The following is a 72,089-nucleotide window of genomic DNA, read 5'->3' on the forward strand; positions in this document are numbered from 1 at the left end:
CTTCCGCAGTTCTCCCATTCCTCCTGAGAGAATCAAGATGCTGCTGCAAGTTAATTACAATATTAGGATCGATGGCGACCTTCAGCAAGCATCTTGCCAACAACCTGCAAGCCATTTCGACGATTCAATTCTTTTTCTTCCACTTCCTTGAAGCTTGCTGTGAGGTTCAACAAGATGACAATTCTTCCCAAGTTCTCTTCCAATTTTAAAAAATAAAAAAATATTATTTCAATATATTTTTAAATAAAAAACAACCAAGACCACCCTCTAAGAAAAGTGGAAGTGCACATAGGCATTAGAAGCACTAGAATAATTGTGTGTTTTAGCAACTTCAATTAGTAAAGAGTATCTCTTACTCAAAATTTCCTTTGTTAATTTAGCTTGTCAATTGTGGAGTTATTCATTTGTTCAGAACAAACAACACAGATTTGACATTCTAGTAACGCGATTGGGTAGGTATTGCAACAAATTTAGCACGAGGAATTTTAAAAGAAAATATTTGATGTAGCAATTAATTTGTTCATATCCCGTACAATTGTGCTAAATTAAATAAATAAAAGAGACCAGTCGTCGAGACAAGAACAAACAAAGAGACAGGATCGTGCGTTTTTATTTGGGATATCTAAATAACAAATCATAGCTCAATTTCCTTCACTTCCATTTGAAGTACAATTAAGGTAAAAGAAGAAAACTAATATCCAAAACTTTCCATGATCAATAATCATGGACATGAACACTCATGATCCATCCAAATTCCGAACAGGTCATTACATGAATCTGTTGGTTATAGTTTTCCATGGATTGTATTTCTCCCTATTCATATGGACAAAGTTTCTTTACCAAATTCCTTTATTCAACAATTGAAACAAAATGAGAAGGGCTCCAACGTGGCCAGTTGGTCCAAAGATGATGGTCGATTGCACAGCTCCTTACTTTCCTCTCCGTTCGAACCTGGAGCTAACGCTTTCATAGCTGGGGACATTAAGTACTGCCACCAATGAACAAAAGAGTTACAATGAGATTATAGTGCCAACCAACTGAAACATCCAATAACTTGTTGAAAATTAGGCATTTCCTTTCAGTTACAATTGAAAATTAGGCATTACCGTCCCCATAAGATGCCATTGTTAGAGGTGACCTAATTAGCGAGCATCCAATGGAAGTAATGTCATCCAATGTGATTTCATCCACAACCTTCAGAAAGTGTTCCACAGGCTTCCTGAGAAGATGAGAAATAGTCATATCACCAAAATGAGGTTTAAATTCGTTTCCTGAGGCAAAATTAACAGCAAATTAAAAGGGTGCGTTTTTCCAAAGGTAAAATCAACTATTCTAAATTCTAGGAGCCCTTGCTGGTGCACAATCTTCAAACAGAAAGCACAAGTTTGAATCTAGAGAGCAGACACTATATGCAAAAAATAATATAAGAAACGAATATTTTCAAATACTTCTTGTCCCCCACTTCAAGAAGCCTTTCTTTACTGTCAATAACAAAATAATCCACAGGAAATCTTGAAATCTAGTTATATAGGGGTTAAAAGGCTTTGCCCTGCAACATCCCCCTCTTCTCCGCCAAAGAAATGAGTTTCTGAAAATAATTGTTGAACTTTAATCAGAATTATGGAACACACTGATTCTAAAAAAAAAAACCTCATGGTTTGATTGCCGAACCGCTACAAATTTCAGGACATTCTTCACACTCTCCATAAGATAACCACAATGAGAGGGAACCTAATAGTGTGGGCATATTCTGAAAGGCATGCTTTATTTACATGCATACAACACCAGTACAAAGATGCAAGAATACCAAAAAAAAAGGGTGAAGAACTCTGATCACAGAATTGTAGATTGAGAATAAGGGTGCATAATGCTCTTCCAATACCTTTCTCCATAAGTCAAAAACTGTCTCCCAATATCTTCAGCTACAATCATCTGTGCCAAGCACAATCATAACCATAATAAACAAAAAGAAACTACAAAACAAACTAGAACAGAGGTATTGAGAGGGTACAGTGAAGTGCAATGGCCAAGAGGCCCTAGACATAGCAAACACAAAGGCCTAGAGAGAGAGAGAGGGATAGAGAGAGTACCCTAGATTCAAGATTAAACAGAACTGCAGATTTTGTGGACTCTTTAGCACGATTAAGCTGTTCCTGGGTAACTGCAACAAAGAGAAGTAGAGGGGGGGGGGGAGCTCTATCAAGAATGCTGCAGAGGCAGAAGTAGCCTATACAATACACAAAATGAGGTGCAAAAGGGAAACCTTGTCCAGGTGTAGCAACAGCAATTAGTTCCGCCACTGCTAAATCAACTGCTTTATGCACAAAGTTCGGGCCCTGAACTCAATAAAAGACGTCAAGCTTTGAGTACCATCAACAGCATCCATATAAAAATATATATATAATATAATATATATATATATATATTTTGTAAACTTCTGCAAGGCTATCCCCACCCAACTAATTTAAAAGCAATTAACAGACTAAGAGCACGCTTGGTATTGTAGTAACGGTTGTTTTTCAAAGTGTTTTTCGCTTGGAAATACATCGAAATAATATTTTTTTATTTTTTAAAATTTATTTTTGACATCAGCACTAACACAATATGAAAACATCATAAAAAAATAATTTGAAGCAAAGAAAAAAAAAATTAAGATTTTTCAAAAGTGCTTTTGAAACGCAAAAGCAAATGAGCTCTAAATATGTACTGACAGTATGCATTATGTCACTCAAGGGCTATGCATGATAGCATGCACATCATGAACAGAAAAGCCAGAAAAGTATTGTTACCAAAATCAAAGTTAGGCAACAAAAGGATCTCAAGTAAAACAGCGCACACAAGCAAGGATGTTCACAAAACTCACACAAGTGTTTCCAAAAAAATTAAAAAACCAGAACAGCATAGTTCATCAGGAAAAATTTAAACACAAAATTACATATGCCATTGGTCTTACACAGCTAGCATAGATGCCGAACAATCCAGTTTTATTGAAGATGCTGTTGAATGCAGAGAAAGATTGGAGTTCTGGATACTTGCTCAAGACACGGAGATCTGTGTTCCAAAGCATTCAAAAAAAAAGCAAGCATGAACTAACATTTTGGTACAATATGCAGGAACTGGCAAAATTACACAGAAGTCAGAGAGGTAAATGGTACAAAAGCAAGTAATTAGGCTATAGTAACAATACAGAGGAGCAACTATGCAACTTACAAAGTCGTGAGTGCATCCCTTTTCCAGGCCCCCCTGCAGAGAATGAGCCACCTCCTCCCAGAAGCATCTGTAAAGATTATTATGACTGTTATACACTCCATTTGTTCTAATGAAATGCAGAACTGATAAGCTAAAGATAGGATGTATAAGGCAACCATGGAATAAGAAAGACAATATCATGCACAAACTAAGAGAGCAAAGTCAACATGCATAACCTGAAGAACAGTCAGCATTATAGCATCTTTCTCTTTATGCCATCCCCCACTGGCTTCAAAAGCTAGAGCAACATGTGCCAACTGGCCTCATAAGAATTCACACATGTAAGCACCATTAAAAGAAAATTTGGATAAATAAAATATAAATTATATTAATGATGAAAAAAAACAAAAAAAAAAAGAAGGTAAAAGATAATCAATGGGTGCTAAATAATATAGACCTGTGAAGCAGCTTGTTTGCGATAATCCCCTCCAACGTACAAAGATTTTGGCTCATCAGTGCGTGGAACCTGTGGGAGGTCAGAAAGCAGTGGCTCCGCAACAGAGATGAGCTCCTCAAATTCAACACCAGATGCAGCAAGGACCATCCTAGGAGCTGTGTAATGCTTCTGAAATTCCACATCGGAAATCAATGAGTAAAAGAATAGACAGAGAGGAGAGCACAAAGTTTAATGAATGTAAAAGGGTGCATAGCATATTGACAAATGTTCAGTATTCATAAAGTTCCATGGTCTTACAGCCACAAATTCCTCTAAAATATCACCATTCAATCTGTCTAGTGATGATTCTGGAGCCAAGAGAGGATTCGCCAATGGACCAAGAAAACCAGCAGAATGGATAGCCTCCAGCAGTAAGCCTTCGGGATTTTTAGAGAGCTCTGCAATTTCAACTTTCATCTTTTTCAGCTGTACAGACAAAACATTGGACTATTAATAAAATCAAGACATTTGGTGCAGACTCTAACAAAGATGAGTAAGTGTGGGCAGGTATAATGGAGGCATCAGTTATGGTAGAAAACCGACAGAGAGCAACACTCAAGTGTGGCCCACAAACATGAACTAAATGTATCAGACACAGAAACTACAGAATGTCCTAAGAAACGTCCATCATTCTTCAACAGTGCAAGTGAAATACAAAGGAAACATAAAGAAAATTTGTGAAGCAGTGCAAACATAGATAAGAGTTTACAAATGCAGAAAGCATGGTATACAACAGAGCACCCAGAAACAATTTAAAAAGACGTAGTCAACTTGTCACTTGGTAGTACAACTTTTTTAATATTTATAAAAATACATTGATATTTAGAAATAAAAATTCAATGTTTAGAAATAAATATGTTTGCATCACCTGCAGGGTGGAATGGTGGATGAATGTAATTTAGTGGATGATATCGCACATTATAGTAAAAATATAAAATAAATAAATATACAGCTATGGAGATGCATCATCTAATATTAAAGCATCCAAGGACACAGATCCATCAAAACCTAAGACAATATATAAATAACAGAAAGGAACCTACCAAGGACCATTGGAGAATTATGAACAACAACATTGGCAATCACATTTTAACTAGATCAGAATGGGGAAAAAAGGCAAGATCTAAGATGATTACCTCGTCATTAACTTCCCAATCCAAGAAGACAGGATTCCTTACACAATCAATAAGCAGCTCTATCATCTCAGGAGCATATGTCTTAAGAGCATCAAAAGTGTACCCCATCTGTTCTCTAGATGCTGAAGCTGCTACATTACCCCCGATTGCCTCAACTTCCCTGACAATGCGCAAATGACTCCTATTTCTAGTGCTCTTGAATGCCATCCTTTCAAGCAAATGGGTGGCTCCACATGAAATGGGGGTTTCATAGACAGAACCACAATCAAGATATAATCCTACTGAGGCTGCAGGATTCTAATAAACCAACCAAATACGCTTCTTAAGATTACAAAACAAGAAAATGAAACTAATAATTATAGCTCACTCATAAAATAAACTCAGAGTACAGTAAAATAAAGTATAGAATGGTTAGAAACAATAGGAGCATACCGATGATGCTTCCGAGACTATCATCAAACCATTTTCCAGAACTTTTGATTCAACCTTTCCTGGTTGAACGTAATCAGGCAATGAAGGTGGGAAGGCAACGCCAGCAAGTGGTACTTCCAAGGGAGGAAAAGAGCTAGCCTGTTCTCCAGTCAGCCAGCTAAAGAAGCCTGGTGTGGATGGCCTAGAAGCTACTGCAGTTGAAGTAGCATACCGGGCGGTTCCCAAATTGCCGGCACAACCCTATTCATGCAAATACCATTAAAAAGGAAGACAGTGTCACGTTTTAGTCAAATCAACCATATCAACTGTATTAATTAAAGAAAAGAACGAAAAAAAAAATACCAATAGCCCACTAATTAAGCCACAAACTCCCAATTGTATTTGAGGATGCAAAGTTAATCTACTCAAGAAAACTAAAAAAATATGATCCGAGCTACCTGTCACATTATCATAAAAGCTCTATCCTATAATCGACTTTTTCCACATTCAAGGAAAAAAAAATGGAGTCTAATTAGGCTAAACTATACAGAAAACAGTAATCTAACTTGAAAAAACATTATGGGTTCGGTTTGTTTAGCAAAGGATTTTAGGCGAGAGATTGCACTTCAACTGTTAATCGATGTAATTAATCAAGTCAAGCATTCACTTTAGCTTCATTTTTGTCATAAAACAAAACAGAGAGAGAGGGCGAGAGATATTCAATCTTGAAGAATTTTCTCGAGAAACAAAAAAGAGATTAGGTTGCATTGGGTTTCAAACAACTGACCTTGAGAGCTCTAAGGCGTGAAATTGCAGACCTGTGCATGGTTTGATAACCTGACAATTTTTACTGTGAAACCCTAGAGGAGGTTTGTTTGTTTTAAGGTTTCGTTGATCTTGTATGAGAGGAAGGAGCCTTTATAATCTGTGTGTGTTTTTTTCATTTTTTAGCTGCCAGCCCAACGTTAAGGCCCATATTTATGTTGTGAAGAAGACCATACTATTATGGGCCCAAGTACAAGTCCAGTTCAACCTTGTTTAGACTTCCTGGACATGGCAGAATCTAGGTTCTTGAGAAAATTCCTCAATTTCGAAAAAATAAATTTCTATTTTGGTTTTTCTTTCCGTAAAAAAGTTCTATTTCTTTTATGTGTTATTAAATAAAATTTTAAATGCGAAATTATATATTTATTTTAACGTTGTACAAAAAAAAAAATGGGTGGAGAGTGGTAATTCAACCCATAAATGATGCAAAGGAGGGTGACTTTTACCTATTTTGTACCCAATATGTTATTAATTACTAGTATAAGTATAGTTGAATTTAAATTATTGATAAATTAGAAAGAAAAAAAATTAGATAAAATTAAATATATTGATCAAAATTAAATATTTTTCATCTATTAAAAAACCATGCCCATTTTCTTATATCTTTCTCTAATATTCTCTAATCTTTTTAATAATAACTAAGGACATTTAGAGCAAAAGGGAGGATTCGGAATATTTTTAACATTATGAGGGTTTTTGTCATATTTTTAAATTTTTAGACGATAATTTATATAATTTTGTGATGTCTGAAGAGGGGATAAAAAAGTTTTAAATAAAATAAAATTAAAATTGATCATAATTCATTATTAAATTTAATATTGTTCATCTATTAAAAAACCAATGTCCATTTCTTATATATTTATATAATTTTTTTAATAATAATTAAACATTTCAAAAACAAAAGGAGGGGTTCCAAATATTTTTTTTTTAAAAAAAAAAAAGGATTTTTCCGTATCTTCAAATTTTTAGACGATAATTTCTATAATTTTGTTATAAATGAAGAGGTAATAGTAATTTGCTCCTTTTCTTAAGGTAAAATTCAAAAGTACATGCAACTATATGAGCTAATGAAATTTAGGAGATATTACTACATCATTAGCCATGTAATATATTGCGGGTCAAATAAAAAAAAATTGTTCAGTATTACTAATGTATTTTCTAATAAAAACCATTAATTATAAACTTCAAATCTGACATATATTAAACAATATTATTTTAAATATTAAAATAATATCATATTAGACAAATATGTTTTACTTCAAGGTATTGAGATGATAATATATTAAATTGACCTCATAAGTTAACATATCAAGTCTACAACCCAATCATTATATTGTGATAACATCATAAAACATAAATCAAAAGAAATTATAAATTTAAATTTCAAATCAATACGTTGTTGAAAGATAAAATGTAAAACAAAACATTCAATTAAAAAAATAGATAAAAAAATAACTTAAGTCAACCTGGGTTAACCTACTAAACTCGTGACTTGGGTTATGAAACCAAAATAACCTCATAAAAAGCAAATAAAAAAACAATTCATAGCTTAATTCTTAGCCAGCATAATATTAAATGATGAAATTAAAAAACAAACAAACAAATGACCTAAGCTACTTGGGTTAATCTATCAAACTCATGATTTAGATTATAAGACCATGATAACTTCATAGTAAGCAAATAAAAAAAAATTATGTAACTTAATTCCACCAGATCTATTATTAAAGGTTGAAATTGAGAGAAAAAAAATCAATTCATGAGACCGGAATAATCTCATATAAATTAAATTGAATAACAAATATAAAATTCGATTCTTAAATAATTTAATATTGAAAGATAAAATTAAATAAAAAACTATTAGATTATTCGAGGGTGAAATTATATAAAAAAAAAAAAAAAAAAAAAAAAAAAGCAAAGCAAAGTGCTATTACAAAGAATAGTACTTTATGAATGTGGATATAATAATTTAGTCATACCATTTATATGTGATTTCCATGTAGGCTTTATTAATCTTATTAATAAAAAAAATTAAAAAATATAATAAAATTAAATCCAGGATTTGTCCATAAATTTAACTTATAAACTATTTTTTTTGTTTTAAAAAACAATGTTCATCCTATGACTTTGTAGAAATTTCTTAATATTCAATTTGTAACTAGTCAAGTCTTTTAAATTAAAGCATGTCATTCTAAAATCGGTATCATATCACTAATTAATTCAAAAATATCATTAAAAATTCTCTTTTTATCTCTTTTAATATATTGTTTCCGTCTATAATTTAACATATTCTTTCTTTCCATCTTTTAAAAAATACTTCATTTACATCCATTGTATTTTGAATCTTACTATCACAAATTATCATGTTGTTTAATTATGCTTAATTAAAAGACTAAAAATGTAAAAAACCCAAAATTTATAGGACAAAACATGTTCTCAATTATGAAGAAATTGAAATTATTTATTTATTTTTTATGATAGTCTGTTCTGAGTTTAATTGGTTGATTGCATTAAATGGATCTATTAATTTGGCCAACTGGTTTCTCCAATAATTCTCATATATCTTTTATTTTTAAAATCAAACGATTAACCAATTGAGACAATAATCATTTTTTAATTGTTCATTTTATCAAGTGGTCGACTAGATCAATTAGAGAACCCAGTCAGTCAACTAGTTGAAGTAGAATCATAATTCACATCGCAAATCATAATCCAATCATCCTGAACTTTATCTCACATTATCATTGTAACAATGATTTCATTTCAACTCAATATAACATCTGATTAATTATATAACATATTAATTACAAGGCTTATTAGATTATATAAGAATTTAGCATACATAAATAAAAATTCATGTCTCTGCAAACAAAAGATAAGAGTTCAAGTTTGTATGCATTAAAACAAAATATATTACAATCCAAAATGAACATGATATATCTAGTTTATATGAGCAAAAGAAATAACGTAAATCTACTCCTGGCTCGAGGGCAACAATCCTAAAAAGTGCAACATATAAAACATCAACCAGTGAAATAAATAATAACAATTGTTACATCATAGAATACAATTAAATTCCATTTATCATTTCATGATTTTTCTTACTTCGGTTATCTACATCAACATCATAATATCATTAGTCATCTATAACCCGAGTCAATTATACATACTTATATTAATTTCAAATTGATATCTTTAATCATTACCTCGAGCACAATTAATTAAGAGTATGTCAATACTAATCCACTTGGTTTCATTAGTTTCCATTCCAATGGATAGCTAAATCAAATTTTTAAGCACATGTTGATGCTAATGTATTCATATTGACATCATTAGCCTTCATTATTTAATGAGAATGATTAATCAAGTTTATTTCCATGAATTCTTTTTATATTCTTCCCAATACTAATGAATCATATTAGTATCATTAGTCTCTCATACGAGAACGACTAATCAAATCACAAGTAAATGTCGATACTAATGATTCTCATTGTTATCATTAGTTTTCCATATGGGAACGACTAATCAAATGTCAATTTTTCTTTTTCTTTTTTTTTATCCATCAATTTATTTATTTTTCATTGCCACTTTAAAAAGACATTTAGAAATAAATTTGACAATTCTACTAGTGCATTAATTAACTAAAGATAGGTGTTAAACACCTAGCTGCTATACATGATCTCTCGACTCCTACTCTAGATTGTGGTCTGATTGCAATAATATCTCATATCAACACAAAATAATTTCATCATCATTACTTTCCAAAATCTTTGAACTGATAACTACATCCCCATGTAATACCATTTGATTATGTCTCGTATGTGTTTGTATTCAAGTTTCATTTTCTTATTATGATTCAATATCAGCTCAAAGCAATTAGGTTTAAAAACATGTCCCTGTGACAATTATATATACAATTTACATCGATCATTCTCCTTTTTTATGGCCAATTTGGTCGAACATGCCTAAAAGAAACCAAATTTTTATACAATCAAATCATCAAAATCTTTCATTAGCCAATCTTAAATTATACAATTTTACACATGCCAATCAAGAAAAATTCCTTCCCCATCAAACACCCATTTGTAAATTAGGTTTAAAAGCACATCTCTATGGCAATTACATACACAATTTAACCTTGCAATAAGATGTATCACCTTTAAATTAGAAGTTTTAAAGATGTAAAATGAGAAGAAAAGTTCAATTTCTCCGATTCTTTCTTTATCTCTTTCTATGTTTCCAAACCTCCATTTACAAAACCAATTCTTGAAAATAAAATGTGTAACAATTCCAATTATAGCTTACAACAAATGAATAAGAAAAAAAATTGTCCAAATATAGAGGAAACTCTATTGAAATTTGGATAGAAATTTAGATTGACTAAAGTTTGCCTACGAATTATATAGTTATTGACACACTTCTATACATCCCAAAATAATACTACAATCATAATCCAACTATCCTAGATATTTCCTCAAACTCATTCACAGCCACATAATTTAAAAACAATAATTCCATAGTATACAAATATAACAAACTTTATATATATATATATATATATATATATATATATATATATATGTGGGTTCACTAAGATTATTTAATGCATTAAAAGTCATTAGTTTCATAAACATCTATATTATGCTTAGTTACATACTTCTAAAAAAAGAGTTAACAACATTTAAATACACACTAAAGTTTGCCTATGAATTATATAGTTAAACCTAATACAAAAGAGAAATAGCAACATAAATCTAATGATCCACTCTAGGATTAGATGTATCTGTCAACAAGTTACAATTTATACAATTCATTAGAATGCACGACAAAGATTTAATAATTAATCTCATACATATCTAATTCACTTATGACTTCATTTCTTTAAACAATTTTAGTTCATTTTCATATTCCAATTTATACACATCATTTTAGGTATATATTTTACTCTTATAACAGTTATAAACTTGCTAAATAATCAAACAAGTCACGGTTAGTGACATCTTTCAAAAAGTAGTTAAAACAACATTATCTAGACAATTTAATTAGAAACATCACTAGCCCTATCAAAGTCAACTAATCTAAACATTTAATCTTGTTCATCCAAACATGGATGCTAGTAGCCCTGTCAAGGTCATCTATCTAAACATTTAATCTCAGTTATCCAAACATAGATGTCACTAGCCTTATTAACGACGGCTAGTCTAAATAATTAATCCTAGTCATCCAACATGAATGTTACCAGCCCCATCAAGGTTGGCTAGTCTAAACATATCATTTTCATATTAATACTCATGTCACATATGTTAATAATAGTAACTCTATCATTTTTAATTTAATTCACATGAACACTGATTACTATTTCAACTATATCTAAAGTTATAGAATTCAGATTTGGGTGTGTCTTGTCTCTATGAAAAACTAAGACATAAAGGTAGAGCTTTAATGAAGAAGCTAAAATTCAGTTCTTCTATTAATACACCTAAAATTATTTTTTATTGCAACACATAAAACTATCCAATATGGTTCTTGTTCGACCTCCCCTTAAATTTTAACCCATATCTAGAGTTTTATAAGTTCAATTTATGCAAAGTCAACCCCGTTCAAAAGATAACATCCTTGGGTATAAATTTTATGAGAAACTTATTCTAAATTTTTTCATTTTCATGCCCTAATCTCCTCTGGAAATTAGGTGACGAAACTATTCAATTTTTGTCTACAGATTTTATAATCAACCAAGCATTTCTATCTATCTTCTCATAATTCAAACAAGCTTTGATCTTTCATATGTTATAATATCACTAATTTCAAACTTCTAAGAACCAATAAATCCAACTCAGATTTTATTTAAAATAGTCAAAACTATTTCAAGAAAAACATATGCATCATATCAATTCACATATATACTACATTCCACAACCATGATCATAATCACATCCACTTCCAATTTATTTTCTTTTTAGTTGGCACTACAACCTCTTTTATACAATGATTTATTCTTAAAACTTTTAATCAAAATTTCCACTTTCATGATAAATCAAGCACTACACAATAATCTTTACTTCTAAATGTAGTAACCTTCCTCAACATTCCAATTCTTTACCATATGCAAATTTTACTCATTTTATATAACATAACTAAACTCATTCAAATTTATTTTCCACATAGCCTAATGTATTAATCTCTCATAATTTTTTTAAGCATGATTTCATTGCATTCTAACTTGTTCTCTCTTGGCCGACCCTATATGCCTTTAGAGACACCATGATATTTGTTTTTCATGATTTAACACCTATCATAAGCTAACCTAACCCAATTGGTTCAATTCCCCATCCATTTGTATTTCCTATAAGACCCCGTTTGTTTGCTAGAAATTAGTTTTCTTTTGGAAAATGAATTCCGGGAAAGTGAATTAGTTTCCAATGTTTGATAGTGTAATGGAAAAATAAGTTGGAAAACACATTTTAGTGTTTGGCTGTGTCATGGAAAATGAACTGGAAAATAACTTATTAATGTTTTATTTTTTTTTTAAATTTATTAAAATAATGAGGAACAAATCTTACAAATTAAAAAGTTGAATAAGAGTGAAATTGAAAAAAAATATAATTTCATAAATTATCTCAAATAAAATAAATAATAATCAAAATAATAGAGATCAAATTTAAAAAAATAAAAAAATTGAAAGATGAAGAAATTAAAATAATAACAATAATTAACATTTCATATATTATTTCAAATAAAATAAGTAACAATAAAAAAAATGAGGATCAAATTTGATAGATAAAAAATGATAAGAAAAAACAAATAACAATTATAAAAATGAGCACTAAAATTAATATAAAAATTAAATTCTAAGGATGAAATTAAAAAATAAATATTTAAAATAAAATATATATAGCAATCAAAAGTTTGAGAACCAAATTTGATATAATCAGCAAATAATATGACATTTTTAAATTTTTCACAACTTTTCAAAAAGTGTTTTCCGCCTAAAATAAAAGGAAAACACTTTCCTAAAAACCAAGCCAAATTTTTCTTTCACTGAAAAGTATTTTCCGTTGACCAACTTTTCTAATGGCAAACAAACACAAAAAAGTTTGGAAAGTGATTTTCCGAAAACCACTTTCCGAGAAATAAACACAACCTAAATTTCTATTACAAACTTTAACACAAAATTCATGATTTAAACATCAATCCTTAATTGAATTCATTTAGGCTTACATATCTAATGCCCCTAACCTAGTAATGAAATGGTTTTCAAATTGTAACCAGTTAAATTTTTCTTACAACACTCCTTTTATCCCCTAAATCATCCTATCAAAGGGAGTTAATTTTTTTTTCTCTTCAATTATTTCAGTTGAATTGATGCCCAACTATTTTTCATGTTAACAAATATAAATCAATATAAAAAAACAATTTAACTATCTGAAATCCATAACTCAAGATTAATACTACAGTACATATCCAAAATTTCACATATCACAAAATGAATCAAATTGATCACTTCAGATGATTTTGTTATCTTAGATGATAATTCAAATGTAAAATGCAAAATAACCCTAGCTCCCTTCATCTTTCTTCTTCTCCTTCAGATCTCTCCAAAACCCTCACTTTTAGTTTGTTAAAACCTTTTTTAAACACTCAATTTTTCCTCTTTTAATTCTCCATTACCCTTGTAATCCCTCCAAATTAATATTTTGTATGTGATTTTGTCAAGAATTGAGAAGAGAAATTTAAGGAAAAAAAAAAAAACACTTTCTTTAAACCTAGTTGTAGGCCACAAACCCTCCACTTTTATTTAAACATAGTTGCCGGTCACAAAGGAAAGAAGGAAGATATTTGTAATTTTAATTTTTTGTTATTTAAACATTGGCTCTATAATTTTTTATATTTACTTTTTGCCCTCATTTTTTCTTAATTGATTTTCCTTTAACAATTTAATACCTGCAATCAATTCCACTTCATTTAATTTCACCTCTATCCATTTAATTTAATTTTCTAAATTCAATTTAACCCATTTTATCTCCAAGTTAAAATTTTAATAGTTCAAATGTTTTTAACTGGGAGTTTACAAAATGAATACCACCTTTAGATCATCCTAAACTCTCATCAACAATCTAAATCTATAGGTATTTTTTATGAATTTTTTGTGGAAAAATAGGTAGAATTAGCAATTTTCTTATCCCTCTTTCTAGAGGTGTTGGTCATCCACTTTTAATAGATTTATTAGAAAGCCGTTCTCCTTATTTAGTCTATTCTAGGTTAATTATATTAATGCCTCTAGCACACTAAATGCTTATTTTTTTCCCTAGAATCCCATCTCGACCCACTTTAATACCAAACCTCGATACCTCATCATTGACTTATTTCTTTCAACCATGTTCTTCTTTACTTATTTATTTATATGCCTTTTTATTTAATTCTAAAAAAAACATGTATCAAAAAGTGTGATTTTAAAAAAAATCAAAATTACAAAATAATAATAATAATAATAATAATAAGGCCAAGGCCCAGCATAATTAGAAAGTATCCATGCACTAGCCTTATTTGTTTTTAAGAAAAAAAAGATATAATTGGGGCGAACATGTCATCCACCCTAAAAAATTTTGAAAAACAATTATACAGACAACACATAATCTAATATTTCCTAAATTCAAGCCTTTTTTTTTAAATTAAAAACCTATTTTTCAACTCATTTTTTACCCAAAATACCAAGAAAATAGCCTAAACACCTTGATAAACTTATAGATAGCCTTAAAATACCAAAAATCAACACAAAAAACCAAAAATAAAAAATCTTTCAGAGCTTGAAATTGGTATTTTAGGTAGTTTCAAGGTAAATAAATACCTAAATGGAACTTTTTTTATCAAATGAAACTTTTTGACACAAAAATCAATCATTTTAGCGGCTAGAATCAGTGTCAACATTGATTTTCTCTCACTACTGCCATAATATAGTATTCTCTTTGCTCAACTTAAAAAATAACAATGATAAAATTTTATACCAAAATTGAATTGCAAAACTATTAAGAGACTGGATGGTATAATTTGTAAAGTTTGAGAGCTAAAGAAAACTTTTGGTGATAACTTTGAAAGTTTCACCTATTTGTGACTTATTTTTCACTTTAATCCTCTGTTTTTTTAATTGTTCTTACTCGACAAATTTAATTCAATTGTCCTTTAATTTAGTCTAAAAATATTCAATCATGCAAAAATAAATAAATTTGAGGATTAAAATGAGAAAAAACCAAAAACTTTGAACAATAAATCCACAACAAAGTATAGAAGGATAAACGGTGATGTGTTCATGGTGTTTTAATTAGACACACTTTTTAGTGTTTTCTATAATTAAAAAACCCTTTTTTATAATAATAATAATAAGAGGATCTTCCCACCAGCTTTCATTAATTTTAAATTAAGTAAATTTTTCTCCTAAATTATATCTTAAGCATGCCATTAATTTATATTCACTTTAATTTTTATGTTCTCGCAAGTGAAAAAAAAAAATAACACTTTTGTGTGATATATATATATATATATATATATATATATATTCGTGTAAAGTTATTCTTTTCCTTGAGAAAATATGAAAAAAAGTTAAAAGTGGGTATGGAATGGATATGCTGTCTAACACCTTCCCGCACACACACGCGCATGCCACATATGGATACTGGTAAGCAACATGGATTTGAAGATACTTATTTGTTGTTTATTAAAATGGTTAAAAATTAATTTTTAAGATTCTCTCTTACAGTTAATTGGCATGTGGTCTTCATTTTTTATGGTTTAATGCAGGCATATCCCAATTAATCCACTACCCTTCACATTCAGTTGTTAAGTAAGGCTTTTTCTTTCTACTTCTTTTTCTAACTAAGATTAGCATAAACTGGATTAAATCATTAAACAACCTTCTGTTTTTCCAGGCAGTGTTTCGTTGATGTGGATGATACTGTAGCCCAGAAGGTAAATTATCATCACTATTTCATTTATGTATATATTTTCAACTTTTCTTCCGTTTCATTATCTAAATAACGTACTTCTACTTTGTGATTATACATAAACAAACTGATGCAATTCTGATTTGCGTATTTTCTGCTCAATGCATTCAGATTGCTGTGCACAGGGATAGTCCTAGAGGGACCTCGTCAAAAGGCTTGAATTCTCTCTCTCTCTCTGTCACTAATTTCTTGCTTTTGCATTTTATTGGATATTGTTTCTCAGGTGTATTTTGACTCGGATGAAGTGCACGCATGTATTGTAACATGCGGTGGTCTATATATGCCCTGGTTTAAACACTGTCTATCTATTATTTTGGCTGCCTGGAATTCTTGTCTTCTGATACTGTTACATCAAGTAAATTCAGTAATCTCAACTATTCAAGACGTAATAAGTCTTTTAATGCAGGGAGGATACAGTGTTTTTTATCCTCGAAATACGATTCCTTCGACACCGAAGGCTGTGAATGATATCCATAAACGTGGTGGCACCATTCTTGGGACTTCAAGAGGTGGCCATGACAAGTCTCAGATTGTTGACAGCATTCAAGACCTTCAGGTAAATGTTCGCTTCATAACCAAGTGCATGTAGTTAACTGCTTCTGCCGTTTCAGGTAATTCCTATTATAAGAATATGATAACTTGTAAATGCATCTCAGGTTTGCATAATTGGAGGAGATGGAACTCGTAAAGGGTTTTCGGTCATTTTCGACGTTTTTCTACTTCGCATGCAAGCAAGAGGATCTTTCGCAATAAATTTTGAAGCATTCAATACATTGTCGGCAGAATTATTTTAGCATCGCATTTCGTTACTCACACGACATGATTCTAAGCAGGAACTTAGAAGACGTGGCGTCAAAGTTTCTGCTGTTGGAATTCCAAAGACCATTCATTGATAATGACATTCCAGGATCGTTCTTTTCTCCAGAACTTCCAGCAGATCGATGGCGTTACTCGACCCTCACTTTCTGATATTGCAAAACTGCCAAACTTAAATTTTATCTGAACTGCTTTTTTGCATTTTCCAAATCAGGTTATAGATAGACGAGTCATTTGGTTTTGACACTGCTGTTGAGGAGGCTCAGAGAGCTGTTGATGCTGCCCATGTTGAAGAAGAGAGCGTTGAGAATGGGATCGGTGCTGTCAAGTTAATGGGCCGCTATAACGGTAAAGCGTCATATCATCGCTATATGCTTTTCATCTTTTTCCTTCTATAATCATATAACCACCAGCAAATTGTTGGTTCCTGAAATACTAGAAATAGTAATTTTAAAATTTTTCAGTATTTTAAGTATCCTACAAATCTAAAATTATTTAAAATTAATGAGTTTTTTTTAGCTTTGAATTACAAGTTGTCTAAATATTCGGCCTCTAATAATAATTTATACGAATTATTAATGAATAATCTCTTAAACTCTTCTAAAAAAGAGGAATTGCTATATCTTAAAGTGATAACTCTTTTCTTTGTGTTTTAGATGTTTAATTATTGTATCTTTCTCACGTTTCTCTTTACTATAGAAATAAAAGACATGGCTTTCTATATATATGGAAACCTAAAAATCCTATAGATAGCAAAATATTAATTTACCTCTTAATTAATAACACATGTATTATTTTAGGCTAATTTTAAAATTTTATTCAATCAAGTCCTTAACTTATTATTTCTAGGTCTATAATTGTTATCTCTTATATTAATTACATTATAGTTCTCAATTTTTAAAATTTATTTACAATCAAGTCACAATTAATTAATCATTCAATTTTAATTTATAACTTATAGTTTTATGGTATATGACCCATTAGGTTCCCTAATAAATTATCCTCAAATATAAATCATAATCATAAATAAAATTAAATTAAATAAATTAAACAATTTAGTTTATTATCAATTTAATAATTGATTTTTTTTTATTTGAAAATGAAATATAATGTCTAGTAACATGTTATGATCTCCTAAATATTTAAAAAAGTTATAAATAGTTTGACTTAACATTTCAGTAACTAGTTTCTCTATATAATTATTATCTCTTTATCATGAATGTTCCAATTTAAACACTATAGCATAAAGTATATTTGCTTTATTAAACCGTTTTAGTTCTTAACATTATAGTTATTAATTCAACTTTAAGAATCACTTACACAATTATTACGAGAACCTTTCCATAGACATAGGTGATTTTTTCATATGAAATTTTTTATGCAACCATATTATTCGATAGTTTCACCCACATTTAACTAGTGTTTTGCCTATATTTTATATATAAAATACCTTGATATTCTTTGTTTTATGTTTTGAAGGCACTTTTGGATGAAAGATGCAAAAAGGAGTAAATTGAAGGTAATCGGCAGATTTGACGTTCAGTCGATATTTTGTGCAGAACGTGAGCTCTAAAGGTCAAAATGAAGTGATTCTAGTGGAATTAAAAAGCTAACATCCATACCTTTCTGGACATCTAAGGCAAGACAATAAAATAAGGAAGAGCATGGAAATCGCAGCTTTCAAAGTCAAATCTCGCAATCTGCCAGTGTTGACCTTCAGTCATTCCGACTTGAATATCTAGAGCTAAAAAAGTCCAATTGATGCAAACTCAATTTTTTTGGATTCCTGACTCAAAGCTCTATAAACGCTCCAAATTTCAGCCAAAAAAGATGTCATATGAGGGAGATATGATTTTTCAAAGATGACAACTAAATTCTGCCAGCAAACAGGTTTCGTGAAGAAACGAGTCCAAATTACGTTCCGAAGCATCTAAACCAACATCCAAGTTTTTATTTCAGCAATGTAGCTCCTCCAAGTCAAAGCTTGAAGATTTCATGCAAAGCTATTTCTTCGTTTTTAGAAAAATAGTTATTGAACTACTTAAATGTAAATTGTCTACTTAAGGGAGGACTATTTTGTAAAATAGAGATTAGGGTTTCCTAGCATATAAAAAGAATAAGGGAAGAGAAGGGGGGCAGCCACCCAAGAGGAGAAAAACACCCCCTACTTTAAGAAACCCTAAATCATGCATTCTTCCATATTTTTTATTAGTTATTCAACAAACATGCAAGGCTAAACTTATTTTCTTGGTTGCAAGGACATGGAAACCTTTAGATTTCAAGAACTGTGAGATTAATTTATTCTTCCATTTATTTTCAATTTGTATTATGAATGAGTATGTTTGTTTTCCTATGATTGTTTATCTTAATTTGCTAGAGCGGACTCTAAGTTATTATTGTGAACAATCTATTGCTAAGTTTGATATCAAAACCGGAGTTGTGGTATATAAACTTGTGAAGCAACTAAGCTTGATAATTGTAGCGGAACTACGTTATTAAACTTAGGGAGAACATTCGATCAAAGCAACATAAGCAGACAACTTGGTTGTTGATTAATGAATTTATCAAGATCTTAAGGCTGTTATTGGATTAAATCATTAGTGCGGACACTGTGATTATTTGTTGGTTAGGGTTAGTTATACAGCGGATCCGTTAATTAACCAACGTTAAGAAAAGATAAAAATTCAGAATATAAACTAGAGTTTCATTTCAAGGATCAGTTATGATTTCTATAGGTGGATGTGTGATTGCGACCAAGGTTTGTTCTCTTGATAATTTTCTGATTTAATTAAATTTCTTTTGATAGTTTTATGTTTTCTTTTGCTTTAGCTTAGATAACGTCCACCCCCCCCCCAAAAAAAAAAAAAAATTGCATATCATCTAGCATAAAAATCTGACTTGAATCTTTCTCATGGGATCGACCCCTTGCTTGCTCTATACTATCTTTGTGTTGTGTTTGAAGCTAGGGTAATTAATTTGTGCGACCGCGGCATCGCAACAATTTTCTTACGGGTCAGTTCAGTGTACATATCATCTATCAAGCACTTATATATTAGTTTCAAGTATCTATATATCTCAGTTTATGAAAGCAATTGTTTCTTTTTATAAAAGAAAAAATATAATATGCATTGATCTCAACAACTCTAATTAATTTTCATTTTTAATATAATACTGATGGGGAACATTTAGAAACAATACTTTAATGCAATATAAATTTTTTTAATTATAACTTTATAATTTTCTTTGCAAAATATTTTTATTTCATAAATTATATCTTTACAAAAATATTTTTATTTTTATTTTTATTTCATTTTCATCCAGCTGCAAATCAAGCTGGGAAGGAAGGAAGGGAAGATTTCAGTGCAGCAAATTAGGCTGGAAAGGAGGGAAGATTTTTTGGTGGTTTGTCTGCCAAATTGCTGGGAGAAATCGTGGATGAAAATGGGATGCGTTCCCATTTCAACTATGAATAGAGAGAACTTGTGAGAGCAGAAAAACACACAGCAACAACACGTTAAAAGGAAGAGAGAAGCGAGGCAATTACAGAGATATTGAGAGCTGAGTTGAGAAGAGGTTTCTCCTCCTCCATTGATGAAGATTGTAGTTCTCCCTCTATCTAGTAAAATCAGTAGCTCTGTGGATGTAGGCAATTGCCAAACCACCTTAAATGTTGTGTTCTTGATTCTGGGCATCAAGCTCGGGTCTTGACACAAAGCCTTTTTCAAGTTTTGGTGGCCTGCCAAGGCATTCGGTTATGGTCAGATATAGATGAAACTAGGAATGAATAGGGAATTGGTGTTCGTAGGAATTGAGATAAAACCAAGGCTTATAACAATTTTTGAAAAAAAATTCTCGAGTGATATTCCATTCATCTTCAAGAAATCAGATTGCAGAAAGCTTTAAAAGATTACAGCATCATATGACAGTCACTGATTTAAGATAATTAGAGAAGACGCAGAACCCCAAATTGTTAAACTGCTACCATAACATTAAAACAATTATATGTTTGAAAATTGGCATAAACTGAGATGCTGTAGTAACTGTAACTTTATTTGGACTTCAAGAAAAAGTAAGTCCTTTTTGGGCAAGAAGATTTTTTTCACGTCATTGGACAGTTTTCCTCTTACAGGATCACTTTGCAAGTCAGAAAAAGATGACGATAAATCTAAAATACATAGGTCAGTACTCAATCGACCAAAGTTTTCTTTCGAATATATTCCAACATTGTTGAATTGCAAACAGCCATTTGAAACAGCATAACCAACAATGGTAATGATCCCACAACATTGCAAGTCCCTCTTTGCCAGAAGCAAATTTCATCCACTTTCCTTCCCATGATTGCTTAGGTGTCTCAAGTTTAGAGGTCGACAGGGATTCACTCTTCCTTTCCTGATGCATTCCTCGCCGCTATGTTTTTTTTTTATCATATGTATATATTGGATTAATCCCTTATAACCAGAGCTTTGTCATTTGTCAGTGGACTTGTCACGCTAATGGCTAGGACAGAAGTGCAGATTTTAGAATCTATCCTCCTTATGTTCTGGCTCCAAGCCAAGGAGGTTGTGAAACCAGTAAAGTCTGTGGTCAACCCTGACAGCAGAAAATAATGTCATTCTAGCAATAGGTAAATGTGCAGCCTACCAAGTCCCAGAACCTTCAAGCTGAAAGGATAAACAAGAGCATCCAAATTCCAAATCAATAAGAACGATATACAAAAACCATTTTCAAAAGCAGTAACCATTCAGCTGGTACTATAGCTTTTGTCATCTGAGGGAAGAGAGGAGACCAAACAGTGTCACTCTACAGTACCCAAAGACTGTTATGGAAATGACAAGTTAATCTCTGAGTGCATCACAACAGTAGCCTATTCACAGAATCATGTATCTGCTGGTTTTTACAGGTAATGCCATTTTGGATTTCTTGGATGAGCCATATAAAGAACACCATTAAGGATTGATTCACGAGGGAATTGATCAGAGAAACAAAATCATATCAAATCCATTAAACATTTTAACATGACTACAGATTTTCTAACAATAATAAATACAATATGTACAAAGCATTACATCTCTCCACCAGCCCTGTGTGCAAAAAATGGCAGAATAATTTCCAACTTCATTTCATCAAGCCTTGAATACAGTGTTGATGACTTCTTTTAGATTCTTGCACCCAACAATTTTCATCCCTTGGAAACCTAGATTTGCAAGAGATTTTTCAGCTGATTTCGGGATTACGCACATTTTATATCCCAGTTTTGCGACAGTATGTACTCTTTTCTCCATCCTGGGTACCTGCAATGTTGTGACAAAAATATATACATTAAACAAGGAACATGAAACAAGATACTCTGTAGCTCCACCAAGAAATAGTGAAAGATACAGAGGTTTCAACTATCAAGGAACATGTTAAAGCTCTAAAAGTAGCAAACTTCGTGTAATTATCTGCATTGAATGTTATAAAAAACACACCAACAGCATGTTCTCAATAAAGTAATATATTCCGTAAGCAAGTTGTGCTTTGAGTTAGCAGATGATATCCAAACATCATCAGCTTGGCAAAGCTTTAATAACCATGCTTCTCAAGAACTATACATGTTTAGGCAGTGCTGGGCTTGCTGACTAGTTCTAAAATGCTGATTAGGCTCTTCAAAATTATAACAATAAAATTACAACGAAGTCCACACGGAGAAGGTTTCAAACCACACTAAGTTGAAACTCCAAAAGTCAACACAGCAGCAAACAAAGTATTCAAAACCAAAAAAAAACAGTAATAACCAGTCTGGACCAGTTGGATCTATTTTCTGACACAAGTCTTGTAAGAACAAAGAGGAAAAGGGAAAAATCAGAAATACCAGTTGCATCCATTTTCGGAGACACACCTTTAAAGAACTAAGAGGAAACAAGAAATGCAGTTATATCATGTGCTACTTCATGTGCATGAAACTTGAAAGCTGAAAAAGGTTCACAGAGGTTTAAACAGAAGTTTACAATCTACAGAGAACAAAAATAAAAAACCACAATTGATTTTGACGTGCTTCTTGGTTGTTACAGTGGAAAAATGTACTTACTGCGCGAAGCTCACCACCAAGGCCAATTTCTCCGATGAATGCAATGTTATTGGGAATGGGAAATTCCAAGAAACTGAAATGAGAGGGGAAAAAAAAACCAGATTGATCATATTTCAACTTCTGCATCCAATATCAACATCTATGGGACCAAAGACAGGACAAATTAACCAAGAGAGGAGCAATTTGAAAGAATGCAAACTAAAGGTCACAGGTTGCACTGGCAGAATTCACAACACTATATTTATATTTATCAGGTATGTAAGGGTAGACAGGATGCAAATCATTTCCGATTAAAAACATATACACATCAGTTATAAGAGCATGAAGGAAAAGAGAGAACCAGACTACAGATCACACACCTGCTGCAAATTGCAGCTGCTATTGCAACATCACCAGCAGTCTCTGTCAGCATTACCCCGCTAACAACATTCAAAAAGATGGCCTAGTTCAGAAAAAAGAAATAGAAGAAAAAACAAATGAGAATTAAACAAAAAAACCACTAATTTTAAACTAGAATAATTTTAAAAGGTATCCAGTTACTTGAACAAAATGAATATTTTAATCATCTCTAAATCATGAAAAACAAAACAAGGAAATCCTAGAGTTGTGTTAAGGCATTCGGTCACTAGTTCACTGGAAAAGTACAAAAGAAACATGCTATGGATGCTTAAAGTCATTAAGTGAGGAAAAAATAAAAAGCTCGTATGGATTTTCAACATTCATAAAATGCATCTTATTTGGTTCATTTACAGATTCCTGTGCATTTTAAAAATTCAATACTCTGCCTTTGCAGATTTCTGCATGTTGACAGTCATTTGACTGATATTGCACAAGTTCAAATTAAAGTTTTGCTTTTTTCCCCTTCATATTTCACATAATCCCGTTTAAGACGAGTTCAATCTAAATCTATAGGTATTTTTATGAATTTTTTGTGGAAAAATAGGTAGAATTAGCAATTTTCTTATCCCTCTTTCTAGAGGTGTTGGTCATCCACTTTTAATAGTTTTATTAGAAAGCCGTTCTCCTTATTTAGTCTATTCTAGGTTAATTATATTAATGCCTCTAGCACACTAAATGCTTATTTTTTCCCCTAGAATCCCATCTCGACCCACTTTAATACCAAACCTCGATACCTCATCATTGACTTATTTCTTCCAACCATGTTCTTCTTTACTTTATTTATTTATATGCCTTTTTATTTAATTCTAAAAAAAACATGTATCAAAAAGTGTGATTTAAAAAAAAATTAAAATTACAATAATAATAATAATAATAAGGCCAAGGCCCAACATAATTAGAAAGTATCCATGCACTAGCCTTATTTGTTTTTAAGAAAAAAAAGATATAATTGGGGCGGACATGTCATCCACCCTAAAAAATTTTGAAAAACAATTATCCAGACAACACATAATCTAATATTTCCTAAATTCAAGCCTTTTTTTTAAATTAGAAACCTATTTTTCAACTCATTTTTTACCCAAAATACCAAGAAAATAACCTAAACACCTTGATAAACTTATAGATAGCCTTAAAATACCAAAAATCAACACAAAAAACTAAAAATAAAAAATCTTTTAGAGCTTGAAATTGGTATTTTAGGTAATTTCAAGGTAAATAAATACCTAAATGGAACTTTTCTTATCAAATGAAACTTTTTAACACAAAAATCAACCATTTTAGCTACTAGAATCAGTGTCAACATTGATTTTCTCTCACTGCTGCCATAATATAGTATTCTCTTTGCTCAACTAAAAAAATAAAAATGATAAAATTTTATACCAAAATTGAATTGCAAAACTATTAAGAGACTGGATGGTATAATTTGTAAAGTTTTGAGAGCTAAAGAAAACTTTTGGTGATAACTTTGAAAGTTTCAACCTATTTGTGACTTCTTTTTCATTTTAATCCTCTGTTTTTTTAATTGTTCTTACTCGACAAATTTAATTCAATTATCCTTTAATTTAGTCTAAAAAGATGGCAATCATGCAAAAATAAATAAATTTGAGGACTAAAATGAGAAAAAACCAAAAACTTTGAACAATAAATCCATAACAAAGTATAGAAGGATAAACGGTGATGTGTTCATGGTATTTTAATTAGACACACTTTTTAGTGTTTTCTATAATTAAAAACCCTTTTTATAATAATAAATAAGAGGATCTTCCCACCAGCTTTCATTAATTTTAAATTAAGTAAATTTTTCTCCTAAATTATATCTTAAGCATGCCATTAATTTATATTCACTTTAATTTTTATGTTCTCGCAAGTGAAAAAAAAAAATAACACTTTTGTGTGATATATATATATATATATATATATATATATATATATATATATATATATATATTCGTGTAAAGTTATTCTTTTCCTTGAGAAAATATGAAAAAAAGTTAAAAGTGGGTATGGAATGGATATGCTGTCTAACACCTTCCCGCACACACACGCATGCCACATATGGATACTGGTAAGCAACATGGATTTGAAGATACTTATTTGTTGTTTATTAAAATGGTTAAAAATTAATTTTTAAGATTCTCTCTTACAATTAATTGGCTTGTGGTCTTCATTTTTTATGGTTTAATGCAGGCATATCCCAATTAATCCACTACCCTTCACATTCAGTTGTCAAGTAAGGCTTTTTCTTTCTACTTCTTTTTCTAACTAAGATTTGCATAAACTGGATTAAATCATTAAACAACCTTCTGTTTTTCCAGGCAGTGTTTCGTTGATGTGGATGATACTGTAGCCCAGAAGGTAAATTATCATCACTATTTCATTTATGTATATATTTTCAACTTTTCTTCCGTTTCATTATCTAAATAACGTACTTCTACTTTGTGATTATACATAAACAAACTGATGCAATTCTGATTTGCGTATTTTCTGCTCAATGCATTCAGATTGTTGTGCACAGGGATAGTCCTAGAGGGACCTCGTCAAAAGGCTTGAATTCTCTCTCTCTCTCTGTCCCTAATTTCTTGCTTTTGCATTTTATTGGATATTGTTTATCAGGTGTATGTTGACTCGGATGAAGTGCACGCATGTATTGTAACATGCGGTGGTCTATATATGCCCTGGTTTAAACACTGTCTATCTATTATTTTGGCTGCCTGGAATTCTTGTCTTCTGATACTGTTACATCAAGTAAATTCAGTAATCTCAACTATTCAAGACGTAATAAGTCTTTTAATGCAGGGAGGATACAGTGTTTTTTATCCTCGAAATACGATTCCTTCGACACCGAAGGCTGTGAATGATATCCATAAACGTGGTGGCACCATTCTTGGGACTTCAAGAGGTGGCCATGACAAGTCTCAGATTGTTGACAGCATTCAAGACCTTCAGGTAAATGTTCGCTTCATAACCAAGTGCATGTAGTTAACTGCTTCTGCCGTTTCAGGTAATTCCTATTATAAGAATATGATAACTTGTAAATGCATCTCAGGTTTGCATAATTGGAGGAGATGGAACTCGTAAAGGGTTTTCGGTCATTTTCGACGTTTTTCTACTTCGCATGCAAGCAAGAGGATCTTTCGCAATAAATTTTGAAGCATTCAATACATTGTCGGCAGAATTATTTTAGCATCGCATTTCGTTACTCACACGACATGATTCTAAGCAGGAACTTAGAAGACGTGGCGTCAAAGTTTCTGCTGTTGGAATTCCAAAGACCATTCATTGATAATGACATTCCAGGATCGTTCTTTTCTCCAGAACTTCCAGCAGATCGATGGCGTTACTCGACCCTCACTTTCTGATATTGCAAAACTGCCAAACTTAAATTTTATCTGAACTGCTTTTATGCATTTTCCAAGTCAGGTTATAGATAGACGATGTTAAAGAACGAGGAGGAGGATGTAATGTTGTTAAAAGAAAAAGGATGATTAGTAATTTTTTCCATTTTACAGCTGCAATCAGTTATTTCATTTTACAGCTATAGGTAGTTATGCTTTCCTTTATTGTTATAACGAAATCTGTTACCCATGCTACTGTGCGTGGGCACAAATTCCTTCTGCATGGGAAAGGCTAATGAGTCAGCCTTGATACCTGTATATATATTCCTTCTGCTTCTTCATTGTAAATTAACGAGACAATCAATATTGAAAGCTTTTACTGCAGATTAAGCAGCCAAAACGTTTTGTTCTTTATTTCCTTTCTTTCTTTTTTGGTTTTCAGCCTCTGTAACCTTCAGCATTTCTTTCATGGTATCAGAGCTTCAATTCTTTAACTAAAAATGGAAAAAGATGCTGAAAACCAACAAATACCACCATTCACTACAAAATCAACCTCACGTTTCCATAACCTCTCTGACCCAAACAATCCATATCGACTTGATCATGGAGATACGTCAGTTCTTGGTTTGGTAACTGATCCCTTAACCACAAAAAACTATATTACTTGGGCAAGAGCCATGAAGAGAGCCCTTAGAGCCAAGAACAAACTTGGTTTTGTTGATGGCAGTATCACAAAACCTTCAGACCCCAATGATCCCCTTCTAGAAGCGTGGGAAAGATGCAATGACATGATTGTTTCATGGATTCATAATTCTATAAGTCCTTCAGTAAAATCTTCTTTCATTCTTGTTGACAATGCCTATGAGATTTGGAATGAACTCTGTGAGAGACTTACCCAGCAAAATGGTCCACGAATATTTCAACTTAAAGGAGCTCTAGCCAACTTAAATCAGGGAAATGATTTAGTCAGTGTTTATTATGGGAAGCTTAAAACAATTTGGGATGAATTAACCTTACATTGTCCCATGCCAGAGTGTTCCTGTGGACAGATGAAAATGCTAATTGATCGATACCAACAGGATTGTGTAATCCAGTTTCTCATGGGTCTAAACGATACATATTCTAATGTGAGAGATCAGATCATGTTGATGGATCCCATACCACAAGTCAGCAAAGTTTTTTCTCTTATTCAACAACAGGAGAAACAACACCAAATGTTATCTCATACGTCTGCTCCTGAGTCAATGGCTTTTCTTGCCAAAAACACCTCCACAACCTTCAGGTCATTTAACAGACCCTACTGTCCACATTGCAAGATTCAAGGACATCTCTTAGAAGACTGTTTTAAGGCAGGAAATGCTACACCGCCTACTTGCAACCATTGCCATATGAGTGGACATCTAGCAGAAAAATGTTACAAGTTGATAGGCTATCCTCCTGGTCATAAATTACATAACAAGGGAAGACGGCCAAACATGCATACCAGACAATCCAATGTCACTATAGCTGAAGATCTACCTCAGACTCAAGTTGACAAGATGAATTTGATCTCAAATCAGTATAAAAAAATATTGCAGTTGCTTCATGAAAAACAAAGTCCAGCTGCCACACCTTCTCCAATGGCCAACTTTACGAGTCTACCATCAATGTCTGGTATCACAACTTGCTTCTCTACTTACTCTCACAAATCTTTTGATATCAATAATGTTCCTTGGATCATAGACACAGGAGCTACAGATCATATGATCTGCAGCACCATATTTTTTTTACAGCAATAACAGCTACCGTGTCCTATAATGTTAAACTTCCAAATGGCCAAGAAGTTCCAGTCACACACATAGGAACAGTCAAACTCTCCACATTGATCACTCTTGAGAATGTTTTGTGTGTTCCTTCTTTTACTTTCAACCTTCTTTCGGCTCCAACATTAACCAGAAATGCTTCTTGTTGTTTTGTCTTCCTTTCCACTGCTTGTTTTCTGCAGGACCTCATGTCATGGACGACGATTGGATTGGGTGAAATGAAGCATGGTCTCTACCATCTTAAGCATGTTGAAGTATCTCCAGATGCCTTGATGTGCAAACTATCCAAGTATTTTGACAATCACCATTTGCATTCTGTTTATACCACATTAAACACTCATCCTTTTGATCTATGGCATTATCGCCTTGGCCATATCTCCAATTCCAGATTATAGTTAATTAAAGATCCTGTTGTAATCAAAACTCCACGTTCTACTATTAATACAGCTCCTTGTTCAATTTGTCCATTGGCAAAACAGCATAGACTCCCCTTTAATCTCAGCCTGCATCAATCTTCTTCCAATTTTGAACTTATACATTGTGATCTATGGGGACCATGTTCTGTTGAAGCTTATGACGGGAGTAAATACTTCTTAACCATTGTTGATGACTTGTCTCGTAGTACCTGGGTCTATTTGCTCAGCCATAAGTCAGACACCCGTAAATTTATAGAATCCTTTTGCAATCTTATTCACACTCAATTTGAAGATAAAGTTAAGTATCTAAGAAGTGACAATGGGGCCGAATTTCACATGCAAGATTTTTTCCATACAAATGGCATCATTCACCAAAGAACTTGTGTAGAAACTCCCCAGCATAATGGCATAGTTGAAAGAAAACATCAACATATCCTAAATATCGCTAGAGCTCTTAGATTCCAAGCTGGTTTACCTCTTGAGTTCTGGAATGATTGTGTCCTCACTGCCACATACATTATCAACTGTATTCCTACTCCTCTAATACACAATCAGACACCTTATGAGGCAGTTTTTCACACTAGTCCCACATATCACCACCTACGGGTCTTTGGCTGCCTTTGCTTTGCAACTACTATAGGTCAGGGCAGAAAGAAATTTGATTCTCGGGCTAGAAAGTGTGATTTTCTTGGTTATCCTTTTGGGGTCAAAGGCTATAAATTGATAGATTTGGAAACACGTGAAATTCTTTTATCTAGAGATGTGGTATTTCATGAACAAATTTTTCCTTTCAACCTACCTATTCCCAACTCTCTCCATTCTGATACTCTGCCTCCTCTTACTTCACCTCAGTTTTCTGATCCTAGTTCTTTTTCCATTTTAGAACCTTTGCCAAATCCTATTCCTGACACTCCTCCTTCACCTTCCACTTCCACAAACTTATCTTCAACCCCAACTATTTCACCTGACTCACAATCCTTAGATATTGATTCCTCTTCACCTCCCATTTCACACACTTCTCCATCTCACCTTCCTGTTCGCAAATCTGATAGACCGAAACAGGCTCCTAAATACTTGCAGGATTTTCATTGTCAACTGGCTTCCTTCAATTCATCCAATCCAATCCAAGACACCACAACTGAGGCTCCTTCAGGTAACGCAGTTCCTTTGAGTAAATATCTTGCACACAGTAAATTCTCCTTACCTTTTCAAGCATTCTCTGCTTCAATTTCTTCTCACACCGAGCCACAAACCTATGCTCAAGCTGTTAATGATCCTCATTGGTGCATGGCTATGAAAGATGAATTGAAAGCTCTGGAGGATAACCAAACATGGATCATGACTGATCTGCCTATTGGCAAGAGACCTATTGCCTGCAAATATGTCTATAAAATCAAATACAATTCTGATGGCAGCATTGAAAGGTATAAGGCAAGGTTAGTGGCCAAGGGTTACACTCAAGAAGAAGGTATTGACTATCACGAAACTTTCTCTCCTGTTGCTAAACTTGTTACAATACGTTGCCTCCTCGCCATAGCAGTTGTGAAAGGTTGGGGCTTGTATCAGTTTGATGTCAACAACGCCTTCCTTCATGGCGATTTACAGGAAGAAATCTACATGAAAGGTCCTCCTGGATACACTCATGGTCATCCTCATCAAGTTTGTAGATTGCTTAAAAGTCTTTACGGGTTAAAGCAGGCCTCACGCCAATGGTACTCAAAATTTTCTACCTCTCTACTTCAGTTCGGTTTTTATCAGTCCAAGGCAGATTATAGTTTGTTCATCAAGCAAGACAGTCGATCATTTACAGTCTTACTAGTATATGTCGATGATATTATTGTTGCCAGTAACTCTCCTGCTGTTGTTAAAGATCTTAAAGTCTTTCTCAACAAGCAATTCAAAATCAAAGACTTGGGCCAATTACGGTATTTTCTAGGACTTGAAATTGCCCGCAATTCACAAGGCATACAGATTTGTCAAAGAAAATATGCTTTAGATATTCTTGCTGACTTTGGCACTCTCGGGTCTCGACCTTCTAAGCTTCCTATGGATCAGAACTTGAAGCTCAGTAAAGAGGAGGGCAATCCTATATCTAATGCTACATATTACAGGCAGCTGGTTGGAAAACTTCTATACTTAACCATCACGAGGCCAGACATTTCTTATAGTGTCCAAATTCTCAGCCAGTTCATGGATCATCCTACTGATTTTCACTTAGCTGCAGCTTTCAAAATCTTGAAATACATCAAAGGGGCTCCAGGCCAGGGTCTTTTCTTTTCTTCAGCAAATAATCTGGATATCACAACATATTGTGATTCCAATTGGGCATCTTGTCCTGATACTAGACGTTCTGTCTCTGGTTTCTGCATCTTCCTTGGTTCCTCTTTAATCTCTTGAAAATCAAAGAAGCAATCCATGGTCTCTCGCTCGTCAGCAGAAGCTGAGTATCGTGCCATGGCCATCACTAGCTCTGAAATTACTTGGCTGCGTTTCCTTCTAACAGACCTTCATATTTCTCATCCTCACCCCGCTGTGCTACATTGCGACAACCAAGCTACATTACACATTGCTTCGAATCCTGTTTTTCACGAACGCACCAAGCATATTGAGTTAGATTGTCACCTTATTCGTGACAACATCCAAGCCGGTGTCCTCCAAACTGCCTATGTGTCTACAAAATGTCAACTGACAGATGTGTTTACAAAAGCCTTGCCTGCATATCTATTATTTTCTCATATGTCTAAGATGGGCATTGTCAACTACTATGCTCCATCTTGCGGGGGGCTGTTAAAGAACAAGGAGGAGGATGTAATGTTGTTAAAAGAAAAAGGATGATTAGTAATCTTTTCCATTTTACAGCTGCAATCAGTTATTTCATTTTACAGCTATAGGTAGTTATGCTTTCCTTTATTGTTATAACGAAATCTGTTACCCATGCTACTGTGCGTGGGCACAAATTCCTTCTGCATGGGAAAGGCTAATGAGTCAGCCTTGATACCTGTATATATATTCCTTCTGCTTCTTCATTATAAATTAACGAGACAATCAATATAGAAAGCTTGTACTGCAGATTAAGCAGCCAAAACGTTTTGTTCTTTATTTCCTTTCTTTCTTTTTTGGTTTTCAGCCTCTGTAACCTTCAGCATTTCTTTCAGACGAGTCATTTGGTTTTGACACTATAGCATAAAGTATATTTGTTTTATTAAATCATTTTAGTTCTTAATATTATAGTTATTAATTCAACTTTAAAAATCACTTACACAATTATTACGAGAACCTTTTTATAGATATAAATGATTTTTTCATATGGAATTTTCTTATGGATCAGTTCAGTGTACATATCATTTATCAAGCATTTATATATTAGTTTCAAGTATCTTTACTTTAGATTTATTAATTAAACATTAAATTTATTAATCAAATATAAATAAATATTAAAAATAAATAAAATATTTATTAATAATAAATATATTCTATATAAACAAAATTAATATTACATATAACCAACCGATTCCTACCAGACATATTCAGTAACGTAAGCCCAGCTTTGTTTTCATTGTGCATGCTAATAATAGAATGCATTTCAAGTTTTGCTATCTGAATTGAACGAAAAATTCAAAAACAGGATTTTTAGCAGTGGACGCCACTCTTGCCAGTTGAGATGTGGACTGTGTTGTTTGCTTCCAAAATCACCCTTCTATCTTGATGGGGCTGGAGGACTACTTGAATACATTAAGAAAGGCAAAAAGAGAACGGGCATATGGTTATAGTAATAGCTGAAGGGGCAGGACAGGAGCTTCTTCCTGAAAGCATACTTTCTCCAGCTTTGGAAATGATGCTTTACACAACCATTTCCTGTCCTTGGAAGCTTTATGCTGGCAGTCTCAAAAACCAACCATTTAAAGATGCTCTTAACTTCATCTGAGGCGTTGCATATGGTTTCCCAATTTGCTTCCATTTACAGTACCAAAAACATGTCAAGATGCTAACCAGTCTCCAGGTTGTCGATCCCATTTTAGGAGCGAATTACAGCAGTAGCACCGCAACAGGGATTTTCGGGCATTGTGGTGCAGGACAAGCTGTTGGGTGTGGGGGCGAAAGAGGCACACATCCAGCTGCAAATCAAGCTGGGAAGGAAGGGAAGATTTCAGTGCAGCAAATTAGGCTGGAAAGGAGGGAAGACTTTTTGGTGGTTTGTCTGCCAAATTGTTGGGAGAAATCGTGGATGAAAATGGGATGCGTTCCCATTTCAACTATGAATAGAGAGAACTTGTGAGAGCAGAAAAACAAACAGCAACAACACGCTAAAAGGAAGAGAGAAGCGAGGCAATTACAGAGATATTGAGAGCTGAGTTGAGAAGAGGTTTCTCCTCCTCCATTGATGAAGATTGTAGTTCTCTCTCTATCTAGTAAAATCAGTACCTCTGTGGATGTAGGCAATTGCCAAACCACCTTAAATGTTGTGTTCTTGATTCTGGGCATCAAGCTCGGGTCTTGACACAAAGCCTTTTTCAAGTTTTGGTGGCCTGCCAAGGCATTCGGTTATGGTCAGATATAGATGAAACTAGGGATGAATACGGAATTGGTATTCGTAGGAATTGAGATAAAACCAAGGCTTATAACAATTTTCGACGAAAAAATCTCAAGTGATATTCCATTCATCTTCAAGAAATCAGATTGCAGAAAGCTTTAAAAAATTACAGCATCATATGACAATCACTGAGTTAAGATAATTAGAGAAGACGCAGAACCCCAAATTGTTAAACTGCTACCATAACATTAAAACAATTATATGTCTGAAAATTGGCATAAACTGCGATGCTGTAGTAACTGTAACTTTATTTGGACTTCAAAATGGTTGTTCTATAATCTTGCAGGATCACTTTCTAATCAAGAAAACGGAAGTCATTTTTGGGCAAGAAGATTTTTCTCACGTCATTGGACAGTTTTCCTCTTGCAGGATCACTTTAAGTCAGAAAAAGATGACGATAAATCTAAAATACATGGGTCAGTAGTCAGTCAACCAAAGCCGAAAATAATGTCATTCTAGCAATAGGTAAATGCGCGGCCTACCAAGTCCCAGAACCATCAAGCTGAAAGGATAAACAAGAGCATCCAAATCAATAAGAACGATATACAAAAACCATTTTCAAAAGCTGTAACCATTCAGCTGGTGCTATAGCTTTTGTCATCTGAGGGAAGAGAGGAGACCAAACAGAGTGTCACTCTACAGTACCCGAAGACTGTTATGGAAATGACAAGTTAATCTCTGAGTGCATCACAACAGTAGCCTATTCACAGAATCATGTATCTGCTGGTTTTTACAGGTAATGCCATTTTTGCATTTCTTGGATGGGCCATATAAAGAAAACCATTAAGGATTGATTCACGAGGGAATTGATCAGAGAAACACGATCATATCAAATCCATTAAACATTTTAACATGACTACAGATTTTTTAACAATAATAAATACAATATGTACAAAGCATTACATCTCTCCACCAGCCCTGTGTGCAAAAAATGGCAGAATAATTTCCAACTTCATTTCATCAAGCCTTGAATACAGTGTTGATGACTTCTTTTAGATTCTTGCACCCAACAATTTTCATCCCTTGGAAACCTAGATTTGCAAGAGATTTTTCAGCTGATTTCGGGATTACGCACATTTTATATCCCAGTTTTGCGACAGTATGTACTCTTTTCTCCATCCTGGGTACCTGCAATGTTGTGACAAAAATATATACATTAAACAAGGCATATGAAACAAGATACTCTGTAGCTCCACCAGGAAATAGTGAAAGATACAGAGGTTTCAACTATCAAGGAACATGTTAAAGCTCTAAACGTAGCAAACTTCGAGCAATTATCTGCATTGAATGTTATAAAAAACACACCAACAGCATGTTCTCAATAAAGTAATATATTCCGTAAGCAAGTTGTGCTTTGAGTTAGCAGCATGAAATCCAAACATCATCAGCATGGCAAAGCTTTAATAACCATGCTTCTCAAGAACTATACATGTTTAGGCAGTGCTGGGCTTGCTGACTAGTTCTAAAATGCTGATTAGGCTCTTCAAAATTATAACAATAAAATTACAACGAAGTCCACACGGAGAAGGTTTCAAACCACACTAAGTTGAAACTCCATAAGTCAACACAGCAGCAAACACAGTATTCAGAACAAAAAAAAAACAGTAATAACCAGTCTGGACCAGTTGGATCTATTTTCTGACACAAGTCTTGTAAGAACAAAGAGGAAAAGGGAAAAATCAGAAATACCAGTTGCATCCATTTTCAGAGACACGCCTTTAAAGAACTAAGAGGAAACAAGAAATGCAGTTATATCATGTTCTACTTCATGTGCATGAAACTTGAAAGCTGAAAAAGGTTCACAGAGGTTTAAACAGAAGTTTACAATCTACAGAGAATAAAAATAAAAAACCACAATTGATTTTAACGTGCTTCTTGGTTGTTACAGTGGAAAAATGTACTTACTGCGCGAAGCTCGCCACCAAGGCCAATTTCTCCGATGAATGCAATGTTATTGGGAATGGGAAATTCCAAGAAACTGAAATGAGAGGGGAAAAAAAAACCAGATTGATCATATTTCAACTTCTGCATTCAATATCAACATCTATGGGACCAAAGACAGGACAAATTAACCAAGAGAGGAGCAATTTGAAAGAATGCAAACTAAAGGTCACAGGTTGCACTGGCAGAATTCACAACACTATATTTATATTTATCAGGTATGTAAGGGTAGACGGGATGCAAATCATTTCTGATTAAAAAAATATACACATCAGTTATAAGAGCATGAAGGAAAAGAGAGAACCAGACTACAGATCACACACCTGCTGCAAATTGCAGCTGCTATTGCAACATCACCAGCAGTCTCTGTCAGCATTACCCCGCTAACAACATTCAAAAAGATGGCCTAGTTAAGAAAAAAGAAATAGAAGAAAAACAAATGAGAATTAAACAAAAAACCACTAATTTTAAACTAGAATAATTTTAAAAGGTATCCAGTTACTTGAACAAAATGAATACTTTAATCATCTCTAAATCATGAAAAACAAAACAAGGAAATCCTAGAGTTGTGTTAAGGCATTTGGTCATTAGTTCATTGGCAAAGTACAAAAGAAACATGCTATGGATGCTTAAAGTCATTAAGTGAGGAAAAAGTAAAAAGCTCGTATGGATTTTCAACATTCATAAAACGCATCTTATTTGGTTCATTTACAGATTCCTGTGCATTTTAAAAATTCAATACTCTGCCTTTGCAGATTTCTGCATGTTGACAATACTCATTTGATTGATATTGCACAAGTTCAAATTAAAGTTTTGCTTTTTTACCCTTCATATTTCACATAATCCCGTTTAAGACGAGTTCAATATAAATAAAAAGCATGAAATTCAAATACAACCCTTGAGAAAGACCTGTTTTATTGGATTGGCCACAATGGTAAATCCTTTCATAACTGTTTTTTAGGAAATTATTTGACTGATATTGCACAAGTTGAAATTAAAGTTTTGCTTCTTTTTTTTTTCCTTCATATTTCACATAATCCCGTTTAAGACGAGTTCAATATAAATGAAAAGCAGGAAATTCAAATACAACACTTTAGAAAGACATGTTTTGTTGGATTGGCCACAATGGTAAATCCTTTCATAGCTGTTTTTTAGGAAATTATTCGACTGATATTGCACAAGTTCAAATTAAAGTTTCGCTTTTTTTTCCTTCATATTTCACATAATCCCGTTTAAGACGAGTTCAATATAAATGAAAAGCAGGAAATTCAAATACAACACTTTAGAAAGACATGTTTTATTGGATTGGCCACAATGACCACAAACCCAGAAAAGGAACATGAAAAATCAGCTTACATTCTCTTGGAGCATTAAACCAGCTTGCTTTATAAGAACCTAGAACCAGAGACATGTGAAATAGTTAAAAAAAAAAAAAATGTTTGTCAACTTTTCAATGTGAAATATTTAAATATAAGCCAAATAGGCTGTCACTTCAGAGATTCAGTTGCTACGTCAGCATTGGCTTTGCTTTACTTTTAGGTTGGAAGCAAAGAAAGGTGGGAAAATGTATTTGTGTGGGTGTGCACGCACATGTGTGAACACATAAAGATTGTAAATAACGTATCTTGTTCAAATTTACATTTCTAAACATGAAACTTGGGTAATTTCAACTTATACTCTCCAACACTTCCAGAAATCAAACAAATAATTCAAGTTAACAAAATGTTCCTTTCTTCTCACCCAAAAGAATTGTCCAAGCACATAAGATGAACACATGGTAGTGAGGATGTAAGTTAGTGAGTGCAGACTTCAATTTCATTTCATTTCCAAAAAGAAATGAGGAGATGGTGCCCACCACCATGGTTCTTAGTTGGAATCACGAGGTGTTGTAGTTGTATGTATTTAGAGAACAAATGAGATTTTTTTGTAAAGCATAATCACGTGACGGCCATGATGTCCATAACATAACAGTGATTCCATCCATTGGGATATTCCAATGCCCAAATCATATAGGCCCTATGTCATAACAGGAGGGCCAAAATCAAATTACATGGTGGGAATTATGTCCAACTTCCTATGTACTCCTATTCAGTCAGGCCACTTGCAGTGGCTGAGAACTGGGTTACCTCCGGCTAAATGCAGTTCAAGTTTGAACTTTATCCTAGGTGACCTTGTGGTTGTATGTATTCCTCGAAGGTTGACCAAGAAGAGTGCTCACCAAATAGCCATTCTTGATTTCAAGGTTTTAACCCAATTCACAGAATCACTTCTATGTTCTCAAGGATTACTATCTATCCAAGGGATGCTATTGTCCCGACCCTCAAGATCATGACACTGGTTTCTAGCATGCATTACTTCTTACGAACAAGTTAAAGATTTTTGCCAATTTTCAAAGATAAGTTCACTGGGACAATGATATAAAAGAGAGGTGATTGTGAAAAAAAAAAAAGCAATCACAATTTAGCCAGTACATGCCAACCTACAAAAAGAGATATGACATCAGATTATACATCTGAACAAAAAACTTAAATCAAAAAAGAAAAAGAAAAGGTGTATCCAGCAGCAATTATGACATGCATATGATATCTTATCAAAGCCTTAGACTACTTACAGATATGATCATGTCAGCTCGGCTTGATTGGATTCCATTAATGTGCCTTGAAACTGATGAACCAGAGACACACAGTGCCTGAATAAAAGTTTTAATGGACCATCAGCATTTGGTGAAAATAAATAAATGAACAAAACTAAAAGAAAGGAAACCTCAGTAAAATCATCATTGGACTTCTCATCCTCAAATAATGGTGTGTCCATTGCATACATGAAATTTTTAAAAAGTAAGAAGTATAAAAGGTAATTATAAAGATTACCTGAATTTCAATTAGGAAACTTCGAGATCCATCCATTATTACAGCAACAGCTAGCCCAGCTAAAAAATCTGAATCTGAGTGCTGCTCAGTTAAGAATATCTCACTTGGATTGGAAACAACTGCCAGACCCAACTGTGACATTTCAAAAACTCCAAGCTGACAACAAGGGATAATTCTAACATCAGTTCAGAAATGCAAAACTAGCATCTAAATCTTTAGAAACATCAAGGAGAAAATTCACATTCATTTTTTAAATTATTTCCAGGAAAATCCCTCCACAAAGATTTCTAGAAAATAGAAAGTTGCAGCTGCTGTTCTGAGACAATACATGTTATAGACAACATATGTAACTGCTTGAGCCAAGATGCAGTAAAGTAATCTAAACACCATCCCAGAAAAATAGAATTTAAACACCAATTTGGATTATGCAGTGCTCTACTGTAAAAGTATTGAAATTCATTAAATAGGTAAATTACTACATGGTATAGGATTTCTTCAGTAGATCTTATTTGAACATGAAAATTTCAAATTTTAAAATAAAAATAGAAACTTTAGCATAGGAAAGTAAAAAAATTAATTCAATATTTCTTTCCAAAACAAGCCAAAAGTTGGTAGAACTGCAATGCATAGAGGATATAGGACCCAGCTCCTATGAATTGACTGAAAAATTAAAATTGCCATGTGAAAAGTCTTAGACAAATTCCAAATTGGAGGGAAAAAAAGTTAAATACCAGAATGTCCAGATGAAATGAATGCATGCCACAAATATGCACAAAGTTGTATATCCCTAGAATTGCACACCTCATCTGTGGACCCAAAACGATTCTTCACAGGTCGAAGCAACCGATGAGATGAGTACTTCTCCCCCTGGTAGTTAGCATGACATGTCACTGATTAGCAATCTTCACCTTCCAAGTAAAAAAAAAAAAACAAATCCCTTGGAATCCCACCAAAGTAATGGTTTAAAGTTGCAATTGAAAACTAGCAGTTGAAGTTTCTCTAAAGAAATGTTTAACCTGAGAGGCATCCTTGAAACAGATAAAGAATGCCAAATAGAAAAGGTAAGAAAAGTAGTCTACAGTCTACTATAACCACGTACTAGCTTTGCCAACTATCCAAAAAAGATAATTTAAGAAGGTACCAACTTCCATATATAAGACAACATCAACAATGTGCTCCAATACACGAGGCCCTGCAATATCTCCAGATTTATTCACATGTCCAATCTGCAGAACATTATAAAAAGAAAAGAGATGAAAAATAAAGGGACAAGAGCAGAAAAGATTATTAGCATGCAAGATAGGGATTTACAGTAATAGCATGTCAATAATCATAGAGAAACCTACAGATTGACAGATGTATAAATCTAATAATAGAAAAGGATAAGCAAAAAACAAAAGAGGAAAATAAACAATTAAAGACAAGCAAAAAATCAATCTAGCCCCCTTTACCAAAGTGATACTGAAAAGTAAATCGATTCAAAAGAAAAATGAGGGAAAAGGGAGACGAAACTTTCAAGTTAAGGACTTGGCAAGACCATAGTATAAAAGACAGTTTTGTGACTCCTACAGTGAGAGACCGAAGAGACAAAGGCCAAAGAGTACTTGCTTACTTCCATCGCTAATAAAGAGGTATGAATCCAAAGAGCAAGAGCAAAATCAACCAACCAAGTAATGACATGATGATCTGGAAGCATATAGCATACATGTCTATTTGGGATCATTTAGTTCCTGATGTATTCTCTATCACCAGGCATTACCATACCAGAGTGAACAAACCATCCCTATATATTAGTACTTCTCCCTAGCAGTCCCTGAAGAAAGTTCACTGACGAAAAAAAAAAAAAATCCAGAACTGAGCAAAACTTAAGAGCATAACTATTGTCTCAGCTATAACCCAGCACCTCATGCACAATATTATTTACTATTCTCCATAGTTTCCAAATTTTTAGTTTTGATTTGATTTTTAATTTTCTCTATCCTCTTGTTTGTCAGTCTAAGAAGGATCAGTCTTGCATGTATACTTGTGTATTTGGTGGGATCTCCTTTATGCTTTTCAATAGACTTTAACTCTTCAGAAAAAATAATTAAAGAAAAGAATTGATTTATCTGATGCACCTGCAATGAAGAGAAATCAAAAGAGAGGAGTAACAAAGTAAATGGATTCATATTAATTCAAAACACTAAAGCAATAACAGTCTAGTTGATTTTTTTGACACATGGTGTGAAAGCATTCAGAACCCAACTTTTTGGTAATCTCAGAGTTATAATTGAATAACGAATTCAAAGATATTAAACGAAACTAGATTAGTAATTTTTAGGTTATTGCACAGGATTCTCACCAAAAGTATTGGGATGTTAGTTGTTTTCGCAAAACGCAACAGTGCTGATGTGCATTCCTTAACCTGTCACATATCCATACAGTAACATCAATCAGCAACTCTCTCCTGAAACCACCAGATAAATGTGCCCACAGCACACAGATATTTGCATTTTTGCTTCAGAAAGCAAAGAGTATAGGAAAAGGACCACCAAAATTTACACATAATGCTTTCTGACAACATTCTGATATGTTTGCATTACTTTCGCTCACAGAGAATGAAGATAGGTGGACAAAAGGTGCTGTCTTTCTGTGTGAGGCCTCTGGATTGTCAACAAGACAGTAACTTTAAGAAAAGTAGATGCATTTTGAGCGCAGAACTACATAGCAAATGAGGTGATTTACATAACTTTGGGTCAAAATACATTGCTTAAAACCATGTCTTCTTGCACTGATGCACCCCATAAGAGTTGAATACAGTAAGCTAAAATCTCATATTGCACTTGGCAGTCTATAGTGCATGAAGTTCCAACCTGTGACAGTCCTCCAGCACTTCCAGCAACTCCTTTCAGATAAACTGTTTGAATTGAATCAATAATCAGAGCACGGGGGGAGAGATGATGAATTTTTCCAAGTATATCCTGAAAAAGGGAAAGGAAACTAATTATGAGAAGTTCATACAAAAGTATCTTAGACCTGGATAATTGAGTAGAATGCCCATTCATGATCAGCCTGAAAGAGTTTAATAAAAGAGCACCAAAATAATTACTAAAGAAAAGGGACAGTTCAAATCAAAACTATTACCAACAAACCAGTTAGGGTAAGTCCAAAATTGTTCACCTCAATATCAGTACTGGAATATAAGTAAAGCTCCTCAGTTCCAATCTCCATACGGTCTGCTCTGTTTCCAATTTGCTCGACACTCTGCCACGAAGAAGAAAAAAGTGAAATGGTATTTGCTTGTTGATAATAAGATCAAGACTTATATTACCAAATAAATGTCAAAATTTATCTTAGGATAGCAGCCCAACTGTTGTAGCCTTCCAGGAGCAAAACATGAGTTCGATAGATTGAGTACCAATTTCAGAGCCTCCCGCACTATCCCTATCTAAGAGGTGATGATCCTTAAGATTTCCTCATTCTAAGTGCGGAGTGAAAAATCAGGTTTTCCCTTCTAATAATTTTACCAAAAAACCTCATTAAAAACCATGTAAAACTGGTATGTCATTTTCTGCACAGGTAAGAAAGCATATGGCCTCGTCATTTTTTTGGTGGGGGGGGGGGGGGGGGGCAAGAGGGCTATTGAGAAAGCTGAAGCATGTGAAATTTGTCTGCAGGAAACACTAACCTCTTCACCAGAAACATATACAACTGGAGCTGATCCACCAAGATCCTCACTGTCAGCTATTATTGCAGCAATCTTCCAATTCAAAAGAGTTGACATAGAATACTTAATAGAGGGGTTATTTTGGATCGAACGAATGAGGCATATAGAAAAAAATATGATCACATAAAAAAATTAAAGCAACAAATTCTGATGATGTAAAAGCACATAAGATCAAAATTATTACAAGAGACTCACCTGCAATAACAATGTGCTCTTGCCGACCCCAGGATCACCACCAACCAAAACCAAAGAACCTTCAAATGCAAAGGACATATAACCAAAGTAAACTTTGAGTCCACTTCTTACAGAAGAATGATTTGAGCATCAAAAACAGACAATTTTGAAAAGACTTGACTAAAGACATGAAAGAAGTAGCAAAAACATCTGTGTGCAGGATTAGATAGCAGGACTTAAAGCCTATGGATTTCAATCATGTGCTCCATTGCTCCTAAAACTTCTAGCTAATAAAATTCAGCAAGTAAAAAGGTCAGGAAACAAAGTAATATTTTCAAAAGCTAGAGGCTATAACTGGTTATGTTCTAAGAAAAATAGAGTTTTTTGTAAAGAGACCAACTTTTCAATATTTCATCGTAAAATGGCTGCTCTAAAAACTTGAACTTGCTATATTGTGGTTGCAAGCCCATGACTCATCACCAAGCAATGGCTTCTAAGCTTTTTATCCCAAAACAATTATTAATTTAAAATATTATCAAGTAAATCTGATGAAACCTGGAACAAGACCACCCCCAAGCACCCTTTCAACTTCACTTCCAAAAAGTCCAGACCTGGATCACAACCAAAAAATATGAATACAGATTTCCTAAAGCAAATATTATTATGAACTCAATCAATCAATATCATGAAACATCATAAATTCATCATTACAGAATCCAAAGCAGTTGTGCAATTGAAAAATAAACTACATTTTATAAGAAAATGCCTAAAAGCTATAGAAATTCTCTGCCATTCCACAACAAAAGGAGCATGGCCGCAATAATGGAGGTATCTATTATAATAAATGTGGAAATTGTTTCACATATTCAATGAGGGGAAGTTAGCTGCAAGAGCTGTCCACAAATGATGCAGAGGAGTCAACCAAACAATGCACGTTGAAAATGAATAAAACCCAGGCATGGAGGACCTCCAGGCAATCCAATGATGTTCTCACTCGAACATAAGAGAGTTGTTTCTCTTCATATAAAAATCATATTCCTATTGTATCCTTCATACTTCACAGCAATTCCATAAATCCATTGAATTTTTAATCACCAGATTACACATGTAGTGTTACAGCCATTACAGCATACAAACAAAAAATCTGTTACTTATGAAGGCATTAAAAGTAACAGACAGAATAATGAATACTCTACATAAAACACACAATCTTAGTTTTTAGTAACGCTTCTTGTTCAAATAAACAAAAGTCACTGCTCAACCAAGGCTAATTGGCTGTGACCTTACATTTCCTCTAAAAACCAGACTATGTTATTTAACAGGATACATAGCGGTTTAAAAGTTCCATTTGGTGGAGTTAAATGGGTTCCATGAGTGCAACCATCACCACCACCATTCCACCAACAGCACTCACCACAGTCCCCACAACCATGGCCACTGCCCTTGCCGCCATACCACCACAGTGTTCCACAATTGACATTTCAACCCCTAGATCTTTAACTTCTCGCCAAAATCAACTGATATAACCACTTGATATAAGCAGGTAGCGGGAATCAAATCCACATCATAGGCTTAGAAGGCTAGGGGTTATAGTCCTTTATAACATCTCAATTCAAAACAGAACAGAAGACTTTGGTTTCATTCCGCTCCTTTGTGAAATATGAAAAAAAAAAATCGAGCAATAAGACAGGAGCCAAAAAAATAAAATTCATAACATCTATGCAGCCCTCTTTTGTCTTAATGCATGGTTAATCCTATCATTTTATTACAATAGCTACAAAATAAAAAGAAAAGAAAAGATGCATCACATATTCTAGTGGTATTTTCAGTTGCCAATACAACAAAACAGGAAATAAATCCCAAAACTGATAAGATAACAACTTACAAAGGAATACGCCAATTCAACATATTCATCCCACGATTCACATCTGTCAGCCTCAAAGGACGCAACTCCCCAGGCTTCTGTGGCATCCAAGACCGCACTGCATTCTCCGAAGCCTCAATCCCACTCACCTTATTCCCACTCCCAATTTTCGCCTCAAAAAACTGCTTCATTGTCCCTACTTCATTACACGATCGACAAGACCCCCACCATTGCCCTGAAGTAAACCCACAAATTTCGCAAACCCAACTAGTTTTACTTTTCCCCTTCGTCCTATACACCGCTCTATCCCCAGACCCCACCGCCCCATTAACTGAACTCCCCTTCTTCACACCCACATATCTCTTTTCCTTCTTCAAATCCTCTATTTCATTACGATTACTCGGCAATCCCATCTGGCTTTTCTCTCGTTTGATTAAATTCTCTCCCGCTAAGCCATCCACTTCCTCATCAAAACTGGACAGCCTGAGCTCCGATTCTCCATTCCCGGCACTCCCGCTGGCGCCACTCTGCGCCACTGTCCCATCCGAGATTGGGTCGAAAACACTCCAAACTAGAGGGGCTTTTTTGGTGCTGTCAATGGGAATGGGGTCGTTTGCGGAGGAATGGACAGCGAGGCCTGATTCTTTAGAAAGGAAAGGGGAGGTGGTGAGGTGGAAATGGCGGGAGAGAGAAATAGGGTTGGGTTTTAAGAGGAAACGGCTTTTGTAAGTGTAGAATGATCTTACTACTTTCATGGCTGTGGTTTGCATCAGGGAGGGAGAAAGTGAAAAGTCTAATTCATGAAGGAATGAGTTAGGGTTTTTGGGTTTTGAGGATGATATAAAATGGGAAACCCGCCAAGTTCAAAACAAAAGGAAAGGGTTAGAAATCAATATGTGCTCGGTTGTGTGATGTAAATTATTTATTAAATTCGACTGTTCTAGGACTTGAAAGTTTTAACTTTAAGAACTAAAACCCAGAACTTTGTATTTGATTTGATTTTTAAAATGAATTTTTTTATTTTAAAATTAAATAATATAAATATTATCATAACATCACTTAATTGATGTGGCTAGTCCAGAGATAACTTGGTCGATTGATGAAAAAAGTATAACAACAAAATTAAAAAATTGACAAAAAAAAAACGTTTAACTTGACTCCTTACTTAACTTGTGTTTAAAATTAAAACATGTGAAAGTTGACTTGAAATAATTCAGTCGACTTAATCGATTAAAAAATAAAATAGATGATTGTTAAAAAATAAATCTGAAGATGAAATTAAAAAAAATAAAATTAAAAGAAAAATGGAGGGAAATGAAAAAGAAAAAGTGGGGGCTAAATAGGGAAAAGAAAAAGAACTTCACTCTGAAGCTCATTATGTTAGGGTAATGGGTGAAATGTTATTATTAACACCACCTTCTTTTTAGTGGAATAATGGATGGATTATGCTTTTGAGAATTTTTTAAACTTTAAGAAAAAAAAAATTATGTTTTTATTTTTATTTTGATATGTTGATATCAAAAATAATTTTTTAAAAAAAATATTATTTTAATATATTTAAAGTGAAAAGCATTTTAAAAAACAACCTCTAACTTAATCTCAAACACGCTTATATCTCTAAATTTAAATAAACTCAAATTTTATAATATGAAAGATTTGAGAGGGTGGGAGAGATCGGAAGATATCACTTAAAAAGTATTGTCTTGTTCACGTCCCCTGGGAATTGAGCTTTGTCCAAAGCTAAAGGCATATTGAACCACCTTATTTGGAAAATTATTTTTTTTTATATGAAATTTACTTTTCTAAAAAATGAATTATTTTCTATTATTTGGATATGTTAAAGAAAATATTTTTTATAAGATACATTTACTTTCACTAATAGCTTTAAATAATTATAATAATTATTAAAAAAAAATATGATGTGGTGGTGAAAATAATGATAGTGATGATTGTGATACTTATTATAACATTATTGGTGATGGTTATGGTCATAGTATTTATGATGGTGATTGCAATAATGTTTTGTGGCAGTGATGGTGTAGGATGATGGTTGTTATGACAATAATGATGTAGTTATAATTGTAATTGAGGTTATTTTTGTAATAAGATGACAACTATAACAATTAGTAGTGATAATTACTATTATGGTAGTGATAATATTAAGTGGCATGGTGATTATAAAAATATTGATGGAGTGGTGGTTACATTAATAACTAAGTGAAGTGATGGTAACCATAATATTGGTTGAGAAATGATGGTAATTATTGCAATAATTGTGGTAGCTAATGGTGGCAATTGTTGTTGTAATAGTGATGGTATTAAAGTATTAGATGGTGGAAATGGTTATGAAGTGGTAATTACATTGATAAAAAAAAATGATGATGACGAGTGGTTGTGGTGGTGGTGGTAGCTAATGGTTATGGGATGGCGGTGGTGGTAAGATAATTGCGATGGTGATAATGGTAATGGTAATGGTAATGGGTTGATAATGATTATTGAAATACATAAGTTGTGGTGTTAATGAATATTGTGAGTTGGTAATATCATGAAAAACATTTTAACCTCCTAAAATTAAAATATTTTCATCCAAATTAGTTTTATTAAGAAGTTGATTGGAAAATATTTTGTATTTGGTATATGTTTTAATGTTTGTTTTACATTGAAAAATGGAGAAAAACAATTTCTAGAAAATTAATTTTTGCAAAACAAATTTTACAAAATATAAAACATGTCATTGTTTTCTTGTTTGTTTTATTGTGGACATTGAGACATTTTAACTATGAATTGTGGCAGTGTGTTGTTAGTTTTTTCTTTAATGAATTAAATGGCTAGGTGTTGTTGATCAAGAGATGTCTGGGTTTTTTGTTGTTTTCTATCTTGGAGGCATGGTTGGTCAAGGCAATGTGCAACATAGTTGGTCAAGAGAGCTTGAAGTTGATTTTACTCTTGATGATTTTAGCGGCTAGGTGTTACTGAGTAGGGGCTATTTAGGTTTTTCTTTGCTTTCTTTCTTGGAGACATGGTTGGATAAGGAAGCGTTTACAGCTCATTTTCACTACTGTTATTCAGAGGCTTTTTATGGGCAAGTAAAGTTGTTGTTTGTGCCACTTTGAGGCTTTTTGACTCCTCGACTATGAGTTGCTAGACATTCACGTTTGAAATCCTTGCTTTTCTTATGTTTTGTGTTGCCTCACATCTTTTCTCGGTTTAAGTTTTTCTGCAAAGGGTGCACTAGTTTTGGAGTTGGATTCTAGAAAGCCGTTGGTTTTCATTTGGCTTGATTGGGCTATTGAGTGTTGTGAGGGTTGTCTTGTAGATGATGGCATGCAATTATGATTATTCATTAAATACAAGGTGTAATTGTCTTCATCATTTGTCCTTCATCAACTTTGAGAGGGCTGGTGATTGTTATGCTGGATTGGATGTTAAATTAGGTGTTAGCAATTTATTTGTTGATTTTAGATACTTTGCCTCTACTTTCCCTTCCAATGTTGTTAAGTTGTGTGTGGGTTAGTTTCATTAATAACTATTCTAGTTTGATTCTTTTTTTAGAATATATATATATATATATATATATATATATATATATATATATATATATAATTGGTCTTGCTAATGTTTTGTCACTTCATGTCCTATTTTTTTATGTTTTTTGTTAGAGTGGCATGCTATTTTTTTGACATCTTCTATTCTGATAAAGAGCAGGTGGGGTGGTTTGGGTTTAATAACCTTCATCGATTACAAGTGAGGAGGTTTGGTGTTGTGACATTTTCTACTTGCTAGTAGTTTCTTCTATCCTTCTACTCTTTTTGTTTTTTCTTTTTGGTTGGTTTTAGTTTTCTTATTTTTAACCATCATGTTAATTGTTTTTTTTTTTCCATTTCCTTTTGATGACTTCATAAGTTCGGGTTTCACTCATTGTGCTTGAGTTGACATGATTTTTGTTTTATTATTTGCTTTGCTAGTACTTGTATTTATGCTAGTTTTTTCAAGTTTCTTATTAGTTTATGTTATTTTTCTTGGACGACATTCCATGTTGGTTGGTATTTTGAGTTAACATTTCTTTGTTGTTGCACCAAAGATTGGTTTTTATATTCATATTGTTGGTTTCTATTTTGTCTGTGTTCGTGGTTTATTGCTTTAAAGGTGGTTTGTTGCTAGGTTTTTTGTTTTCATTTATTCTTTTACTTATGAGGAAGATTTTGCTATTGCCTATGTGGTATGTGGTCTTGATTAAAATCATGATATTATCTAAAGGTTCAAATATGCTACGGAATATGATTGGTCATCAGTCAATGACAACCATTATCTTGGGATTTCACGTCTAAGGAGGGTGGGAAGTATGCATGGTAGTATCTTCCTACAACATTGTTGAATGGTTTTATTGTGAATTTTTTGTTGTTTTTGTTGCCTTTGGGTGTTTGGTCTGTTTAGAAAGCACCTTTTTTTTAAAAAAAATCATACTCTTCTCTTTCAAGCTTTAGCCTATTTTGGCCATACTGTCATTTGAATGGGGTACTCTAAACTAAACATTTATTAATTATTTGTATTGTTGCGATATGCAAGTTAAAGGATGAAGTTTTATTTCAATAATGGTTAACTTTTTAATTAGGTTTGCCTTTTTCTTTTAATGATGAATTAATTGTTGTTTATGTGTTCTATAGGAGCCCTTGATCGTCTTTGCTTGGTCATCTTTTAAACTTTAGGCTATCATGCATTCTGCATCTTCAAAAACATTGCCATATGCTTCTTTTATTATTTAAGGTCTTACTCATTTTCTTATTCTATTGTGAATGTTGAGTTTGGAGGATGTTTAGGTTTTGTAATTTACCTTTCCATTTATTTATCTATCTTTCCATTCATCTATTCTTTTAGTGTTTTTTTCCTCTTCTCCCTTGCTTTTGCAATATTATTGTTATTTAGTTTTTTATATTATTTTTTTATGGTTGTTAGAATCTTCTTTTTCATTGTCTTTGATTGCCATCTTTTTGTTTACTATGTTTTGTTCAATAAAAGTCTTTGGTTGTTGTGATGCTCCTAGCACTTTATTGGTAATAAGTATCTCAGCAAATAGCTTTCTATTATGAGATATTTTGCTTTAAGACATGCATTTTACATTAGCTTGGAATTGCCTTGGAATAGAACATTGGTTGAAAAGGATTATTGGTCTTTCATTAGATGCATTCTCTTATTTTCTTCAATTGATAATTTAGCTCATCAAACCATTAACTATGCTTGTTTTGGCTTGGGGGAACCACAGTTAATACCTTTTAGTTTTTGTAGGGCGAGATTGTGTTGTCCTTAGAAGGTTGAGAATGAGAGGATTGAATTCTTTTTATCTATTCTATGATGTGTGAAGTTTAGTAGTGTTAATAGTGTTAGGATTCGTTTATGATATTCTTAGATATTAATTTTTTTTCCCAAAATTATTTGTATTTTCACAAAAATTTGTTGGATGTTTGATATCATTTATTTACTTATTTTCTCAGATTCTGTTCATTCCTCTCTCTTTTTTTGTTTAGGGTTTCATTACTAATTATTTACTATATGCTTATCATTTCAAATTGACAAACATAATTTTGTTATCTCTTAACATAAATAGCTCTTTAAAATATCTTTTTGACTATTGCTTTACATGAACAATGCTTTTCTTTTTATGCATACTTCAACTCATAACATGCACACTTCATCTAGTTCAAAGGTTTTTTTTTTCTTTTTAAGATCCTTAGCAATTAGAACATTGTCCATTCACATTTTGTATACATGCCCGCGACGACTTGCGAGCAATATAACTACTAAACTTTTAAAAAGAGTACATTTATGGATGTTGTATTTTAAAAACCCTAAATGGCTGATAAAAAGGTATTTTATCGGATAAGATCTCTCGCATCTAGTTTTTATTAGTTGAATTTATATCTAGACTTTTTACAACTTATCTTGACTTATATCTTGGTTATCAATTTTCCAATCCAACCTATTTGGTGAGTCTAGTTCCCATAACAAAGTGTAAGGTATATTAATGAGATAAAAAGGATTTAATACCAAAATGATTATGGATTTTTCTTTTCTTTTCTTCGTTGGTTGGTAGTATTTTTTAAATAATTTTATTGATATCGTGTTTATCTCTCCAATCTAATCAAATATAGATAATATAAAACAAGAATAACAAATTCATAAAAATTTTAAATACTATAATTTTATTTGAGATTTAAATGTTGATAGCTAAGTATGCAAAGATGACAAATGATGCTCATCAATCTAACTTATTATACATTCACATTTATACCAAAAAAACAAATCATTATATATTCATTGCTCATTAAGTAAGGAATTTGAATAGCTATACGAGCATAGATGAAAACAATACAAGAAAAAAACAACATAACATGAATTCTACCGAGTAAGGTCACCGCTCAAAAAGCCTATTTCGAAATTTTATCACTTGATATTTTTTTCTTTAAGTAGTCGCTTGAAATACAAACTAAATAATCTTATTTTTAATATTTTAAAACCTTAAACTAAATAAAAATAATAATAAACTAAATAGGAAGAATAAAAAAACCATAAAGGACAATATTCTTCTAAACTAAATAACAATAACAATAACTATGGAAACAAAATAATTTCTATGGATTTCTAATCAAGACTCTCCAACCATTTTTCTTTCTTCGTTTCATGTGCGTAAAAATTTTAGATATCAATTTAAGTCTCTTCAAGATTAAATATTATATAAGAAACATCAATTGACAAATAATTTCTATTACACTTGCTTCTAGTGTAATGAATTGCAAACCTCAAAATTACTTTATTAACATATGTTGTATCTATATAACCATTGAATAAATATACATTTTTGATAATAATAAACTTGTTATCTCATTCATTAAGAAAAAAAAAAAACTTGATATAAAAAAAATCAACATAGCCTAAATCAACGATTTTCTTTTGTTAAACACCTTCATTGTTCTCTTTGTACTTAAACTTAAACTTCTCAATAAGAACATTTTTTACGTCATCACATCTATTACTATCATTATTTATAAAAATATTATCAACATAATCATTATCAAAATATAACATCATAATTTGGTGGAGAATTTAATCCGTATTTATATTCTCTTCTCATACTTATGAATGAGCTCTCAAAATTAGCCATGGATTTATGATAACTCCCTTCTAGTTTTTTCTTCTTCATATTCCCTAATTGACGAGATAATTCTTCAACATGTCTCAAGAAGTTTATCACCATTAGTTGACGTGTTAATTCTGCAATTTATCATTACATGTCTTTTATTACTAGTTTCTAAATTTTTATTTCTCAAAAGAGAACCTCTTCATCTCCTCTTACAAGAGCATGTCTTGTTTTGTGATTACTTCTTTTATTTATGATTATTCAATATCACACAACACCACTAGAAACATTAGACTCTGATACCAACTAACACATACAAAAACAATATAAGAAATATAACAAGCACAAACAATATAAAATTCTACTGAATTGGGTCGCCTTACAAAAACTTTAATTCAAGATTTTATTATTGAATGTTTTCTTTTTATATAGTCTCATGAAATACAAAACTAAACAATCTTAATTTATATTAGTCTTCAACCTAAACTGAATAAACAAAATAAAATTCCTAAATTAAATAGGAAGGATAAAAATATCATAAAAGAAAATATTTTCCTAAAATAAATACAAATAAAGATAAGTACAAAATAAGTCATTTTATCTAAAAATTTCTCCAACATCATATATACACAACGTGTCAGGTTTTAAATATCTATTACTCAATCACTATTTATTATTCAACATGAGAACTTAAATAATAGATGTTTTGGGTAAGTGTATGTTTATATTAAATGAAAAAAAAAAACTAATAATTTATTATGAAAAATTTACTTAATATGCTCTTCCATTTTATGAGCTATCTCATCGTAGAGAACATGTCTAATTGCATGCAATATGTCCTAGATGTAAAACAATCTCTCATAAAAACGAGTTCTAACAAAACTACCCTCATGAAATCACGTAGAAAGTGATTTTTTAAAATCCTTTTGGAACTAAGTAAATAATTATTTTTAAACATCATTTCATTTGTTAATTTTTTTTATTAGTTTTAAGTAAATAATTAATTTGTTACTTTAAGAAATAAATAATAATTTTATAATTATATTTAAAATAATTCTATATTTATATGTTGGGGATATGCTAATAAGTAAAGGTAATTTTTTAAAAAAAAATCATTTGCAAGTCAACCTATCAAAATTTGTTCACAAAACAATTCTAGTAAAAGGTTCTATTAGAGAGATTATGCTTATATTTAAAGATATATTAACTATAATTAAACATATAAAGTTATATTTAAGAAAACTAAAAAAATACAAGGATAAATTAAACTAATTCGGGTTAAATTTAATTTGTTTTAAATGCATCTCTAGAAGTATTAGTGTCCCTCTTCAAAATTTCAAATTACCTAAAGTAAGAGAAAAAATATTTTTTAGTCTTTAAATTTTTAAAAATTTGATCAAATAGAACTTTCTCATTATAAAATTTTATACTGCATTTAAAAGGTTCAAATGGTACAATGTATATCATTTATATTTAAAAAAAATGGGAAAGAAAATTCATTTTTTTTAATAAGGTTTATATTGAAAACTGATGAAGTACCAAAAATTCAAATAGCCTAGAAATAAAATCTTGAATTAGATAATCGGTTAATCAATTAATTCTAGTAATTTCATCAAATCTCTTTAACCAAGGTGGTTTCTAGCTTGTTAGGTCAAGGTGGCTTATAACTAGTATTGATAAAACGTATTTTTTTAGTGAAGATGATGACTCTCCAATACTTAAATAAGTATCTTTTTAGAGAGAGAAAATATAATAATATTCTAGAGAGATATGCTCTAAAAATATATATGCAGTAGAGAATGAAGATTACAAATCATTGTTCTGAAGGTCTCATGATGTATTTATAAATCATGAGTCTTGTCTTTTTTATTTTTAGAGGAAAGCATGTAGTGTGATTTCACTTTTATAATATTTTAAGGTATATTATGAGGTGTATTCCACTCATTTTATCCTGTAAAGCAAAAGGATAGAGACACCATGATAGACTTTAATACACCTAATAGACTTGTCTAATTAAGTCTATTTATTGAGAAATAATTCCTTTAAGATTTCAGGTAAAAAAATATATAATTAATGATGTTATATCCAATCATTTCTTAAGTCTCGCTAACTAGCCAAACCTAGTATGCCTCCACTGGGCATGCTTATGTTGGCAAACCTTAGAACTAAGAAGCTTGATGTTCAGAGTGAAACAATTTTAAACTTTTATGTTATTACAAGGGTATTAAAGTTAAATTTTTTAACCATCAACTAACAAAGCAACTAGTAAACCTATTAATGTTGACACTTGGATGCTAGCTATAATTAAAAAAAAAAAACCTATCTTGTCAAATTATTTGTAGAATGTTCTAAAGGATCAAATTTCAAGGACTGAAAAAAAAAAAAAGTTTTTGTTTGTTGATTTAGTATGAAAACTTTTGAGGGGATACAAAACAAAAACTCAGAAAGAGAAAGTGAATTTCTGCAAAATCTTAGGAAATAGATTGAAATTAACTCTATTAATATATATATTGCAAGTTGAGTGTGGATTATATTATGAATGAATTTAACAACATCCATATTCTTCTCTTATCAAATAGATAACCAAGCTAAAACGTTAATTATCCATAAAACATTTACATTCATCCTAGTCTGGTAGAAATTATGATCTCCACTAAGTAGATATCAATCCTCCTTAACTTATAGTTGAGACTAGTTAATGACCAGTTTTGGTATGCACACTATGCTATGAACAAATCAAAAATCAATTTAAGCATAAAAAAACATGTGCAGATAAAAAAATATGGGCAATATTAAAATTTGAGTTGGCAATGAAAAATCTAAAAGGCGCATTAAAAGCTCGATTAGTATATAAAAAAATTAATTGATCGCCATGTGCAATAATAAATACTAAAAAAATTGTTAACGATAAACAAAGACTGGATCGGGATGCTAAGTGATAGATACATATAAAGAACACATAATTTGTGACGTGTCATGCTATTTAGCTTCTTTATTTAATTATTTGTCTCTTTTCTTTTATAAGAGAGAAATAAAAATTGAATCGAAACAAAATAATTTGCTAGCATAGTTTCTTCGCTTTATATTTTTTCAGTGTCACCCTTTGTCATGGTTCATTGGATGGTTTGGGTTTCAAATCATATCATGTTGGGGTTGGCTCGACATAGCCTATTTACCAAGTATGCCTAGCACATAACCCAATCACCTTATTGAAAACCTGATATGGCTCTCGAAAAACTTTTCAAGTTGGCATTGTTTTAACCTTTGCTAAACTTGATTAGGCTTAAAAGCGAAACAACGAATTGTTAAAGAATAAAATAATAATAACAATAATGTTTAGGGAGCAAAAAAAAAAAAAAATACAACACCACTTTTTATTGACTTTGGTTAGCCCGAGTTAACTTATCATATTCACTAGTAGGGTCATAACATGACCATAATAAGCTAACTCGATTTGTCAAGACGTCTTTTTTTCATTTATTTGCCCTTCTTTTCTCCCTAGTTAAGTCTTCATTGAGCTTGAGTTGGATGAAATTTAGGACCAAATTGAAGAGCTATAAAACATTTAGAGACCAAATTAAAAAAAATAAAGAGTTATCAAATAATAAGGACCAAATAAAAAAGACTAACGAAAAGTTGAATTAAAAAATAATGGTGCATGCATCACATATACCGATATATGAGTAAGTCAACTGCTTTTGGATGGTGCTACGACTTTCTCTAAGATCTGATTATGACTCTCCCTAATCACTAGAATTGATAGCATCTCTCTCCTATGGTGGTGTATGATGACCAAAAAGCCACAAAGTAGCTTTTTTCTTCCATTTATTTTCTTCATTGTTTTCTTTCTCTCTTGATTCTCGTGTCTGTCTTGGAAAAAACCCAACTATTATCATCCACAATAGTTTATGAAAGAGGACGTAGTGTTTATTTTATAACAAATTAACTGGTAACTCAACTAACAATAGTCAAGTGGTAAAGAGTTAACTAGGAGGAGAAGACATCCATGGTTTAAATATTACTACTTGCATTTTTCAATCCATATGTAAGTGTGTGCTTGACATTTTTTAATACACATATTTTGCTAAAACTAAAAATTACTGCTTTCTCATTACTATGCCCAGCATTCCAAAAGACAAACCCACTCATTACTGTTAATAAAGTCATGGCTTGACAAAAATAACCTCACCTTCTTGTATCAACAAGTCATTATTTCAAACCCATCCCATGCTTGTTCCCAAAGCATGTTACCATACTTTTACGAACTTGATGTTTTGGTTTAATGTTATTTTCACACACACACACATACACACATATTTCATCATTCTTACTGTGTATTTGTTTGTGTTTTTAGATTACTATTAAAATTTAGTCCATGGTCCACAAGGACCTTGATATTGTTTTGCCATATTTTTTATGCATTAATAATCATATACTTATGTAATTTAACATTATGAAATACATGTTTTTTTAGTTATTTTATTATTAACAACAATTTTAACCAAAATCTTTTAATTGTTTTTTACTTAACTACTATTTCAACCATAATTTTAACAAAACATATATTTTAATCTTTGAGTGGGTTTGTCTTTTGGAATGCTGGGCATAGTAATGAGAAAGCAGTAATTTTTAGTTTTAGCAAAATATGTTGTTTGACCTTTTTTTTTTAGTGGAGCCCACCCCTAAACCACACATCAAATTCTTAACTAAACATATATAAATTGTGGTTGGAGCAAAACACAGCCCCAACCATAATATCAAACAGACCCTAAGTGTGCGATTGATTGAGGACCTTGAGTTGACAGGTTCTTCCTAGTGATTTGACTCTTGAAAATAGCCACTCAGTTATGGATCGCATCCAGTAGTACGTACATGATATAAAAAAAATAGTGTTTATTCTATAGGACGTGTGTGTGTGTATGTGTGTGTATTGTTTTGAACCCGCTTCAAATTTTTTATTAGTACGAAGAGTTTTAGTGCCGATGTGTTGTTATGTCACAATCGCACAAATTAATTATCCTAACTCAAAACACAACACACAAGATAGTATAGAGCAAGCAAGGGGTCGATCCCACGAGGAAGGTTCAAGTAAGATTTTTATGCTAAATGATATGTAATTTAGGGGGGGTTAGACGTTATCCAGGCTAAAGCAAAAGAAAATAGAAAACTATTAAGCAAAATTAAATAAAATCAGAAAATTATCAAGAGAACAAACTTTGGTCACAAGTAAATGTCCACCTATAGAAATCAGAATTGATCGTGGAAACAAGACATCAATTTATAATCTGAATATTTATCTTTTCTTAACATTGGCTAGTTAACAGATCCACCGTATAACTAACCATAACCATCAAACAACCATAGTGTCTGCATAATAATTTAATTTAATGACAACCTTAAAAACTAGATAAATTGATTAATAAAAAAAAATTATTGTTCGCAGTTTATGTTTGATTTAATTGAATGCTCCCCCTAAGATTAATAACATAGATCTAACACAATTATTAAACTCATTTGCTTTACAAGTTCATAGACCACAATTCTGGTTTTGATATCAAACTTAATAATAAATTGTCTACAATAATAACTTAGAGTCCGCTCTAGCAATTAAAATAAATAATCATAGAAAAAATAAGTATTGTAGAAAAAATATATTCATCATATAAACTAAAAAGAAAAGGTAAAATAAATCTCACAGTTCTTGAAATCTGAAGGTTTCCATATCCTTGCAACCAAGAAAAAGAGTTTAGCCTTGCATGTTTGTTGAACAACTAATAAAAAAAAGAGAAGGAACGCATGATTTTGGGTTTCTTAGAGGAATGAAGCATTTTTCTCTTCTTGGCTGGCTACTCTCCCTTCTCTTACTCATTCTTTTTATATCCTAGGAAACCTTAGTCTCTATTTTATTTTGCAAAATAGTCCTCTTTAAGTAGATAATTTACATTTAAATACTTCAATAACTATTTTTCTAAAAAAGAGAAATAGACTTGCATAAAATCTTCAAGTTTTGACTTAGAAGAGCTAAATTGTTGAAATAAAAACTCGGATGTTGGTTTAGATGCTTTAAAACGTAAGTTTGACTCGTTTCTTCACGAAACCTATTTGCTGGCAGAATTCAATTGTCATCTTTTAAAAATCATATCTCCCTCATATGACATTTTTTTTTTTGCTGAAATTTGGACCGTTGTTATATCTTTTAGTCAGAAATCCAAAAAAAAATTAAGTTTGCATCAAATGGATATTTGTAGCTCAAGATATTAAAGTCGGAATAGACAAAGGTCTGGCAAATTGTGAGATTTGACTTTGAAGACTATGATTTCCATGCTCTTAGATTTTTTTGCCTTAGATTTCTAGAAATGTATGGATGTTAGCTTTTTAATACAACTATAATCATTTCAATTTGACCTTCTAGAGTTTATGCTCTGCACAAAACATCAACTGAAGGTCAAATATATCAATTACCCTTTAATTTACATATTTTTTTTGCATCTTTTCATCCAAAAGTATCTTTAAAATATAAAATAAAAGGATATCAAGATATTATATATAATATATAATATATATATAAAATATTAATTAAATATAAGTAAAACTATCTAATAATATAATTGCATAATGATGCACATTGCCTTAGAATATAAATTAGCTGGATGGAAATTTAGCTTAGGCTATGACATGGAGATGTGTTTGTGATGGAGTGCTATTTGATGTGTCAATCTCAGGACCATCCACTTGACCAACCAAAGCAATATGCATCATCTCTGGTGTGTCACCATAACAATAATATTAACGCTTCTTTTTTTTTTTTTTTTTTTTTTTTTTTAAATCGTGGCCCGTGTTAATGTCATAGTCAACATTTATTTTTGTGCTACGAGATGTCGGCTTCTTGGACCACGTAGATTAGTTTATGGTCATCAGGGTCGCTGCAACGGCGATATACATTTTAAATATCTCAAAAGATTAAAAAAAATATATCTATTATGATTTAGAGTTACTTGTGAAGATGATATTGATTGTTTTTAAAAATAATTTTTTATTTAAAAATATACTAAACAATAATTTGTAGTAAAAATAATTTAAGAAAAATAATTAAATCATAGTAATCCGAAATGACATTAAAAAAATCAATTATTTAATTTTTCTTTTAAATATCACCCACACACATTAACTAAGGTTTTTTATATGGTTTGTTGCAACGTGGACAGTGCAATTTTTTAAAAAAAACATTTCCAATTTTTCTTTTAATTTTTTCTTTACTTTTCCGTCAATAAATAATGATTTTTTCCTTCTTTTTCAAACCTTTTCTGTTTCTTGTTCATGTAAACCGTGGGATTTCCCCTCTTTATGTAGTTCTTTTTTTTATTTTCAAAAGAAGAAATAATCGTTTGTATTTAAAAATCCTAATATATTTTTTAAAACATTGATATATAATAATATGTGAATAATAACCTAATTTGCATATATTATATATATAATAGTACAGTACCTACCAACATAATTATTATCATGAGTTTGAACATGACCTGTGGCTTTCTGTGCTCCATAATTTGATTCTTACATTATTTTCAAGAATGTGGCATGACTGATAGGTATGTTTTCTTGTGTTGCAAGTTGAAATAACTCACCACGTAATTTAATACAAGAGTATTTAAGAGTTGGTTAATAGTTGTATTTTTAAGTATTTTTTATTTGAAAATATATTAAAATAATATATTTTATGTTTAAAAAAATTATTTTTAATATCAGTATATCAAAAAATAAAAAAATACAAAAAACATTAATTTGAAACAAATAAAAAAATAAATAAAAATTATTTTTTTTTAAAATATTTTTGAAACACAAAAGTAAACATTAAAGAAAAAGATAAATTACGCTTGTCAACTATGCTCCCATTGGATACATATGGCATTTAACTTTGTTCATGTAAATATATATTTTTTTTAATAAAAGGTTTTATTTATATTTAATATTCATTAAGTATTTTATTAATAAATCTAGAGTACAGATAAAGTTCTTGGAATAAAAATGCTTTACAAAGAAAATTATAAAATTATTATGATTATGAGATTCATATGCATCAAAACATTGTCCCTAAATATTTCTCTTTAATGTTCTATTAAGACCGAACATTAATTAAAACCATTAAGATTGATATATATTATGTTCCTTCGTTTATAAAATAAAGTAGTTGCTATCATATATTTAGAACTAATATGTAAATACTTGTCAGATGACATGTATACTAAACTGATCCGCGTGAGAATTCCATAAGGAGAGACCATCTTTGTTTATGAAAAGGCTCATGTGATAGTTGTGTAAGTGATCATTAGACTTGAGATCACTAAGTTATCTGAAAAGAGAAATTACACCCTATTATATTTGATACAAATTAGCTAAACATACATCTCTCTCTCTCTCTCTCTCTCTCTCTCTCTCTCTTTTCTTGGGGTTATGCCCCACAAACCACTATTTACCCTTTAAAAAGGGTTTCGTTAAAATTTTTCGTTAAAACTCTATATGAGATATGAGATATGAAATATTAGAATACCAATCTTATCATATTTAAATTTAAGACATGTTGTTTATGTGAAGCGTATTATATCTGAAAAGTTATGAGCTAATTCAGATAAAATATAAGCATATGAGATATCCAAATGAAACTATTAGTTATTATTTATATTATCTCATTATATAAAAGTGTTTGTCTCAAAAGATGTTACATTTCTAAAGAAAGAATTTGTTCTTGCAATGAGTAGTTGAAGGAAAAAAAAAACTTGAAGAAATTTAAGAACCATAAACTAACACCCAAATAAAACCAGAGCCTTAGGTTATAATATTGGATGTTTAGCCTAAAGCTCGAGAAACATAAAAACTTTATAGATTTGGTAGGAGACATCATGTACCAATGAAATATGAATTTCTCATGAAAGCTAAAAATGATGAGTTACTCATACTTGATGAGTCTACCAATTACATGTAATCAATATCGGATATTGATTTTAAAAAATAGCTTAAGGCTATAAAATTTGAAATGGATTCTATGTATATCAACCAGGTATTGACCATGGTTAATCCACTTGAGTGGATAAAACCAATTGGATGTAAGTGGATCTTTAATAAAAAGATTGACATGAATGATAATTTATAAATGTACAAAGTTGTACTAGTTATAAAAAGTTACAAACAAAGAGAAATAGATTGACTTTGATGAAATCTTATTGTTAGTAACTATGTTAAAATCCATAAAAACTTTGCTTGCTATAGCTGCATATAATGATTATAATATTTTGCAAATGGATCAAAATTGTATTCCTGAATGAGAATATTCAAGAAGATGTATATATGATATAATTTGAAAGTTTTGAATTTAAAGAATTTGCCAATAAAGTATGCAATCTATAAAAATCCATTTATAGATTTAATTAAGCTTTAAGGAGTTGGAATATCAATTTTCATGAGATAATCAAACATTTTGATTTCATAAAAAACATGGATGAGCCTTGTGTTTATAAAAAGGTTAGTACAAGTAGAGTTGTTTTTTCTAATATTATATATAGATGACACTATTAATAGGAAATGTCATTTCTTTACTCTAATTAGTAAAGATTTAATTATCCAAGAGTTTTTCCATGAAAAATATGAGAGAACAACGTATATACTAGGAATAATGATTTATAGAGATAGATCTAAAAAGTTGTTTAGATAATTCTAATCCATATATATAAATAAAATGTTAAAATGGTTTAGCATGGAAGAATCCAAAATAAAATACTTACCTGTTTAATATAGAATATATCTTTCTAAGGATATGTACCTTAAAACATAAATTGAGAGAGATAAGATGAAAATAATTTTATATACTTCAAATATAGGATTCATAATGTATGTGATGCATGCTACTATGTACAAGACTAGATTTATCTTATACTTTAAGTATAACGAGTAGATATCGATTTAATCTAGGTAAAAGTCACTAAAATATAGTGAAAAACATTATCTAATACTCGAGAAGAATTAATAACGTTTTTCTAGTCTATGGAGGAAATGAAGTAGTAGCTCATGATTATTTGAATTTTAGTTTTCAATCAAATATTAAAAATAAAAATCCAATCTAGTTATATTATACTTTAAATAATTGTCTGAGTTGGAAAGAATTCAAAATAAGAGATCAAAGTAGATTCTAAAACTAAAGTTAAGTGCACCTTTACTTTTAAGGGGATAAAAGAAATTATTTGGATCAAGAAATTCATCACTAAACTAGGTGTGATTCTTAGTATTGTTGATCCAATAGCCCTGTATTGTGATAATAATGGAGTCATTGCATAAACAAAATAATTAAGGTCTCATTAATGATCTAAAAATATATTTAGACAATTCAATTTTATTAGAGAATCATAGAAAGGAAGATGTAAAGACAGATCGAAAATCTACTGAAAAAAATCTTGTAGATCCTCTTACTAAGCCATTGTCTCGAAAAATCATTATAATCAAGTAGAATGATATAGTGTTTGATACATAAGTGATTGACTTTAATGCAAGTAAAAAATTATTAGTGTGTACTTCATATAACTAATTGGTTGGTTACACGTGACATTTATTTTGTTCATGTAAACATGTTTATTAATAATAAAAGTTTTATTTATTTTTAATATTTTCAAATATTTTATTAATAAATCTAATATTTGATTAATGAATTTAAAGTAAAAATAAAGTTCTTGAGATAAAAATACCATTGTAAAAGAAATTATAAAGTTTTTTATAATTATAAAATTTCTATTGCATCACAACATGTTCCTAAATGTTCCCAATTAATGCTTTATTAAGACTGAACATTAATTAGATCTATTGAGACAAGTTCATATTATGTTATTTTTTTTTATAAAAGAAAGCAAAAAGGCTCACCAATAACAAATTGAGCCATTAACACCGACATGACAAAAAGACATTTTTAGATGCCGAGACGCACTGCATAATGGGCACGAGCACTCCCACACGTCGTTGAGTGCGCCATATGCCCCAGACTTTTTTTTAATCTAAATACCAAATTACCCCTAACCTAACTTAATAATTATGCAAAAAACATTGTGAAAAGACCAAAGCCCCCCTTGACTCTAGGTTTTTTTCCCCCCTTTTTTTCCCTGTAGTTTCACCATGTATTTTAATTTTTTTATTTTATTTTTTTTATTTGTTCAAATACCAAATTGCCCCTTAACTTATATCATATTAACAAAAAAATCTTTGTGAAAAAAGAAGCCCCTTGATGCCATGTCTAATTTTTTTTTTATTTTCAATAATATTTTGGTCATTTCACTATATAATCAATAAGAAAAAAAACTTATTTATTCCTACTCAATATAGTAATGATACGTGGGTCATGTAGATGTTAATACCTTTGATAACTAGTATTAAGTTTTTTGAATGGAGAAACAAAAATGGTCATTACATTGTTTCAATGAACAATGTAAATAAATGTGAAGTTATAATATTTTTCCAATAGGTTTTAACTTGTTTTAATTATTAAAAAAAAGGTATCAAAATAAATTATTTCAAACCAAATTTGAAAACTTATATATATAAAAAATTAACAAGGCTTTGGAAAACTTATTTACCTTTTATTTTAGAAAATTTTTTTTGTTGTTGTTGTTGTTGTATTTAAAAGAAAAGAAAAAATCCATTGATTCAAATGAAAAAAAAATTTATTTTCTGAAAATAGGAAAAAAACTAATTTTCACTAAAAAAAAATTCCAGGAAGAGTTTCCTAGTTTCTAAATATTATTTTTTCTTAAAAAGAAAAAGGTTCAGAATCTGGGCGTTTGTAGTTTCTAACCAAAATTTCTATTTCACACAATAAAACAAATCAATTTGTCTCTCTCTGTCTCACCTAACTTTTTGATATGCTATTAAAAAGAGCAAGAGAAGACAGAAACCAAACAAGCACTGCGTTTTTATTATTAATTAAATCAAATACGGACCATTTTAAAAATATATATTTTTTTAATTTTACAGCTAAAAGAGATAGCTCAATAAAAAACGTTATTAAAATAAATTATTTAAAGATTATTATTTTTTATTTCCATAATTATTTTCAATGTTTTTCTTAAAAAAATAAAAGTAGTTAAAGTACAGATAAGTAATTAAAATTATTCTTTCATTGAAATACACATAAAAAATTATATTTATATTGTTCAAAAAACCTATATCAATAATTTCGCTTTCTAGACAGCGCGCTTGCCACAGAAGATTCAATGCCCTTGCTATCCCTCTCTTTAATAATTTAGTCTTCATTCTCTATCAAAATTATATATAACTGAATTTTCCAGTTGGGTTTTGATCTCGGTTTCTGTTTCTGGGGTATGCACTTTGTCTTATCGACATGAGCTTTTTTTTCTCCCTTATTTTTGATCTCGTTGATCCTTTCTGGTTTCTAGCTCTAGGCTTGTATTCCAACAGAACGAGCATGGTTGATAAAGACGTTGCTTTTTTGGGATTTTTTCTTATTCATCAATTGTTGCTTTAACATGGCGTGGATCATTACTTGTTTAGTTTTTTCAAGCTCTCTGTTTAGAAGAAATCAGCATGCTTTGAATTAAATTTTGCTTCTTTGATTATTCATTTCTCCCTTTTGGCCACCTCCCATCTTAAAACTAACGTGTTAAATGGTAAGGTTTGGCTTATTCTGGATTCTTGGTTTTATATGGCAAGGACCATGGGGTTCATGGTCTTTCTCTATGTTTTTTCAGAATCAAAATTAATTCTATATGTGGGTTTTGCTGGTTCTTCAATATATATATGCTCTTGCTGTCTGTTAATGTAAATATTAGGCTGGCTAATATTGGTTGTCTTGGCTATGTAGATGGAGGATGATGATGAAGACGACCTATGAATTATGATCTCTCTCTCTCTCTCTATTTCTCACGTGGATTCATAAGTTGACTTGTATCATGGTAAAAAATAAAAGTGATATATGGCCTGTTTTAATCAAATTTGGGGCGGTTTTAGCACTCTCTTCTGCTGGATTTCTCCTTGCACGCTTGAAAATCAACAGGAATAAGTCTTCCCAGCTTCCTTGCTCCCCACGCTCTTCAGGTTAGATCTCCTTATCCACTGACTAGTCTTGCTTTTATTTCTGTCCATGTTTTGATAATTCTGTCTGTTTTCATTGTTTATAGATCATGGTAGTGAGGTTGACGTTGGGGGGGAAAGAACTTGGCACGGAGAAGATCTTCAAGTGAAGAATAGAACATCGAGTTCTGGCAGTGTCGCTTCAATTTCAGCAGAAAGATGTGTAAGTTTCGTTCATAAATTTTGATAGTACAGGATAATGTTTTCTATTGCTAATATTCAATGCATTTAGGTTAATTAATAGCAACACTTGAATTAGCAACTGTCTGTCAGTTGTGAGCTCAAGATGGCAGAGTGGTGATCGGTGAACCTTGTAGTATTTCCTTTGTTTTACTTTGCTTTTTTGAATCGAACACTTTTATTGTGAAAGCATTTCTAAAATCAGTTTATCTAATTGAAATTGAATTGTTTTGTTTTCTCATCACCTTACTACATGTATACCTTTTGTGAATATATCTGTAAAAACTGAACCCGCTGCATCTGCCTCGAAATATTTGAAGGACTTAGTGAAAATTAGGAGCTCGCTAGGCCATGGAAAGACTTCATTGTAAGTTCTGCCTGAGTAAAAAATATGAGGGCACCAGAATAAAGTATTTAACTCGTTTAATATGGTGTCTAAATTCTACCCTGTGCTCCTTTTATTTTTCTGCAGAATGTTGTTTGCAGGTAAAATCTTTGTCGCTCTGGATTATTTCATAGAGTAACTTGTACTCCATTTGTCACGAGTCATTTTAGAAAACTAAATTCTCTTACCTGTTTTTTTGGCTATTGAGCTGTGGTTTATGGCTCTTCAAAAGATGCAAATTTTATGCCTTTGTTATTAATTTTTGAAAAGTAATTTCATGCTTTCTGTTCCATAGGATGACTCATGCGTGCTGAATGTTGCTGTTAATAATTCTGAGGTTTTGTCTCCAACCAGTAGACACAGTGGGGATAAAGATGGGTATCTCTTGACTGAATTCAATGATCTTGTGAAGGAATTGGACTTTACTGCCAATAATTCTGAGACATCTAAGAAAGAAGAAACAATTATATCAGATGCGGAAACTCCAAGATCCTTCGAAGGTGTGGAAAAGGTCGATTATGAGCAAGATATCAGGCATCTGAAGAACATGGTTAGAATGCTTCGAGAGAGGGAAAGAAACCTTGAAGTCCAAATGCTTGAGTTTTATGGCCTAAAAGAGCAAGAAGCAGCTGTGATGGAAATGCAAAACCGTTTGAAAATAAACAACATGGAGGCTAAGTTGTTTGCTCTGAAAATTGAGTCCTTGAGGGCTGATAACAGAAGACTGCAAGCTCAAGTGGTGGATCATGCGAAAGTTGTTGCCGAGCTTGATGCTGCCAGGTCAGAACTTAAAATGGTGAAGAAAAGACTAAGGTCTGAAGCAGAGCAGAACAAAGAACATATATTGTCCCTTAAAAAGAGAGTTTCTAGGTTGCAAGAGCAGGAACTCAAGTCTGCTGAAACTGATTCAGATATTAAAATGAATTTGCAAAGGCTGAAGGATTTGGAGATTGAGGCAGAAGAGTTGAGGAAATCTAACTCCAGATTGCATCTAGAGAACTCTGCATTGTTTTCTCAGCTGGAGTCCACCCAAATCCTTGCTAATTCCATTCTGGAGGATCCAGAGGTAATTAGTAATTAGTTCATTCTTGATAATTCATGCGTCATTCCTCAGTTATATCCGATTATCATGTGATTCATTTTCCAGTTTCATTTTGTTGCAGACAGAAACATTAAGGAAGCAGGGCAATCGGTTAAGGCAGGGAAATGAGGACTTGGCAAAGGAAGTTGAGCAACTCCAAGCAGACCGGTGTAGCGATGTTGAAGAATTAGTCTATCTTCGATGGGTAAATGCTTGCTTGAGATATGAATTGCGCAATTTTCAGCCCCCTCATGGTAAAACTGTTGCAAGAGACCTTAGTAAGTCTCTAAGCCCTAGGTCTGAGATGAAAGCAAAAGAGCTCATACTTGAATTTGCAAATACTGAAGGAATGGCGGAGAAGGGGGTCAACATAATGGAGTTTGAACCTGATCACTGGTCATCCTCCCAGGCCTCCTATATCACAGACGCAGGAGAACTTGATGATCCTCTATCACCAAAAACGAGCCACTCAGGGAAAACCAAAATGTTCCACAAGCTTAGGAACCTTTTATTGGGAAAGGAGACTCATAATCGCAGTCATGGATCTGCAGGTGACAGAACTGGAGTGACAGGAGATTCTGATTCTGCAAATGGCAGTTTAAGTGTTTCAACACCAACAAACGCCACAAGTGATTTGCAATCTACTGGAGGTCAAACTCCATCCTTCTATTCATCTAGGCATTCGTTTAGACATTCCATGGATATCCAAAGAAGCAGCAGGAGTCTGGAGAACAGCCAGAGATTTAGGGAGGTAGGATCGTCTAATGGGCATATGAGATTTTCATCAGGTAGAACTAGCGATTTGTCACTTGACAGTTTACTGGATCAAGACTCGCATTCTATTGAGAAATCCGAGATGGCAAAATTTGCTGATGTTTTGAAGGACTCCGTAGGTAGAGCAGGAAATGGCAATAGGATGGACAAGTTGCACAGAAAATCAGTATCAATCGGCTCATTTGAAGCTTTCCGTAGCTCCTCTTCGAAATAATCCCACCTCATAACCTTTTTCATTATGCTCTCGAAACCTTAAGCGAAGGATATGCCAGTCAGTGTAGCTTCTCCATAATATTCACTAACGACATCACAGAAACTAGTTCTTGTAGAAAAAGACGCGTTTTATATATGATAAATGTTAAGAGTTGCCATATTAATCTTCTAAAACTGTCAACTATAGTCCACCTCCCTCTTTGGAGATGCCTTGCAGTAGTGGGATCAAGAGTTGTTGAAGTCTGAGTAACATCGGTGCCTTTTCAGGAAGTTCCCCACTAGAAAAACTACCTCGGTGATGAAGATGAAGATGAAGTTAGCTTTCTTTAGACACAAAAATCACTGAATTTGTGGTGGTTTCACAAAACCAAAACCAGCCGGATCCCTTCGTAACCAGCGAAGGAAAATGACGCTGGAGGCTAATCCTCGTGCTTTACTGTGTTGTAAACGGGGGTATTTATTTAAGAAGTTCAGACATGTTAAATTATTTTTATCACAAAAACGAGCTATAATTTTTTATTTGACCAAGCTAAGCTCTCTAAATGTCTTCTTCCTTATAATAATAATAATAATAATAATAATAATACAAACACTAACACCATCCGAGTTTGGGAACATGCACAAATTTTGCCTAGAAGTTACTGCTTGAGTTTTTTTTATTTTTTTCTAGTTATTTTAGGATTCTTTTCTTATTTAAGTTTTTATAATTTCATTTGGTCTAGATTTCTATACCTAGATTGGACTTAGTTCTTATTTAATTAAACAGTCTTATGTGTGTGTGTGTGTGTTTTTTTTTTTTTTTACAAGAGATTGATTATTCATAAACTTATTAAAAAACCTTCAATTCAAAGTTTTCTCTATAATTTAAGGACTGCAATTTTTAGAGCTTGAGAAACCCTAATTCTATTCAATGCATCAGTTGGTTTTAGAACGTGTTGGCCTATTCAATGGACAACAATATTGGCAAAAATATTCCCACGCCGTGAAGCAACAGTGGAGGCCATATGTGATGTTGTGCTCAAGAGACATTGCAAAGAACACAATTATGGAGGCTTGATTGATTGAAATGCTCATTAGTAGACATAACTAAGCTACTAGATCAATATCTACTAGGAAATACACGAACAAAAATAGTGAAAAGAAGAGTGATGTCCCCTGAGAGTTAGCTCGAGACAAACCAAACTCCAAAAACCTGTTCCTACAATCCCATGTAGACAACCACCACCTATCTATGTGGAGGAGTTTGGTGAGATCAAAATTGCAGGAGGCTACATAGACAACCACCACCTATCTATCTGGACGTAGCGAAATTCCTTGATTAAGTTGCTAAATGCAATAGACTTGAGGAATGCATGAATATCTTAGAGGGGAAGATAAAAAAAAACTAGTCGTGAATAGGCTGAAAGCAGAACTTCTTTATGATGAAGAAATTAAGGCTCATAATAATTTGATCACATAAGGCAAACCACCTGCTGTGTTGTGGTTCTGATTGAAAATATCATCGAGGGATAGATTTGTTCTGCTACATTATAAATTGAAACAAAAAACTACTATTAAGAGTTAATTTGCAAGGTGAAGAATTTCTAGATATAGAAATCTCTATTTTTGAAATTTCAAAGCTATTCTATCATGTTGAAGATGACGTTACTAAAAAGGAAGCTCATTCTTTTGAAATTAAGTTGGGGAAGGTAGAAGCAAGATGTGATCCTCTTTCTATTATGAATGTCAATCTTACAAATAAAGACATGGAGGACACGTTGACTTCTGTGGAGTCATATGGAGATATCATGGAGGATTATCTTGAAGTTTCATTTCATAGAGAGGTTAAGGCACTAAGAAAAGAAATACAAATCTAGGAACATGCAAGTCTTAACTACTTCTATATATACACAAACTATCTAACGCATAAATTGGTAACAATATTATATATTCAAAGTATTTATTTATATGTAATTGAAGAGTTTAATTTCTCATCGTGAATTCAAGGAAAAGTTTGTTTTTAAGTGAGGAAGCCTAACATGGGACATGTAACAACAATTATAATTTAAGAAAAAAATCGAGATTCATCACCTTTCTAACAAAAGAAAAGATATTAAATTCTGATTTAACAATTGGATTAGGTTGAAATTTTACTAATAAATTCTTAAAACCCTATTTTCTACAAGATTATAAAGACAATGCCATTCAAGTTCAGGAACATGTATAAATTTAATATAGAAGTTATTGCTTGGGATTTTTCTTTATTTTTCTAGTTATTTTAGGATTATTTATTAGTTAAATTTTATAGTTTTATTTTGTTTATATTTTTATATCTAGATCTATTTTAACTCTTATTTAAATTAGAGTTTTCTCTGCAATTTAAAACTATAGATTTGAAGCTTGATGAATCCTAGCGCTGTACTTACATGTTTTATGCAAATATCTCATGTCTTAATATCAAGTCTTTTTCCATAATATATTCTACTTTTGTTCTATATTATACAAAAAATTAATTAAAGATAAAAGTTGTGCAAGTTACAAACATAATTATAAATAAATTCTCTAGTTTTGAGAAATGAATTAATTAGTTGGCAATGTGTTAGAAACTAATTATTTAATTCTTTTCATCCATTTTACATTCTTTTCCACTGTATTTTATTTTAAAAATAAATAGATATTATGGAAAGATTATAAGAAAAGAAGAAATATTTTTGAAATAAAATAATATTAAATTAGACATGACCAACATTGACCGTTTTTTAAATAAAGGAGTTTCTTGAAACTAAGAGACTAATTTATAATTTACAGCCCCTCAAAACATATGCCATATCGCTTTAAAGAATTTATAACATGATTTAAATACAGTCCAAAGCCATTGAGATTTTCAAGTAGCATTACTTGAAAACTCGTCCTCCAGAAACTATTTATATTATTATGCTTCTTGCTTAGTGAATCACAATGCTATATTAACAAAAGCTACACAGCAAGTGGTTTCATTGTAACTCTATATATAGATTATCGTGAATTATTGCAGTAAAATTATCCTTTAATCTTTAAATTGATTAAATTTAAGCATTTGATCTAGAGTTTTTTTGATCTTTTCCTCTAATTCAATGATCATTAAAAGATTATTTGGGATGAATGTGTCTTTTCAAAGTTTTTAACACAGTAAAAATACTTTTTACCTATAAAGTCAATAAAATTTAGAACTGTTGACCAAGGGATTTCTTGACTTTACACAATCGTCGTAATAGTAAAAATGCTTCTTTGCCCTCAAGATAAAAAAAAAAAATTGTGTTGCTAGACAAGGATGTTTCAAGTTTTTTCACTTTCCATGTATAGTAAAATAACATTTTTAGCATTAGAAAAGACGAAAAAGAAGCTTTGCCTTTGGAGTTATTTTTGTATTTTCACATGAGTATTTTATGTAATTAAAAGGGTCATACAAGTGTTTTAGTATTTTTCACGTTTTGTTTTTGATTTTTTAATCGAAAAGCTGCTCTCATGTGTTCTACACGCACCAACGAGTAGATGGTGTCCATGTCATTCAAGTGGCGCATGTGACGTCATTTGATGGCCAAATCTGGTCATCCGCCTTCTTCCTGGTTACACAGCCATGCCCTCTTTCACAAGATGTGGCGCGTGTAGGCTTATAATGGTTGGATTGTCACTGATGATCAATTTTATTTTCGTTTTTTTCTTTTCTTTCTCTTGACAGACAAAATGCACAATTGTCTTCTTTATTTGTTGTTTTTCAATTTCAGTCCCCATTATTTGAACTTCTTATTTCATTCTTATTCTTTTTTATAGAAGTTTTGGTTTTTTTTTCAACTTTGTCTTTTAATTAGAATTTCTCATATGTTTTTTTTGGGCCATATTATTTTAATTTTTAATTTTTTTTTTATTCCTTTTATAGTTTCAGTACTCCTAAACCCGTCCCTATTTTTTATTGATGTTTCAGAATCCATCCTCTTTGTTTTGATTTTTGATTTTGGTCATTTTTTCTTTTGTTTGAGTTTTGTTTGTTTACAATTTAGTCCTTCAATTCTAATTTATGTATATTCTATTTTTCAATTCGATCATTCTACTTTTGATTTCTTATTTTTTTCCCTTAGCTCTTTTGTCAAGTTTTTATTGTTATTAATTTTACCCTTCGAATCAAAATTATGGTTTTTTTTTTCTAATAGTAATAATATTTATTTTAGTTTGGTCCTTTTTTGCTTGATTTCTTATTTATTTCATTTGCTCTTTTGTCAAAGATTTTATGATTTATGATTTTATCCTTTAAAACAAGTTTATGATTTTTGTTATTTCAATAATAATGATAATAATAATAATTTATTATAATTATTGTAGTGATTATGATATCAATAATGTGGTGATAATAGTAATAATAGTAAGAATTGTGATAATTATATTAATAATAATGAAAATAATAATAATAATAATTGTGGTTATAACAATAATAAAAATGATGATGATAGTGATAATAATAAAAGTAATGATAATATTAGTTATAGTGGCAATGATAATAATATAAACAATAATAATAATAGCGATGATAATAACAATAGTGATAGTGATCACGATAATAATACTAATAATTATTGTGATATTACTTATTGATAATGATAGTAATGATGATAGCTGTAATGATAGTGATAATATTAGTAATAACAATAATAACAATGAGAATAATAATAGTGATAATTCATCATTTGATGTTATATTTATTGGGAATTAAGTTTCACTGCCTTTTCATGTATGGTGTTTTTTATTTAATATCCTGGATTACTGGTTTGAAAAGTTTACATAACTCGATGTTTTTTTTTTTTTTTTTTTTTAATTTTATAGTTCAACATTGATTTTTGAAAAAAAAATAATATCATCTAGATTTTCTTTAAACTTATGAAATAAACCAATTCATATCGAGTTAACTCTTAAAAATTTATTGTCTTGCTTGAATTTATAACATAGCAAAAAAAAAAAAAAAATCTCTTCCCTCTTAGTAATTTTTTTTTTTGACGTTTTTGAAAACATGGTTCGGCTTTGTTCTAAAATACAAAGTTTTGTACTCAATCTAGCTATTACTGCTACTATATAACATATACAGGCAAGTTTATTTATTTTTTTTGGAAATAATTTCCTCTTTTCTTGAAAAATCACGTAGTCCCGATAAAATATTTTTAAATC

At 31.7% G+C, this 72,089-nt stretch overlaps 4 protein-coding genes and 1 pseudogene across 7 annotated transcripts; 2 read left to right on the forward strand and 3 right to left on the reverse strand.

Annotated features, from left to right (window-relative positions):
• Window positions 1–583: 583 nt before the first annotated feature.
• LOC118042589 (mitochondrial-processing peptidase subunit alpha) lies at window positions 584–6,166 on the reverse strand. Its single transcript, XM_035050303.2, has 13 exons — window positions 6,020–6,166; window positions 5,254–5,493; window positions 4,822–5,118; window positions 3,944–4,111; window positions 3,647–3,814; window positions 3,426–3,506; window positions 3,211–3,277; window positions 2,954–3,051; window positions 2,264–2,336; window positions 2,091–2,161; window positions 1,883–1,932; window positions 1,107–1,219; window positions 584–988 (listed from the first exon to the last, which is right to left on the reverse strand). The coding sequence occupies exons 1-13, from the start codon at window positions 6,056–6,058 to the stop codon at window positions 930–932; spliced, it is 1,524 nt and encodes a 507-aa protein (XP_034906194.1). The 5' UTR covers window positions 6,059–6,166; the 3' UTR covers window positions 584–929.
• Window positions 6,167–15,714: 9,548 nt separating this feature from the next.
• On the forward strand, window positions 15,715–34,107 carry LOC118042607 (ATP-dependent 6-phosphofructokinase 3-like; annotated as a pseudogene).
• On the reverse strand, window positions 21,800–23,766 carry LOC118042588 (uncharacterized). The gene is made up of 3 exons (XM_035050302.2): window positions 23,292–23,766; window positions 22,933–23,005; window positions 21,800–22,156 (listed from the first exon to the last, which is right to left on the reverse strand). The coding sequence occupies exons 1-3, from the start codon at window positions 23,342–23,344 to the stop codon at window positions 21,989–21,991; spliced, it is 294 nt and encodes a 97-aa protein (XP_034906193.1). The 5' UTR covers window positions 23,345–23,766; the 3' UTR covers window positions 21,800–21,988.
• A 174-nt stretch (window positions 34,108–34,281) lies between the features above and the next one.
• Window positions 34,282–44,970, reverse strand: LOC118042587 (uncharacterized). 3 transcript variants are annotated; one of them, XM_035050301.2, is made up of 15 exons: window positions 44,052–44,969; window positions 42,722–42,777; window positions 42,188–42,246; window positions 41,954–42,025; window positions 41,446–41,529; window positions 41,139–41,246; window positions 40,628–40,690; window positions 39,432–39,512; window positions 39,088–39,153; window positions 38,287–38,442; window positions 38,028–38,105; window positions 36,773–36,811; window positions 35,740–35,822; window positions 35,381–35,453; window positions 34,282–34,603 (listed from the first exon to the last, which is right to left on the reverse strand). In XM_035050301.2, exons 1-15 carry the CDS (start codon window positions 44,798–44,800, stop codon window positions 34,436–34,438), a joined length of 1,935 nt encoding a protein of 644 aa, XP_034906192.1. In that variant the 5' UTR covers window positions 44,801–44,969; the 3' UTR covers window positions 34,282–34,435. The 3 variants fall into 3 exon arrangements, 2 of the variants coding, with proteins under 2 accessions (XP_034906192.1, XP_073261137.1); XR_012168097.1 differs by having other exon boundaries at window positions 34,538–34,603; window positions 35,740–35,799; XM_073405036.1 differs by lacking the exons at window positions 34,282–34,603; window positions 35,381–35,453; window positions 35,740–35,822; window positions 36,773–36,811 and adding an exon at window positions 36,831–37,895 and having other exon boundaries at window positions 44,052–44,970.
• Window positions 44,971–63,353: 18,383 nt separating this feature from the next.
• Window positions 63,354–67,091, forward strand: LOC118042564 (protein CHUP1, chloroplastic). Of its 2 annotated transcripts, none has more exons than XM_035050268.2 (5): window positions 63,354–63,513; window positions 64,016–64,248; window positions 64,332–64,447; window positions 65,145–65,915; window positions 66,013–67,091. In XM_035050268.2, exons 2-5 carry the CDS (start codon window positions 64,104–64,106, stop codon window positions 66,916–66,918), a joined length of 1,938 nt encoding a protein of 645 aa, XP_034906159.1. In that variant the 5' UTR covers window positions 63,354–63,513; window positions 64,016–64,103; the 3' UTR covers window positions 66,919–67,091. The 2 variants fall into 2 exon arrangements, with proteins under 2 accessions (XP_034906159.1, XP_034906160.1); XM_035050269.2 differs by lacking the exon at window positions 63,354–63,513 and adding an exon at window positions 63,540–63,821.
• The last annotated feature ends 4,998 nt before the right edge of the window (window positions 67,092–72,089 follow it).

Source organism: Populus alba, chromosome 1 (genome assembly GCF_005239225.2).
Source record: "Populus alba chromosome 1, ASM523922v2, whole genome shotgun sequence".
Classification (NCBI taxonomy): domain Eukaryota; kingdom Viridiplantae; phylum Streptophyta; class Magnoliopsida; order Malpighiales; family Salicaceae; genus Populus; species Populus alba.

Coding starts and splice junctions, on each gene's coding strand:
- LOC118042589 (XM_035050303.2), bottom strand. CDS start 6,058: ATGCACAGGTCTGCAATTTCACGCCTTAGAGCTCTCAAG. Junction 2,337..2,953: donor TCGGCATCTATGCTAGCTGT/GTAAGACCAATG, acceptor TATTGAGTTCAG/GGCCCGAACTTTGTGCATAA. Junction 989..1,106: donor AATGGCATCTTATGGGGACG/GTAATGCCTAAT, acceptor CATTGGTGGCAG/TACTTAATGTCCCCAGCTAT.
- LOC118042588 (XM_035050302.2), bottom strand. CDS start 23,344: ATGCTGACAGAGACTGCTGGTGATGTTGCAATAGCAGCTGCAATTTGC. Junction 23,006..23,291: donor GCAGCTGCAATTTGCAGCAG/GTGTGTGATCTG, acceptor CTCTCATTTCAG/TTTCTTGGAATTTCCCATTC. Junction 22,157..22,932: donor TTGGTGGTGAGCTTCGCGCA/GTAAGTACATTT, acceptor ACAACATTGCAG/GTACCCAGGATGGAGAAAAG.
- LOC118042587 (XM_035050301.2), bottom strand. CDS start 44,800: ATGCAAACCACAGCCATGAAAGTAGTAAGATCATTCTACACTTACAAA. Junction 40,691..41,138: donor GTGCTGGAGGACTGTCACAG/GTTGGAACTTCA, acceptor GATATGTGACAG/GTTAAGGAATGCACATCAGC. Junction 34,604..35,380: donor TTGGTGGCGAGCTTCGCGCA/GTAAGTACATTT, acceptor ACAACATTGCAG/GTACCCAGGATGGAGAAAAG.
- LOC118042564 (XM_035050268.2), top strand. CDS start 64,104: ATGGTAAAAAATAAAAGTGATATATGGCCTGTTTTAATCAAATTTGGG. Junction 64,448..65,144: donor CAATTTCAGCAGAAAGATGT/GTAAGTTTCGTT, acceptor TCTGTTCCATAG/GATGACTCATGCGTGCTGAA. Junction 65,916..66,012: donor CCATTCTGGAGGATCCAGAG/GTAATTAGTAAT, acceptor ATTTTGTTGCAG/ACAGAAACATTAAGGAAGCA.